We start from the raw sequence: 72089 nt of genomic DNA on the forward strand, positions 1-72089 counted from the left end.
AGGGGTCTAGTGCCAGTAATGTTAGGTCATGAGAGACTGTTTTCTTGAAGTGGAGGTGCTGTCTCTCTCCACCTTTCTCCAGGTGTGTGTTTTTTCATCAAATATCTTAGGATAAACTAAAACAGATGTATTCTCATTTTTCAGGAGCCACAAATTTTGCATGAATGAGGGTAGATTTGGGCTTATGACTTCTCATGAAAAAAAACAAACACCTTTAAAGAGGAAAAATAGTAAATTGCTGGTTTTAATTGTGCACTAATCACTGAAGAAAAATTGTGCCCGTATTTCATTTCCCTTAATTAAAGATATATATGTACATATAATTTTAGGTTAGAGAAATTTTATTCATTTCTGCAAATTAACAAAATGCAGAGGACCATTTTTAATATCTGTCTCATTGGATGATGACCCCAGCCCTAGTATTTTTTCCCCTGGGCCATAAACGTATGGTTTTCTCCCCTTGGACATCAGGCTGAGGTTGGATGAGGTTGTAGGTTCGCTGTCATCTGTGCTCATACAGGGACATGTCTGTTAGACGAATCAACTCTGAATTGTGTAGACCGCCTGGTAGTACAATAAAATGGGACTAAGAAGAATGCGCAAATACTTTTCTCAACAGGTTTACATCAGTTTTCATGTGTAACTGTGCATAGGCATTTATCAGTGGGTTGGTCTAGGGCTAACGAAGCTCTGAAGTTTGGATCCCACATGAATCAAGTAACCTCTTAAAAAAAAAAAAATTTTTTTTCAAATACCGAAGCATGTCCCCAGAAGGCATTACGACTCCAAGCAGTCCTTCCCAGAAATGTCTTCTGGACTGGCGGAGTTTGTGAGGGTCACATCGTCAACATTTCCTCACTGAGAACCAGGTGCAGATTACCCAGTAAACAAGGTAAGCATGGGCTTACTTGTGCATTCTTGCTAATCCATAGTGAGCATCTGTTTTGTAGCAGTCCTTCATCATTTTAGGAACAAAGAATTCAGCGAGTTAAATATTAACGTCACTTTTCCTCATATTTCTGAGCCTACATCGAGTTTTTGAATGAAACATCCTTGTCCGAATATGGTGGTTGGAACCCATCCGGGAGTACCACAGAAAAGTTCTGGTGACCTACTTCTGTACAGATCACAGCCAGGAAACCCTGTGGAGCAGCTCTTCTCTGTAACACCTGGGGTCGCCGTGAGTTGGAATCAACTCAACAGGTGTGGGTTTTGTCTGAATATTAATCACTGACATGATGGGAAATAGAATTGTCCTTTTACAGTCATTTTCAATGTCAGAGATTACTGTCTATGTGTTTAAAGTTAAACAGGAATTTTGGAAAGTAGCCATCCTTCGTTTTCTATTGCAAAGTATGTTTTCTCAGCTATAACCTGTGGATTTCAGCACGCTTCTCCAAAGGCTGTTGTGATGAATTAAAAATGTAACATACCCAAAAGCCCCCAATCCCTGCTGGGTATTGACCAGCCCTTCCTTCCCTCCTCCTTCATTCTTTTCTTTCCTGTGCCCTTCTTTTCTTCCTTCCTTTGCTATAAAATGGTTGTTGTTTTGTTGTTAGGTGCCCTCAAGTCGATTCCAACTCATAATGACCCTATACACACCAGAACCAAACACTGCCCGGTTCTGTGCCATCCTCACAATTGTTACTGTGCTTCAGCCCACTGTTGCAGCCACTGTGTCAATCTATCCTGTTGAGGGTCTTCCTCTTTTTCGCTGACCCTCTGCTTTACCAAGCATGATGTCCTTCTCCAGGGACTGATCCCTCCTGATAACACGTCCAAAGTATGTAGACATAGCCTCACCATCCTTGCTCCTTAGGAACATCCTGGTTGTACCTCTTCCAAGACAGATTTATTCCTTCTTTTGGCAGCCCATGGTATATTCAATATTCTTCACCAACACCACAATTCAAAGGCGTCAGTTCTTCCCATTCACTGTCCAGCTTTCCCATGCATATGAGGTGACTGAAAACACCATGGTTTGGATCAGGCCCAACTTGGTCCTCAAGGTGAAACATCTTTGCTCTTCAACACTTTAAAGAGGTCTTTTGCAGCCAGTTGGCTCAGTGCAATGGGTCTTTTAATTTCTTGACTGCTGCTTTCATGGGAGTTGATTGTGGCTTTAAGTAAAATGAAATCCTTGACAACTTCAGTCTTTTACCCAATTATCATGATGTTGCTTATTGGTCCCGTTGTGAAGATTTTTGTTTTCTTTATGTTGAAGTGTAATCCATACTGAAGGCATGTGGTCTTTGATCTTCATCAGTAAGTGCTTCAAGTCCTCTTCACTTTCAGCAAGCAAGGTTGTGTCATCTGCTAATGCAGGTTGTTAATGAGTCCTCCTCCAATCCTGATGCCCTGTTCTTCTTTATATAGTCCAGCTTCTCTGATTATTTGCTCAGCATACAGATTGAACAGGTATAGTGAAAGGATACAACCCTGATGCACACCTTTCCTGACTTTAAACTATGCAGTATCCCTTTGTTCTGTTTGAAGGACTGCCTCTTGATCCATGTACATATATCTCATGAGCACAATTAAGTGTTCCAGAATTCCCATTCTTCACAATGTTATCCATAATTTGTTATGATCCACAGTTTTATTCCTTTGCATAGTCAATAAAACACAGGTAAACATCTTTCTGGTATCCTCAGCTTTCAGCCAGGATCCATCTGACATCACCAATGATATCCCTGGTTTCATGCCCTCCTCTAAATCCGGTTAGAATTTCTGGCAATTCCAAGCCAAATACTGCTGTAGCCACTTTTGAATGACTTCAGCAAAATTTGCTTACATGTGATATTAGTGATATTGATCAGTAATTTCCCCATTCATTTGGGTCACTTTTCTTGGGAATAGGCATAAATGCTGATTTTTTCCAGTCACTTGACCAGGTAGCTGTCTTCCAAATTTCTTGCCATAGACAAGTGAGCACTTCCAGTGCTGCATCCATTTGTTCAAACTTCTCAGTTGGTATTCTGTCAATTTTGGGGGCCTTGTTTCTCACCAATGCCTTCAGTGGAGCTTGAACTTCTTCCTTTAGTGCCATCGGTTCCTGATTATATGTTACCTCCTACCATGGTTGAAGGTCGACAAATTCTTTTTGGTATAGTATTCCTTCTGTCTTCTTTTGATGCTCCCTGCATTGTTTAACATTTTCCCTGTAGAATCCTTCAGTATTGCAACTCGAGGCTTAAGTTTTTTCTTCAGTTCTTTCAGCTTAAGAAATGCTGACTATGTTTTTTCCTTTGAATAAATTTGTAGATACTGAAATAGCGTAGAATCCACAGTCTATCAAGTTGCACAGGGAACACAGTACACTGTGTTCCACTCTCTGCTCCACGTTTGCCATCTCAGGACTACTCCACTTGCTTTTCTTGTTCTCTCCTCCCATTAGCATCCCCTATTTTTCTGGTCAAAGCCACCTTCCAAGAGGAAACCCTGCTTTATTAGTCTTTGAATTTGTATAGCCTCCATCTGTGTCCCCAACCTCATCGCTTCTAAGTTGTAAGGAGCAGCGCAGACACAGAGACAAGCAAGCACAAAATGTGGAAAGATAAATGTCACACAGAAATTGCCAAGGAACCAAGGAACACCAGAACTGCTGAAGCTAGAACAGACAAGTACCTTCCCCAGAGCTGACAGAGAGAGAGCCTTACACTAGAGTCAGTGAGCTCATTCAGACTTCTAACCTCCTGAACTGTGAGAAAATAAATTTCTGTGTTTTAAAGCCACCCACTTGTGTTTCTGTTACAGCAGCACTGGTTAACTAAGAGATCAATTTACTATAAAATTTCAGTCAGGGCCAGCATTAAGCAGCCAGATGATCTGAGGTGTGTTTGAGGATATGGACATTGGCTAAGATTACATTTGCTACAGAGACCAAGGAATTTGGAAGTGATACTCAAAATTTCTCCTAATCCCCAGGGTAAGACCTATATGCCCAGCTTTAGCACTAACCAACATGGATGTCGCCACCCTGCCGTCCATGGGTACGTCCTCCCTGTGCTGTGTCTATCGGCTCCTTGAAGGACAAAGCATAGAGAGTCTCCCTGTCCTTCTTACCCTCTTTACCCCAATTCCACACACACTTCACATTAGGGAAGAAGTGAACTTAATGGCAGCCCCTGGGAAACAACTCTGGAGATTCATGCATTTAGTGATAGAGTAGGTCAGAGGGAAATTTAATCCAATGTATATATTTATGTGGAAACAATAAGAATAGGAATATTTGTTTATATATATCCCAGTTATCATACCCCAGCCAAACTTATTTATTCCAAGGTCTCTGCTACTGCACATAAAATAAAAAGGAACAGAAAAAGTGAGTATTAGATAAAATGGAAGCAGCATCATATCTTAATATTTCTGCCAATGCGCTACTTAACTCTAATCTACTTCACACTCATTGCGATTTTGTGGTGGAATTCTGTGATATAATTTGCACTGTCTGGATTTATTATCATTTGCCCACAAGAGGCTGTCTGACAAAGACTTGAGTGTGTATTTCTGGTGGAGCAAATAGATTTCCTTTCTCAGCAAAGGATAATATATAATTTAAATTCACCATCAGAGAGTGTAAGATCACATTAAATATATAGAATGTAATCTTCCTGGTTAGGAGCAGCTGAATTTTCATCAAGTATGTCAAATCTCTATGATGTAACAGCCTCCTTATCATGGAAGAAAATTAATATTTCTTCCAAAGTACACCCTTGTATTTGTTAGATTGTAATATTAGCTCCAGCTTTGTCCAAATAGCTTTAGCATTAGTAAATCTGATAGTTGGGTTCCCCCTTTCCAGCACGTGGGACCAGCCATCAGCCCCTCCTTCTCCCCACCACTCTGGTTTGTCAGAAGGACAATGTCCCAGAGTCTGTTTTATAGTCCCACTTTACATGAGCTGGTTTTCTGGACTACCAGAGTTCCAGTTAGGAGCTAGCTCTCAGATTCTAGAACTCAACAGTGGGAGGAGACTTGTGAAATCTATCTACCCTTGTTGATCAGACAAGAAAGCCACACTACGGGTAGTCAATGATTTGCTCATGTGTAGGACCACAGAGGCTTTGAATATTTAGTATAAATTTATTTCCCCAAGCCTCTTCTTTCTGGTTTGGAAACCTGGCCAGCATGTTCACCTGTCTTCTGCCATCATCTGATGAGCAGATGACTCCCCCTGAAGGCCACCTTGCCCATGGAGGAGACTCTGGACCTCAGGAGGGTCCTCATCAGGAAGTAGGCTTGATGGTACCCTTCTCATGACATCCATACTTGGCTTATCCTGCAGGCCCCCACCTGGAGCTGTCCCAATGCTGGACGCCAGAGGCTAGCCTACCGCCAAATCCCAGGGTGCTTCCAGGGGAAACTCACAGAGCATACCACTGAGCCTTTGCAGGATAACCACTGTCCTGAAAGACCCACTCACAACTCCACACTGGACACTAGGGAGACCACACAGCAGGCTCTTGTCACCTCCCTCCTTCACTCAGGAAGCACTAGATGAGCAACAACTGTGTGCCAGGCACTGTGGTAGGCTCTGGGGTACAACATGAACACGGCCCCCACAGTGATAGAGAGAGAGCATACCATAAACAAGAAGAAAAATAACCAGTAACCAATTACCTTCGAGTAGACTCTGACTCATGGTGATCTTACATGTGTCAAAGGAGAGAAAGTTCAAATATTTACTCTTCATTTATTAAAACCAAAACAAAAAATAAAAAACCAGTTTCCATCCAGCTAACTCGTGGAGAGCCCACGTGGGTCAGAGTAGCACTGTGCTCCACAGGGTTTTCAGTGGCTAATTTTTCAGAAGTAGATCATCAGGCCTATCTTCTGAGGTGCCCATGGGTGGACTTGAACCTCTAACCTTTTGGTTGGAGCCAACCGTGTCAACCGTTTTCACCTATGTACCACAGAACGAAACACTGCCCAGTCCTGCACCATCCTTACAATCATTGTTACGCTTGAGCCCATTGTTGCAGCCACTGTGTCAGTCCATCTCCTTGAGGGTCTTCCTCTTTTCCCCTGCCCCTGTACTTTACCAAGCATGTTGTCCTTCTCCAGAGAGACTGATCCCTCCTGACAACATGTCAAAAAGTATGTAAGACGCAGTCTCGCCATCCTTGCTTCTAAGGAGAATTCTGGTTGTATTTCTTCCAAGACAGATTTGTTTGTTGCAGTTCATGGTATATTCAATATTCTTCGCCAGCACCACAATTCAAAGGCATCAATTCTTCGGCCTTCCTTATTCACTACCTAGCTTTCAAACAAAAATGGTGCGTTTGAAAATACCATGGCATGGGTCAGATGCTCCTTAGTCTTCAAGGTGTTTGCTTTTCAATGCTTTAAAGAGGTCCTTTGCAGCAGACTTGTCCAATGTAATGCATCTTTTGATTTCTTGACTGCTGTTTCCGTGGACATGGATTGTGGATCCAAGTAAAATGAAATCTTGGACAACTTCAATCTTTTCTCTGTTTATCATGATGTAGCTTATTGGTCCAGTTGTGAGGATTTTTGTTTTTTTTTTTATGTTGGGGTGTAATCCATACTGATATCCCTGGTTCCACATCCTCTTCTGAGTCCAGCCTGAATTTATGGCTGTTCCCTGTCAATGGACTGCTGCAGTCGCTTTTGAATGATCTTCAGCAAAATTTTGGTTGTGTGTGATATTAATGATACTGTTCAATAATTTTCACATTCTGTTGGATCACCTTTCTTGGGAATAAGCATAAATATTGATCTCTTCCAGTTTGTTGGCCAGGTAGCTGTCTTCCAAATTCTTCAGCATAGATGAGTGAATGCTTCCAATGCTGCATCCATTTGTTGAAACACCTCAATTGATATTCTGTCAATTCCTGGAGCCCTGTTTATTGCCAATGCCTTCAGTGCAGCTTTGACTTTTTCCTTCAGTACCATGAGTTCCTGATCATATGCTACCTCTTGAAATGGTTGGATGTTGACTAAATCTTTTTAGTATCATGACTGTGTGTATTCCTTCCATCTTCTTTTGATGCTTCCTGTGTAGTTTAATATTTTCCCCCATAGAATCCTTCATAGAATCCTTAGGGAGTCTAGAAAACCCCAAAGAGTACAATGCTAGAATTTGAAATATTTTGTTGCAACAGTGAAAAATTGTGGTTTACTTCATGGTGTGATCAGATGACCCAAAGCTTTGCACATGTGTAAATACGAGTAAAGAAAGTAATGATCAGGGAAGTGTAAAAAGAGCCCTGGTCTTGAGTCAGGTAGTGTCATTCTCCATTGGGCTTGGCTCTTGTTCATGGTGGCCTGGGGATGCTAAGGAGGGTTCGTGACCTTCCCAGTCCTTGGTGGTAAACTGAAGGGTTGCACTTCTGACTGCCAGCATATAGTATGTAGCCTTTTCAGACTGGCTTCTTTCACTTAACAAAATGCATTTAAGGTTCCTCAAGTGTTTTCCTAGCTCGATAGCTCATCTAAATATCTCTTATCCAAACATGGTTACAATTATAACAAACCAAAAGCCATATGTTTCAACTAGCAGTTAAAAAAACAGAAAAGAGAACTTGAGAGAAACATTGGGTGTAGAAGTTGATGTGAGATTTAGGTCAAGAAGATGGTGGAGAAGCAAGCATCCTGGTCCTTTGAAATGGCACCCAACTTCATGGAATTGTGCATCAAAACACATAACGAGATGCCAGTTTACTTCCACATGACTGAGAAAATAGCACCATAAAGATAATCCAAATGTTGGAGAAGATGTTGAGGATCCCAACTGTGCTTGGGTGTGAGGATTAGTACCAAAATCAGAGAGTTAAAATAACTGACTCAGACACACTAGATGGGAAAATGTACATTCTCCACCTTCCCATTGAGATCCCTTTCTTTCTTTCTTCATGCCAGCCATAGCTGAATTTAATCAAACCTGTTTCCAGACCTCTTCGTGTGGCCTCTTAGGACAATTAACCTGGAATGAGGCTCACTTCTTCCCAAACAACGGCTCCCCTTCTTCCCCTCCCTCCTGCCCCTAGTAACCATAATAAACTTCGATCTCTATATATTTGCCTATTCTTGTTATCTTGTATAAGTGAGATCTTACAATATTTGTCTTTTGCGATTGATGTATTTTACTCAGCATAATGAAGACAATAAAAAATTAACCCTTTACAGTTCTTCAGCCTCCACATAGTGTCAGCTACAGGACAGAAAGAAAGTTTATTTTTTTTCACATTTATTGAAACAAAACAAAACAAAAAAAACAGTTACTATCCAATCAACTCTCGTATAACCCATGTGTGTCAGAGTAGTTCTGTGCTCCATAGGGTTTTCAGTGGTTGATTTTTTGGCCTTTGCCAAAGGCACGTCAGGGTGGATATAAACTGCTAACCTTTTGGTTAGTAGCCAGGCACTTAACAATTTGTATTGTCCAGGGACTCTCTACATTTATTAGACCTTCTTATATCTACAGTCATACTTCATTGTGATTATTAGTGATTATTACTGCTATGCACTATTTGCTTGTAATTTTTCATCTTGGATCTAGTGTGAATGTGCTCAGTATGTCCCTCAACATTTACTTTCTTTGATTACATTCCCTAGAAGCAGACCCTGAGACAGAGCTGAAGACAAGGAGTGTATTTGAGTGGTGATTCCAGGAATTGCTAATAGAAGAGTGGGGTAGTGAGATAGAAATGGGAAGACAATAAAGGATGTGTCATTGGGCAGTTTACAGTGGAAGCAACTGGGGCTCAATCCCACTGAGAAGCTCTAGAAGTTATAATAGAACACAATTCAGTGTCATCCCAACTAAGGAGTGAGGGAGCTGAGGCAACTACCCTTCAACTCCTTTTGGTCACTGGGATCTGAAGTGTTAGCTTCCAGTTGTTGTTGTTAGTTGCCATTGAGTCATTCCAGCTCATGGTGACCTTATGTATGACAGAATGAAACATTGCCTGGTCCTTCAGAATCTCCACTATCATTGGTATGTTTGAGCTTATTTTTGTGACTATTGTGTCAACCCATCTCATTGAGGGTTTCCTTCATTTTTGCTGACCTTTTTTTGTACCAAACATGATGTCCTTTTCTAGCCATGGTCTTTCCTGATAATGTGTCCAAAGTAAGGGAGCTGAAGTCTGACCACCCTCACTTCTAAGGAGCATTCTGGTAGTATTTCTTCTAAGACTGATTAGCTCATTATTCTGGTAGTCCATGGTATTTCAGTATTCTTCACCAACGTCACAGATCAAACTTATCAATTCACCTTCTGTCTTCCTTTTTCATTGTCCAGCTTTCATGTCCATATAAGGTGATTGAAAAGACAATGGCTTGGGTGAGGTGAACCTTAGTCATCAAGGTGACATCTCTGCTTTTTAAAACATTAAAGTGATTGGCAGGCTTCTATTTTTTATTTTATGCAAAAGATTACTATCCATTATCCTAAATATTTATCTTGATACTCATATATCTCCAGGATGGATACGAGTGGTTCCTTGGTTCCCTCAGTTTGTCCCCTTAACTTTAAGGATTATCCTACTATTTGGTGCAATAAGATGACCTGGGCTCATCTTGTGTTTTTCCTGGCTGAGCTATGGAATCAGACATTTCTCCATGGAGCCCTGGTTCCTCTTAGCAGATAATATTATTTAGAAACCAAAAATTGTTGACTATTACAAATCTGACAAAGGTCTGATCTCCAAAATCTATAAGAAAATCCAACACCTCTACAACAAAAAGACAAATAACCCAATTAAAAAATGGGCAGAAGAAATGCACAGGCACTTTACCAAAGAAGACATTCTAGTGGCCAACAGACACATGAGGAAATGCTCATAATCACTAGCCATAGAGAAATGCAAATTAAAATCACAATGAGATACCATCTTACCCCGGCATTACTGACACAAATCAAAAAAATAGGAAATAACAAATGTTGGAGAGGCTGCAGGAGATCGGAACTCTTATGCACTGCTGGTAGGAGTACAAAATGGTACAACCATTTTGGAAGACAATATGGTGCTTCCTTAGAAAGCTAGAAATAGAAATACCCATATGATCCAACAATCCCACTCCAAGGAATATATCTTAAAGAAATAAGAGCCTTCACATGAATAGATATATGCACATCCATGTTCATTGCAGCATTGTTCACAATAGCAAAAAGGTGGAAACAACATAGAAGCCCACCAACAAATGAATAGATAAAAAAAGTATGGTACATACACACAATGGAATATTACTTGACGATAAAGAACGATGATGAATCTGTGAAGCATCTCATAACATGGATGAATCTTGAGAGAATTGTGCTGAGTGAAATAAGTCAATCTCAAAAAGACAAATACTGTATGAGACCACTACTATAAAAACTCATGAAAAGGTTTATACACAAAAAGAAACAATCTTTGATGGTTACAAGGGAGCAGGGGGGTGGGAATGGAAAAACACTAAATAGACAATAGATAAGTTGCAACTTTGGTGAAGGGTAAGACAGTACTCAGTACTGGGGAAGCCAGCACAACTTGTACAAGGCAAGGTTATGGAAGCTCCATAGACACAGCCAAACTCCCTGAAGGAATGAATTGTTGAGCTGAGGGCTGTGGGGACCAAGATCTAGGGGAATATCTAGCTCAACTGGCATAACATAGTTTATAAAGAAAATGTTCTACATTCTGCTTTGGTGAGTAGCATCTGGTGTCTTAAAAGTCTGTGAGTGGCCATCTAAAATACAAGACTGGTCTCACCCCTTAGGGAGCAAGGGAGAATGAAGAAAATTAAGATACAAGGGAAAGATTAATCCAAAGGGCTAATAGACCACATGTACCATGGCCTCCACCACACTGAGTCCAGTACAACTAGATAGTGCCCAGCTACCACCACTGACTGCTCTGACAGGGATCACAACAGAGGGTCCCAGACAGAGCTGGAGGAAAATGTAGAACAAAATTCTAACTCAGACTGATTGGTCTGACAGAGACTGGAGAAACCCTGAGAGTATGGCCTCCAGACACCCTTTTAGCTCGGTAATGAGGTCACTCCCAAGGTTCACCCTTCAGCCAAAGATTAGGCCCATAAAACAAAAAGAGACTAAAGGGGCACACTTGCCCAGGGGCAAGGACAAGAAGACAGGAGGGGACAGGAAAGCTGGCAATAGGGAGCCCTAGGTCAAGAAGGGAGAGCATTGACATGTTGTGCAGTTGTTAACCAATGTCATAAAACAATACGTGTACTAACTGTTTAATGAGAAACTAGTTTGTTCTGTAAACCTTCATCTCAAAGTACAATAAAATACATTAAAAAATAAAAATTATTTAGATACCAAGATCTTGATGTTGGGCTATGACCTGTATTGGATTCTTTACTAAACTGTAATACCGTGTAAGGGGTCATCTAACTTTATGAGGGATAAGATTCAGGATCAGTACAAAACTGATTCCTATGACCAAAAGCCCACTGCCATTGAGTCGAGTCCAACTTATAGCAACCCTATAGGACAGAGTACTGCCCCATAGAGTTTCCAAGGAGCACCTGGTGGATTCGAACTCCTGACCTTTTGGTTAGAAGCCGTAGCTCTTAACCACTACCCCACCGGGGTTTCCTATGAAGTGAAGGTCAAACACACCTCCACTCTTCAACTTTTTCAGCATTTCTGACACCAGCTGACCACCCCCATCAGCACTCTACTTCTCTGCTGAGTTCAGTGATTCACTGCAATAGCCATACAGAACTCAGAGACCATACTCACAGTTATGCGGTTTATTAGAGAATTAACAGGCTACCACTTAGGATCGGGATCAACTTGGAGGTAACAGCAACAACCCAGGACCAGGTTCAGGAAGCACACAGACAAGGTCTGGAGGCTCCCCTGAAAGATAGAAGGCAAATCCCTCCCTTCCTCAGGGCAGGACAACTTCCAAGCAGGACAACTCTCTCAGCTCCTCTTGGCAATGAAAGCAAGCAGGCCCCTCTCAGTCATGCGTGCCCCCTCTTGGCTGTGCATACCCCCTGTGGGCCAGGCAGGCCTTTCTTCTTTTGGCCTCCTCACTGTCAGCCACTCCACTGCTAGACGCCCCAGCTCATGACCAGTGTAGCAGCCCACTCAGCTTTCTTAGCTGCTTTTGTAGCAGCAGCTTTCTGTCATCACCACTGACTCTGTCATAGGGCTCCTTCTGGATCCCTCACCACCACTTCTCTGCTGCCAGGTCTTTCCAGGCTCCTAATGACCTTCTACATCCCTTGACCCATATTGCAGCTCTTTTAGGATGCTCCCTTTTTCCCTCTTCTATCTAAAAACCTCTGTGTGGTTGGCTGCTTATATAAGCAAACTCCTTGTCAGTTTCACGGCATGGCCCTCCAAGTAGGACCACAAACTGACCAATTCCCTCAGTGGACTGCAAGTCACTCAATCCTTCTGGGTGGTTTTACACACCACTTTCCCAAGCAGTAAACCAATCAGTCCTTGCAAGGTGAGCAAAATAGATCAACCACCAATCATTTTTGCCAGAATTACAAACCCAGGTCCAGAAAAGCCAAAAATAAGAGAAACATATTGTACTGCCCAAGATCATATAAAGCCCCTGGGGCTTTCTGTAATCATTGTTTGAAGGCATTTGGGTGGTAAGGGGAATTAAAATTGAAACTTGGCACTCCGAAACACCTGGATTATGATGTTGCCTTCAGATAATGCCTCACTATTTCTATGCAGAGTGAAATTGACTTGCCTAAATTTTTTTCTTTGAGATTTCTTGGTTTCAATGTTCATGACTTACGTTTCTACAACATTTTTGTTCCAAATTTAGATATGAATGGGAGACTGAGCACCTTGGCCAAAGTAATATGTGTGCATCATAGAAAAATCATCCTGCATAATATGTTCAACTGACTTTCTCTAAAATTACATGAAACTCATTTCACATAATTGTATTTCATTGTTATATTCCTCTTACTACTTAAAATAAAATTGTTTCTGAAGAAACTACTTTTTCTTCATTGATTAACTTTTCTATGAGATTAAAAATGTGCTTAGAGGGTTGTGAGTTAGGTGTCAAAAGAGGGTAAGAAACTAAACAGAATCACAAAAGTATTTCCAAGTAGTCATTTCACTTCATATGATGGCGTCTTCAGCTTCAATAGCATCATCTGTTCTGAGGTTTACACTTAATGGTCATGGACACCAATGGGATTTCTAATAAAAACCCCTTAGTTACAGTGAGAGGCTGTTATGGATCAAAACGGGTCCTCAAAAAATACATATTGAAGTCCTAACACTTGGTACCTGTGAATGTGACCTTGTTTGGTGAAATAGGGTAAAACGAAGTTGTACCAGAATAGGGTGGATCCTAATACTAATTCCTTCTGAGTGGTGTCTTATAAAAAATAAGGACAAATACAAAAACAGTAACACAGGGGAGATATAGATGTCATGTGAAGATACATCTACAAACCAAGGAAGGTCAAGGATTGTGGCAGCCACCAGAACCTGGGACAGAGGCATGGAGCAGTTCCTCTTTCAGATTCTCAGAAGGAATAGATAAGGCTGACACCCTAATTTGAACCCCCAGCCTTCAGAACTGTGAGAGAATAAATTCCTGTTCTGGCATTGTTTGGCAGAAATTTCACTACAGTCTATACTCATAGTTTTGGTTGTATCTACCATTTATCAAGTGTCTTCTCTGGGCCAACTGCCTTATATACTTTAGCTCCATTACTACGTTATATTTTACTTATTCCATTGCAGTGTCTGGGGAAAGCAGCTGCAGCTCCAGAGTCTCAAGAACTGAGTTTAGAGTGAGCATCTCCAGACTCCTCCGGGTCCTCTCTGCCCACAGCCTCCATCACCTCCATTTCATAAGACCATTGAACAGTCACATTGGGCAAACATTGCCTCTTTCATTAGAGGAGATCATGTGTTCTGAGCACCAATGTTGTGCCTAGGCGTGGATTCTAATTCCCCATCACATCTCTTCTTCCATGTGATGGGTGTGTATCAAAATATGTCATCTCCCAGCCTAATTTCAATCGGTAGTGCATCCTCTCAGAGCCTATGTGAAATAATTAATACGTCTTCAAGAAAAACATCTATTTCCTTAGGTGGTTCATTTATTTAGAGCACATTCGGCAAATTGCTTAATCAGCTCAACACTGGGGGTGGGTGTCTAGACACGAGATTACTAAATGCAAGTTCATTTCTCTATTAATTGGTATGGCTAAGTGTTGATTATTAGATGGGAAGTGCCAGTGCATGCAGAGCCTTCCACCTGGAATGATGTGAGCATAATGATGAGTAAGCAAGGTACTACAGGTGCTTACCTTTGGGAGGGAGAATTAGGGCAGCTCTTTCTTTTCTCTTTATGACACTGTAAATTAAGGAAAGCATGCTAAATACACTATTTGGGGAACTCAGCCACCAGGAGTTGTAATTGCTGAAGGACACTAAGTGTGTTCCTGGAAAAGAAGTCTGTGAGTAAGTTCTGTCCTGAGACAACTGAGGCTGAGGGAACACATGCAAATCTAGACAAGGTTGTTTAGTAAAGAATAAAATATATGTGCATAAATTGGGTATTAAAACTGCTTTAAATGTCTTTTTCAAGAACCATTGTTGGAAAAATAATAAATGAATTATATCAATGGATTTGTCTGATTTTGAAACCTCACTGCATCATGAACATTTACAGTGAAACCTGTGAGAGCTGGATTTTGACGGAACTGCCTTGTTTTTCTGCATCTCACAAGTTTTCTGCCATTGACAGAGCACAGCTTACCACTGTTCTCTTGCTCTCTATTAGTGGAAAATATTTGCACTTTCCTTCTCTGACGATTTCTGCCTCACAAAAGTTCTGGCTTTTGCAGATTTCGCTACAACTCTGAGGTATTATTTTTTATACTGTCAAATGAGATCTGCTACAATCTTATTTATGAATTAGGAACCTATATTCACAAGTGATATTGATAATCTCTTAAATTAATTCCATGATTACTAAGCATTGCCCAGTTGGTACCAACTCATAGCAACCCCATGTACAGCAGAATGAAACAGTGCTCAGTCCTGCACCATCTTCACAGTGGTTGTTATGTTTGAGCCCATTGTTGCAGCCACTGTGTCAATCCATCTCATTAAGGGTCTTCCTCTTCTTTGCTGACCCTATGTTTTACCAAGCATGATGTCCTTCTGCAGGGATTGATCCCTCCTGATAACATCTCCAAAGTATGTGAGATGATGTCTTGCCATCTTTGCTTCCAAGGAGCACTACGGCTGTACTTCTTTCAAGACAGACGGTTTGTTCTTTTGGCAATCTATGGTATAGTCAATGTTCTTCTCCAACACCACAATTCAAAGGCATCAATTTTTCATTGGTCTTCCTTATTCATGATTGTGGATCCAAAAAAAATGAAATCCTTGGCAAATTCAATCTTTTCTCTGTTTATCAAGATGTTGCTTATTGGTCCAGTTGTAAGGATTTTTGTTATCTTTCAGTTGAGGTGTAATCCATACTGAAGGCTGTGGTCTCTGACCTTCATCAGCAAGTGCTTCAATTCCTCTTCACTTTCAGCAAACACAGTTGAGTTGTCTGCATAACGCAAGTTTGTTAATGAGTCCTCCTCCAATCCTGACGCTCCATTCTTCTTCATATAGTCAAGCTTCTCAGATTATTTGCTCAGCATACAGACTGAATAAGTATGATGAAAGACACAACCCTGGCTGATACCCTTTCTAATTTTAAACTATGCGGTATCCCCTTGTTCTGTTTGAATGACTGCATCTTGATCTATGTACAGGTTCTTTATGAGCATAATTAAGTGTTCTGAAATTCCCATTCTTTGCAATGTTTTCCATAACTTGTTATGATCCACACAGTCGAATGCCTTTGCATAGTCAATAAAACACAGGTAAATTTAAAAAAAAAAAAAAAAAAAACCAGTGCCTTTGAGCCAATTCCGACTCATAGAGACCCTATAGGTAAATATATTTCCAGTATTCTCTGCTTCCAGCCAGGATCCATCTGACATCAACAATGATATCTCTGGTTCCATATCCTCTTCTGAATATGGCTTGAACTTCTGGCAGTACCCTGTCCAAATACTGCTGCAGCGGCTTTTGAATGACCTTCAGCAAAATGTTACTTGCATGTGATATTAATGATATTATTCAATAATTTCTGCATTCAGTTGGATCATCTTTCTTTGTAATATGCATAAATACCAATCTCTTACAGTCGTTTGGCCAGGTAGTTGTCTTTCAAATTTCTTGGCATAGACAAGTGAGCACTTCCAGCACTGCATCCGTTTGTTGAAACATCTCAATTGGTATTCCATCAATTATCGGAGGCTTGTTTTTGCCAATACCTTCAGTGCAGCTTGGACTTCTTCCATTGGTTCTTAATCATATGCTACCCCCTGAAACGGTTGAAAATTCACCAGTTATTTTTGGCATGGTGACTCTGTATATTCCTTCCACCAGCTTTTGAAGCTTCCTGCATCTTTTAGTATTTTCCTATAGAATACTTCTTTATTGCAACTTGAAGCTTGAAGTTTTTCTTAAGTTCTTTCAGCTTGAGAAATGCCGAGTGTGTTCTTCTCTTTTGGTTTTCTAGCTCCAGGTCTTTGCACATGTCTTTATAATACTTTACTTTGTCTTCTGGAGCCGTCCTTTGAAATCTTCTGTTCAGCTCTTTTACTTTATCATTTCTTCGTTTCCCATTAGCTACTTAATGTTCAAGAGCAATTTTCAGAGTCTCTTTTGACATCCACTTTGGCCTTTTCTTTCTTTCCTGTCTTTTTAACGACCTCTTTCTTTCTTCATATATGGTGTCCTTGATGTCATTCCACAACTCATCTGGTCTTCATCCACTAGTGTTCAATGTGTCAAATCTCTTCTTGAGATGGTCTCTAAATTCACATTGGATATACTCAAGGTCATTCTTTGGCTCTCGTGGATCTAATTTTCTTCAATTTCAATGTGAACTTGGCATTTGAGCAATCGATGGCCCGTTCAGCAGTGGACGGCTCCTGTCCTTGTTCTGACTGATGATATTAAGCTTTTCCACTGTCTCTTTCCACAAATGTAGTTGATTTGATTCCTGTGTATTCCATGCAAATAGGCTACACGTATAGTGTCCATTTGTGTTGTCAGAAAAAGGTATTTGCAGCGAAGAAGTTGTTGGTCTTGCAAAATTCTGTCATGCAATCTCTGGCATCTTTCCTATCACCAAGGCCATATTTTCCAACTACTGATCCTTCTTCTTCGCTTCCAGCTTTCACATTCCAATCACCAGTAATTATCAGTGCATACTGATTACATGTTTGATCAATTTCAGACTGCATACGCTGATAAAAATCTTCAATTTCTTCATCTTTGGCCTTAGTGGTTGGTTCATAAATTTGAATAATAGTCATATTAACTGGTCTTCCTTGTAGGTGTATAAATATTATCCTTTCACTGACAGCGTTGTACTTCAGGATAGATCTTGAAATGTTCTTTTTGACCATGCAAAGCCATTCCTCTTCTATTTGTCATTCCCAGTATAGTAGACCATATGATTATCTGATTCAAAATGGCCAATACCAGTCCATTTCAGCTCACTAGTGCCTAGGATATTGATGTTTATGCGTTCCATTTCCTTTTTGACAATATCCTATTTTCCTAGATTCATAGTTTGTACATTCTTGAAATATTTTGTTATTACATTGTTTTTATAATTCTTAGTGTTTTGGGGTTTTTTTCCCCTCTTTTTCTTTAACATCTTGAAACAAGGTTTTAATCCTTTTTCTAAGGCCATTGACCTAGGGAATTCACTTAATGCTCTGATTCTCAGCATCCTCCTTTCTACACTAGAACTAGTACAACCTACTCAACAGAATGGTTGAGATTTAATGAGCATAAAGTGTACAGCACAGTGCCCAGCATTGGCAAACTGAACTTAACTCTGAGGACAATACCATGTTCTTCCTGAGATGGAGAGACACAGGTCCCCCTTGTCACTCTCCCTCTTCTGTGTCAGGACGGTCACCCTTCATCCCCAAATACCAAGTCAGGCTTGGCTTCAGCCTGGGCCCTTTTTCTACCTGCACGAGAATACCACCTGGCTGTCCTCTGGCTATAGGGGTGTTATGAGTTGGAGTTGACTCCACAGTAATGAGTTTGTTTTTTGGTCCTCTTGCTTGCTCATTGAGTGCTGGGAGTGCCTGGCAGATCTCTTGGCATAAGCCACCTCAGCAGACAACCCCAGTGAGGGAGGGACCACCCAGGAATGGAAGGACCACCCCAAGGAGGGACGGCCCATTCAGGGAGGGAGGGTCCACCCTAGCAGGGAGGGTGCTGCATTCTCCCACCTTTGCTGGGGAGTCCACCCTTGGGAGCTATTTCTGTTCCTCCGAGTTTTGAGAATATTGACTTTCAAGATTCTTGTAGCAGCTTACCACTGTTAGATGGCGTGTTACTAAATGTCTTCTTCTGGGTGTAAATAGCCTTCTTCAAAGACGCTTAGTCTGCACCCTTCGATAATATTTAGTACAGATTTGAGAGCAAGTAAAACTCTTGAACATAGATCAAACATGCAAGAGTAAAGAGGAACCAACCTCAGAAGTTTAGATGGGGTTATAACCTGCTCTTCACTGCAAATCTTTTTGAGTTCTATTCCCTCACCTAGCACAGAGAAGCTCTGAGCAGAGTCACACAGATTTTACTCAATGTGTGAGTTATATAAGTGCTCTATAACTATTGCCCCTCCTTCACCCTGCACAGTTCCCGCGGACTGAGCTATCTGACAGCAATATGGTAGGTTAGTTCAGCATTTTCTGTCCTTCAGAACTCTCTCTTGCTTGGTCTTGTTTGTTTCCAGACATTTGGTGGAGGAAAAGTCCCCTCTCTCCCCCCAGTGCCAGAGCTTTGCAAATCCTGTAACTCCTCTGAGCCTCAGGTTCTTCATTTGCATCATAATACAAATGTTTGATAATAATACAATTATATCCAACAGGGGCTGCAATTCCCACATTAAGAGTGAAGTCTCAAGGCCCCAGAGAGGGAGCAGTCCACCAATCCAGCCTGGGACAGAACTGGGACCAAATCCAAGTTCCCCCTCCTCCAAAACCAAATGGAATGGGCTTGGTAGGAGACTGCTGTGGCCCCTATCCTTGACTGACTGGGGACTCAGCCAATCTTCTCAATTTCTGGAGGAAAATTCCATATGCATGATGTGAGGGAAAGCCCCTAGGACATTACTCAAATTTAATAAGCTGATGATGAGAAATTTGACTGATTCTTCTTAAGAGACTGAGTATACAGAGGATGGCCAGACTACATGTGGTATTGGAACTCTGATCCACAACCTCTACAGTGCTCGGCCCAGAAGGGTCAGGACTCCAGTCACTAACTGCTTCTGTAAGGTGGAGGGAGAGAGCTTGCACTCAGGAAGAGGAAGCTGCAGGGAGTGGTGACATTCCTCAATAAGATGGTCCCTACATAGTTAAACTTTAAGCCAAGGAAATGATCCTTACAGGGTTCCTTCACTTGATATAAAATCCCTAACTTGATAAGGTCCCTAATTCGGTAATTAAACCTTAAGCCAAAGAAATAGTCTCTATAGGGGTTACTGTCTTGGCTGATTAAACGTTAACAGGGAGAGATAAGAGACAAGAATGGTATAAAACACTAAGAAAATGACTGTTGGGACACTCGGATTCTTTCTCTATCTGAGTAGCCTGCTTGATGCTTCCTAGTCAAGTTTTCTTTCACTACTAACCCCCTACTTGCTAATAAACCTCTGCTTGCTTGGCAGTATTTGACTCAGTGTTTGAATTCTTTTCTACACCGAAGACAAGAACGGAGGCCTTTCTCCAGTAATGCTTCCAACTCAGGACCAACCAGAGAAAGCCACTTATGCCCCTAACCAATCCCACAGGATGCCCCACTTCCAGTCAGCCAACCCCAGCTCCCTCACAGCACCCCCTCCACCAGGGCACACATGAAGCCCCCAGCTCCCCCACACTACCTCCTCCAACAGGGCACACTTGAAGTCCCCTGCTCCCCACACCAACCCCTCCACCAGGGCACACATGAAGCCCCCCAGCTCCCCCACACCACCACCTCCCCCAGGGTATCCCCCAAAACCTTCCCTTTATTTACTATGAGCTTGCCACTCCCTACTCATCCGTGAGTCCCTGACAAACACAGTTAACAGTGGCAGATTACCTTGTTACAGCAGCTCTCAACCCATGCCCCTGTGTGTTCCCATTTGGATGGTCTGTGCTTATTCCCAGGCTCTGGAAGGGCAAGATGTGAGGTGTACAGGTGAGCCTTCCTGGGTCAGAGGCTGCCTCTGAGGATACAGGAGCCTGACCTGTGTTCTTCCATCATTTCCACACCCCAGCAAAGTGACTGGAGTCCCAAATGAGCACCTGACCCTAATGAATTGGAATCGGCTTGACGGCAGTGTTTTTTTTTTTTTTTTTTTTCACTCATCAAGGGGTCCCAGCATTGCATGCACTTAAAGTCATTCAGATTCTTTATACAATTGAAGGTTCCTGACTGCCCTGTCTGGGTGGTGGTGCAAACAGGACACTGCACACTGGCTGGTTGTGACTCCTCCAGCTCTTGTGTCTCTACGCATTTCAGCAGGGGGTTGTCCTGTATTATTTCATCACTGATTCACATTGTTCTCAAATTGATTTCTGTCTGAGTCTTGTCACTCAGACCACACTGAAACTATCTCCAGAGGCTGATTTAGGAAAAAATATTAAAGTCATTATTCTCTGTCCCTGAGCATAGAGAGTGCGACCCAGATGGAGCTGGGCTCACAAGGGCTCAGAAGGGCCCACGAGGACACATCAACTGAGCCCTGAGGTATAAAGACAATAGCTAGGATAATCTTGAGAAATATCTTTTAGGGAAGCTTTCACATAAGCCAGTCAAACAGAACACAAAAGACTTTCCACTCTTATCTTTTTCTATTAGGATTTAGTGAATTGAAAATTTGTTGGACCAGTCAAGGCCCTCCTGACTGTCATTACTAAACTTGTACCAGTGACTGTTAAGAAAGACAGTTCAAAAGCAGGATCACAGTTTCTAGCTAACCTGTGAAAAGGCGAAGCTTTCAATGGTTTTGCACATTTTGTAATGTTAATATATATTGGTGATTCTATAGTATTCCTTGTACTCGGGCAGACATGGCTGTGGCAGCATGTTTGTCCGTTTTCCCAGTTTTGTCTGTTCTGTAATATTTCCTTGGATTTGGGCAAACATTAGCTCTGGCAGCACGCTTATCCACTTCCTACTTTTGCTTTTTTGAATATATGCCGAATAAACTTTCTTTTTGCTATACTAAGCTTCATGAAATTTTTACCCTACGACAAGGCTTAAAGTGGATAGCGGAGGGAGGGAATGATTGTTTTCAGGTAGAAAAAGGAAAGAAGCAAACCACAGCCAATGTTGTCATCCCGGCTCAGTCACAAGGAAGGGAGGGATCAGAGAGAGAGAGAGAGAGGATGGCCGAGGCAAGGTCAGGGAGAACAAACAGGGCTGTCTTCATCTTAATTCTTCGGAAGTCGTGGGTTAATTATATCGACGGCACTGGGTTTGGGGTTATGTAATCATTGTATATAAATATACATATATAGAATAATATATTAGCTGTTGTAATAAATTATAAATGGTGTTTACTGTTTTATGAATGAGACAGGTAAACTACAGCCTTCCCTTTAATTGGAGTGATCACTCAGATAGTGAGTGGTGATAACTGATCACCAATAACTTAGAGAATTACAGTGTATAGCTAGTTACTAATAGTAGTGAGGAAACCCTGGTGGCACAGTAGTTAAGTACTACAGCTGCTAACCAAAGGGTCAGCAGTTCAAATCCACCAGGCACTCCTTGGAAACTCTATGGGGCAGTTCCACACTGTCCTATAGGGTCACTATGAGTCAGAGTCAAATTGACAGCAATGGGTTTGGTTTTTTGTTTTTAATAGCAGTGAAGGTGTTTCAACAGAGCTAACTTTCAAAAAAATTTGAAAATATAGGAAAGTCAGAAAATGATAAAACTAACACTGAATCCACCACAAACACTGAACAAATGCTTGCATTTTTTAAGACCCTTGAGACCTTTCCAGTCCCCTCCCTTCCCACACTCCCCAGACACAGTATGAACCACGTGTCACTGAGAGGGGGGAAAGAGACACAGCCCGTAGACTGGGGTGCCAGGTCGAGAGAAAGCCCGTGCCCTGCTGGACAAAGAGGGGTTCTCAACACTCTGGCAGAGTGGGGAGATCCCAGACACTGGCTCTGCCCTCTGGGAACACCTGCCTGTCCACTCCCCTCAGAGGACCATGGAGTGATGCAATGGAAGGCCTTCCTTCTAGGGCGGTACCTACAAGGAAGCAGGACACTACTTCTCTGGGCTTGGCGTTTTGGAGTCACCTTACTCAAACAAAACCCACTGCCATTGAGTTGATTCCAACTCACAGTTACCCTGTAGTGGTGTCATGGTTAAGTTCTACAGCTGCTAACCAAAAAGTAGGCAATGCAAATCCATCAGGTGCTTCTTGGAAACTCTTTGGGGTAGTTCTATTCTGTCCTATAGGGTCGCTATGTGTTGGGTTTAGCTTAGGTTTAAGCAACACCAAGGATTTATTTGCAGGTGTTGCTGTTGTTAGGTGCTGTCGAGTCAGTTCTGACTCAGAGCAATGCTATGTACCACATAGCAACCCTATGTACCACAGAAAGAAACAGTGCCCGGTCCTGCACCATCTTCACAATCCTTGTGCTTAAGGCCATTGTTGCAGCCACTGTGTCAACCCATCTAGTTGAGGGTCTTCCTCTCTTTTAGTGACCATCTACTTTGCCAGACATGATGTCCTTCTCCAGGGACTGATCCCTCTGACAACATGTCCAAAGTGTGTGAGATGTAGTCTCTCCATCCTTGCTTCTAAGGAGCATTCTGGTAAAGTAGACAGTCAGAAAAAAAGAGGAAGACAATCAACTAGATGAATTGACACGTTGGCTGCAACAATTGGTTCAGGCATAACAATGATCATGACAATGGAGCAGGACCAGGCAGTGTTTCACTCTATTGTACATAGGGTCATTATGAGTCAGAACTGACTTGACAGCACCTAACAACAACAGCATAATGCTGTTATGGATTAAATTTTGTCTCCCAGAAATATGTGTTGTAAATCCTAACCCCTTTACCTGTGGTTATAATCCCATTTGGGAATGACTTTTCTTCGTTATGTTAATGAGGCCATATAGGTGTAGGGTGTGTTCTAAGCCAGTCACCTTTGAGGTATAAAAAGAGCAGATTAGGATGGAGGAGAAAGCAGAGACGGGAGAAGAGAGATGCCAAGTCACATGAATATTGCCCAGGAGCAGAAGCTCGGAAGAGACAAAGACATTCCTCCAGAGCCCACAGAAAGAGAAAACCTTCCCCAGAAAATAAATTTCTTTGTTAAAGCCACTCACTTGTGGCATTCTGTTGTGGCAGCAATAGATAACTAAGACAGATGCTAACGAATTCAGGTCATACAAGTTCTAACTGAGGACTAGCTTGGAAACAAGTACAGAAAATCCTTGGGACTTGCAACCACATGCAAAATCCAGACCATGCCTCCGAAGGGCATGTGATCTAGTGGTCCTACTCAAGGGATCAATTTCCGTGGGACCGGTTACCTTTGATGAGTTCCCTGGCCACAGCATATACCTCCTGTGTTCTGCAAATTTTTCACTAGTTAATCTCCAGGAGTCCAGAGGAAGGAGTTTCTAGGGATCCTTGAAAATTTACTGTCACTTCTGTGAATTTTGTAGACTGTTCTCATTCTCCTGGTGGTAAACCATTTACACGGTCTGTGAATATATATACATATATATATATCTGGGTATATATGTGTGTATATATATATATTTGCCTGTCTAATTTGTTGTTGTTGGGTGTCATCTAGGCAATTCCGACTCATAGAAACCCTATGTAACAGAGTAGAACTGCTCCATAGGGTTCTCAGGGCATTAATCTTTGTTGTTGTTGTTAGGTGCTGTTGAGTCATTTCTGACTCATAGCCACGCTCTGTGCAACAGAACAAAACACTGCCCAGTCTTGCACCATCCTCACAATCCTTATGCTTAAGCCCATTGTTGTGCCACTGTGTCAATCCATCTCGTTGAGGGTCTTCCCCTTTTTCGTTGACTGTATACTTTACCAAGCATGATGTCCTTCTGCAGGGACTGATCCCTCCTGATAGATGTCAAAAGTATCTGAGACATAGTCTCACCATCCTTGCTTTTAAGGAGCATTCTGATTGTACTTCTTCCAACAGACTTGTTCATTCTTCTGGTAATCCATGGTATATTCTATAAATATTCTTCTTCAACACCACAATCCAAAGCCATCAATTCTTCTTCGTCCTCCTTATTCATCATCCAGTTTTCACATGCATATGAGGACACTGAAAACACCATGGCTTGGGTCAGGCGCACCTTAATCTGCAAGGTGACACATCTTTGTTTTTCATCACTATAAGAAGGTCTTTTGCACCTGATTTGCCCAATGCAATGCATCTTTTGATTTCTTGACTGCTGCTTCCATGGTTGTTGATTGTGGATCCAAGTAAAATGAAATCCTTGACAACATCAATCTTTTCTCCATTTGTATCGATGTTGCTTATTGGTCCAGTTGTGAGGATTTTTGTTTTCTTTATGTTGAGGTGTAATCCATACCGAAGGCTGTGGTCTTTGTTCTTCATTAGTAAGTGCTTCAATTCCTCTTCACTTACAGCAAGCAAGGTTGTGTCATCTGCATAGCGCAAGGTGTTGATGAGTCTTCCTCCAGTCCTGATACCCCATTCTTCTTCATATAATCCAGCTTCTCGGATTAACCATAGTGTGGAAAATAAACCACCAAATGAGAGAAAATATTTGCAAAAAATAAGTGATAATGAGATAGAAGTGTCCTGGTTCTTGACCAGTTGGAGACAGGGATTCTGTAGATTTAATGGAGGGGGAAAACTGCAGGCATCAGTAGTAGTAGACCCATATGGGATAGTGATTGAGGGTTTTGTGCAAGAGATTGATGGAGGTTTGTGACTAATAATATTGAATATCTTTCCATGTGCCTTTTGGCCATTTGTAATCTTAGGAGAAATGTCTATTCAATTGTGCAAATATTTTCTCTTACTTGGTTTATTTTTCACTCTGGTTAGTGTACTTTGATGCACAAAAATTTTTACTTTGGATGAAGTCCAATTTTCTATTTCTTTTAGTTGCTTGTGCTTTAAGTGTCATTTCTAAGAAACTATTGCAAGCAAGATCCAAGGTCGTGAAAATTATACTTACATTTTCTTCCAAGGTTTTTATAGTTTTAATACCTATATTTAGATTATTTGATTCATTTCAAGTTAGTATGTGCATATGCAAATCAAAAAAAAAAAAAAACCTGTTGCCATCGATTCTGACTCATAGCAACCCCACAGGACAGAGTAGAGCTGCCCCATGGAGTTTCTAAGAAGCGGATTCAGAAGCTATGGCTTGCCATATCTCTTAACCACTGCACCATCAGGGATCCATTTGTATATGAGGTGATGTAAAAATCTAATTTCAATCTTTTGTATGTGGATATTCAGTTCTAACATCAGTTGTTGAAAAGACTTTTCTTTCCATACTGAATAGCTTGACATCCTTCTTGAAAACAGGTGTGAGAGTTCAATTCTAGATTCTCAAGTGTATTTCATTAATCTCCTCTTCTATGCCTCTACCACACTGTCTTGATTACTGAAACTTTGTCATAAGTTTTGAAATTGGGAAATGTGAGTTCTGCAAACTGGCTCTTTTTCAAGATTATTTTGGCTATTTGGGGTTCTTGCTATTCTATATGAATTTTAAGATAGGCTTTACCACACCTGCACAAGGGGGTTGGGATCTTGATAGGCAGGGCATAGAATGTACAGATTGTCTTGGGGGATATTACTGATTGCCATCGAGTCACTTCTGACTCATAGCAACCCTATAGGACAGAGTAGAACTGCCCCATAGAGTTTCCGAGGAGTGCCTGGTGGGTTCAAACTGCCGACCTTTTGATTAGCAGCTATAGTTCTTAACCACTACGCCACAAGGGTTTCCTGGGGAATATTGCCGTTGCAAAATATTAGATCTTCAAATCATGAGCACAGGATTTTTCCATTTATTTAGGCCTTCTTTAAATCTTTTCAAAAATATTTTGCAGTTTTCAGTGTACAAATACTTCACCTGGGTTAAATTTTTCCTAGGTATTTTATTCATTTTGATGGTGTTATAAATGGAATTGGTTTCTCAATCTCTTTCTTGGATTCTTCTGTGCTAGCGTGTAGAAATTCAACTGATTGTGTTGGTCTTGTATTCTGCAACTTTGCTGAATTTATTAGCTGTAGTAGAGTTTTTGTTGTTGTCATCAATTCCTTAGGATTTACTGTTTACAAGATCATTTCACCTGTGAGCAGAGATAGTTTTGCTTCTTCCACTACAATCTTGATATGTTATTTTTTTTTCTCACCTGAATAATCTGATTAGAACTTCCATATTACAGGATTTTTTAGCTCCACTGGCAAGCCTTCTACCCAAAGGCACTCATCACTCTCTCTCTCTGCTTCTTCTCTCTTCTCTTCTCTCCCTGCCTCTTCTGCTTGCCTCTGACCATCTCTAGGGGTTTGGCTCCATATACAGGCAAGTGGCTTAATACTATTGGATGGGTTTTTAAGCCAGTATTTGCATAATAACTAACCAATCCACTTGCTGGACTAAACTGACCAATTCTCTCACTGGACCTCAAGTGGCTCCATCTATTTGCATAATAGCTGACATTTTCTGCCATCGGGGGCTGGCTTCTTAAGTGGGCAAAAGTAAAAAGTTTCTGCAAAGAACTAGGGCAACTATAACAACTTCTAAGAGTTTAGGGCTTAGGGAGAAAATCTTCAGAGCATTTTTTTTAAGGCCACAGAACCAAGGCAAAAAAAAAAAAAAAAAAAAAAACCATGAAGGAACTGATTTTACCACAGATCTTTATATTTTGAGGGAGTTCCCTCCAAGTTCAAGCTTTCTGATCATCTTTTTCACTAAAGAGTATTGGATATTGTCAAATGCTTTATTCACATCGACTATGATGAACAATATGTGGGATTTTTTGCTTCATTCTATTAACGTATTGTATTTCATTGATTGATTTTTATATGTTGAACCACATTAAAACGCTGGGGTAAATCCCTCTTGGTTGTGGTGTGTAATCTTTTTGATATGCTGCTGGGTTTGCATTGTTAGTATTTGGTTGAGGATTTTTTGCATCTATTTAAGGGATATTACACTGTAATTTTCTTTTTTTGTGATTTCTTTGTCTGGATTTGGTATAAGAGTAATTCTGGCCTCAGAGAGTGAGTTATTAAGTGTTCCCCCTCTTCTGTTTTATTTTACTTTTAAAGAATTTGAGAAGAATTGATGATAATTCTTCTTTAAATTCTTGGTAGAATTTAGCAAGTAAAACATCTGTTCCTGGGCTTTTATGTTGGGAGATTTTTGATTACTGGTTCCATCTCTATTTGTTATATATCTATACAGATTTTCTGTTTCTTTTTGAGTCATTTTGTAGTTGGTGTGTTTCTGGAAATTTGTTCGTTTGATTTAGTTTTGTCATTCAATTGTTCAAAGTATTCTCTTACAATCCATTTTCATTTCTGTGATTGTGGTAGTAATATCAGCACTTTCATTTTTGATTCTTCCAATTTGAGCTAAAAGTAATAATCTTTAAGTTGTCAGGGGTCTGAAAGAGTTGGGAATCACTGTATGCAATCATGCAGGTAAACACGTATAGGCAGCTCAGCTCAGGACAGGGCCAGAGGAGAATGATCACCTGTGTGGGTTTGTCCTAATCACCTGGGTCCCTTGGCACTGCTTGACACACACCAAGTGTTCCTCCTGGAGCTGTCTCTTTTAAAATACCCGAGTCCTTTGGAGATCCCAGGCAGTCCAACCATGAGAATTAGCTTGATGTGGTCCCCATTTATGTGCATCATTTAAAGCCCACACTAAGAAGTAGTGGGGTGACATAGTTAACTTACATTTCCACAGCTATTTAAGATGTAACATTTTCTGAGTTAATAAGGGATGATTTTGAAACCATAAAATCTTTCCAATCCAATTGAAATTCATAGGTCAGAAGATGTATTTTAATGTCGTATTTACCTTATCCTTATCATTGAGTTCATATATATTTGCTTTCCCCTGAGGTTTCTCCTTTGAAATCTTATTTAGAAGAGTACTTCTCTATATCAAACATATGGGAAGTTTCTAGTTAGCACTTTATTATTGATTTAAAAAAAAATTACTTTATGATGAGAGAACAAGAGAACATTCATTGTGATTTCATTTCGCTGAAATTTATTGATACTAGCTTTGTGTCCAAAATATAGTTGATTTTTGTAAATTTAACTTGTGTGTTTGAAAATAATGTGTCTTACATATCTATATACATAAAGATGGTTTGCTGTTCAAAACTTCTACATTCTTCATGATTTTTGGCTGTTTATTATATCAATTGTCAAGAGAGGGATGTGAAATCTCTTAGTCTGTGTATTTGTTTCTTCGGATGGCTCTGTTTTAATTTGCTCTATAAGTTTTGTAGACAAAATTGACTGTGGGAAATAGTGGGAGCTCAGGAGAACAGGGAGCAGCCCAGAATGTGGAGGAGAGGGAAGACAGGTTAGCAGCCGGACGCTTAAACACTGTGCCACAAGGCAGGGCTCAAACAATCTTGTGAAGATTAGCCAATGGTTGATCTGTGTTTCACCCTCCTCTTAGGGTCCCTATGAGTTGGAATCAACTGGACAGCAACAACTTTGGTTTTTTTGGTTCTTCTCTTTATAAGCCCCATTGTACCTAGCTTCTTTGAGTCATTTCTTTTTTCTGAAATCAAAATGACTTCCCTATGCATATAAAATAACTGTCCAGAATAAACCTTATTTTAAAATTCTAGTGAGTTTTCATTAATTTTAACTGGATCCTGTGCTCCTTGTTTGTTTGTTGGCTTTTGCAACTTCTGAGTCAGCCCTTTCTTTCTGCTCCTGAAGGATGCCCAAGGTCTCTGTATCCAAGCAGTTTTATGGGTCCCTGAGAAATCCATGAGACATTAAAAAGAAAAAAAGGCTGCATTCTGCTGGGATGTTTATTATGAGGGGAGTCACCGGGAGTGACATTGTCAAGAGGTGGAAGATTTATTGTCCTTTCTTTTGTAAAACATGTTATGTGTGGTCTTGAATTACTCAAAGCAAAAATGATCCTTAATGTCCTTAGGGTTGTCCAAACACAGAGAAATACCTAGTTCCAACTGTGGAAGTTTTCACTGTCACTGTCATTAAAAAAAAGGTGCTCAAAGAAACAAAGAGCGAGAGAACTCGGAAGGGATAAAGAGATACATTTTCATCTGCATGCCCCAAATTCACAGGCAGGGGTCTGGAAAAGTCCAGTGGTCAGGTACAATCTTTGCATTTAGGTAAAATTATCTTGAATACCCATGAATCATTCCATGAAAAGAAAAATGTGGCCTATTTCTTTCAACTCTACGAAAGAAGTTTTCTTTAAAATCTCCATTCTTGGAATATTTTTGTGCCTGCATTTATCAGAGGCCAGTTAATCTTCCTTTTCCTTCCTCAAATTTGAGCACTTGGATCAATTAACCTGTCTTCATTCTCTGCCTCCATGTCTATATCCACCTGTATAAATGGTGATGTCCACTTGTAAACACGCCACTAACCACTCTTAGAGCAATTTTTATCCTCCCCACTGTTGTGAAACAAAACCTTCAGGACCAGCCATAAAGAATCTTTGTTCTCTGGCAATGTTAATGTGGCGCATTGTTTGCATCGATCAAAAGGCATTTGTGTTCCTTGGATTGCAGTTAATTTGTTTACATGGCTTCCCTACCCTAGAGAGTCACAGCCTGTGTAAAGAAAGGGACCAGGTCTCATCCATCTTCCTGCCTTCTGGAGTATTTCCTCGCTGGCAGTGGTACTTAGTTATATGTATCCTGAAGAGCACTTGTGTAGCATTTTTCTCTTGAAGCAATATTCTACTCACTTTTTTAAAATCAAAGGAAGAATTGCTTTTTAGTGTTGATATGTACCATTCTACATGTAAAATCAAGCAACAGATGAGTAGTTAAACATAAAGATTACTTCCAGTGTCGACGGCTTATGAATCTATAAAATTATGTGTGAGGTTTTAATAACTGTGACACCATTCCGTGTATAAATATGAAACTTAATATGACTCATATCTCAGCAACAAATATTAAATAAAGGTAACACAGATGGAAATTTTCAAACATGGAGAGATTCATCTCAGACAGAAATGGTGGAATCAATGCACACTCCTAGGGAGCAAAAGGTCAGGATGTAAACAATTTGTTCCTAGGAAGATTGTGTATAATCAAGCTGACTGGTGCCACTCACCTCGGGGGGTAAAACTCACTCCCCCCTGGGCAAACGGCCTACCTTTACATTTCAAAAGACTTCAAAGATGAAGCTGAATCTATCACTAACACCCTATGTTTCCTTTGTTCTCTATGCATAAAAGCCTCTAACTCAATAGTTACAGTGGAGCACTTTGCATTTTTACTTAGTGCTGCCCAGCTCAGGCTGTATTATTCCTTAATGAAACTCCTTTTCTTTCACTCCTAACAGAGTATGAGATTTTCTTCTTTGATATTTCTTGTGTCACAAGTGGGAAATCAAAGGTGCATCATCTTTCATGATCCCTGGGGCATCTGGATATGGGCATGGTATCTGCTGAGCTACTTTGGGCTTCCTTCCTCCACAAATTCTTGGGAATCATTAAGGAAAAAAAAAAAAGCCTCTCGAATCTGAGGCCCACTCCCGTGTATCAATAGCTCTTTGAATTTTATTGTGGGTTTTTTTGGTTCTTGCAAGCAAAAGTTTGTTTTGTTATAACTGTCATTTTAAAATGGAGGACGCCATGTCTAGAGGATATTTGGAGCTACCTTTTGAGATTCACGCTTATTACATCAACAGGTATTATGGTCCCTTATTGTGCATGTTCTTGTCTTTCTGGCATAGCCTCACTCAAGACAGTTTGGAAAATCAGTGGCCGATTTGGGGTTCTTTTGATCTCTGTAAATTAACTTTTCTGCACAGTAAGTTAAAGAACCTAGACTCCTGGATTAAACAGACCCCACCCACTAACCACTGTCATTGAGTCAATTCAGACTCATAGTGGAATTCATATTTTAATTGGTATATTAAGGTCTCTAAAAGACATCAAAACACTAAAATTGCTTCACTGCAGGACACTATTTCCTATTTAACTAGGCAGAATAAAGAATTACAGTGTCAAATTTCAGCTCCTACCTCTTTTGCTCCTCTGCTTGTTGCTATTTCCTTATACCCTTCTTTGCTTTCCTATTCCTCTGATCACACTTTATCTTTTCTATTAAGAAAAAAAAGAACAGTAAATAAACCCTTGCCTGAAATGCCCTTTCAAATTCATGTCAGCAGTGATGCCAAAGATTCCTCTAGTATTACTTCTGCCCTGTGAAAATGCTCAGAATTACACAGCATTATGAAAATTTTTCCTAAACTCCGTGAGGACCCCTAAGAGTTTTCTGAAGAATTTAAAATCCTTGTTGAAGTATGCTAGCCTGGGTTCCTGAACTTATAGCAGCTAGTTCACACGATTACTGTCCCAGGGGAAGGCCATTTATGGCTAGAACAGGCAGAATGGAAAGACCCTAAGGACAATTTAGCCTTAAATATTGATAAAATGGCCACTGAGCTGCTGGAAGACTCTCAGGCCGTGACTAAAAAAATTGCTGGATACTATCGTAAAGACCTTTCCTCTACTAACTGACTGGACAAAATAAAGATGAGCTTGTTTATGATTACCAGACTTGGCTGCTCCAGAAGTTTTCTGAACACTTCAGCCCTATTTGACTGTGCCTGATGCATCTGGAGTTTTGAATGTTGTTTCATATTTGGTCTTAAATCTGAGCTCTCAGCCTTAGTAAAGCAACATTGATTAGACTGGGAGATAGTTCCTATTGTTTGGTTAAACAATTTATTTTACAAAACTTCCCAGGCTCTTGAAGCTGAAAGGGTTTCTAAGACTAATAAATTAATGACCCTTCAGTTGCAACAATTACAATCTCTTAGTCAAAAGAATTCCCATTCTTCGCAAACAATGTTCCGCTGCTATTCATTAGGTTTTCACTGGGTAATGCTTTTCAGAAGTAGACTGCCGGGAATTCCAGAACACTTAACTGTGCTCATGAGGAACCTTTACATAGGTCAAGAGGCAGTTGTTCAGACAGAACAAGGGGATGCTGATTGGTTTAAAGTTAGGAAAGGTGTGTGGCAGGATTGTATTCTTTCACCATACCTATTTAATCTGTATGCTGAACAAATAATACCAGAAGCTGGACTATATGAAGAAGAATGGGGCATCAAGATTGGAGGAAGACTTGTTAACAACCTGTGTTATGCAAATGGCACAACCTTGCTTGCTGAAAGTGAAGAGGACTTGAAGAACTTACTAATGAAGATCAAAGACCACAGCCTTCAGTATGGATTACACAACAAAATAAAGAAAACAAAAATCCTCACAATTGGACCAATGAGCAACATCATGATAAACAGAGAAAAGATTGAAGTTGTCAAGGATTTCATTTTACTTGGATCCACAATCAACATCCATGGAAGCAGCAGTCAAGAAATCAAAAGATGCATTGCATTGGGTAAATCTGCTGCAAAGGACCTCTTCAAAGTGTTGAAGAGCAAAGATCTCACCCTGAAGATAAGGTGCATCTGACCCAAGCCATGGTATTTTCAATTACATCATATGCGTGTGAAAGCTGGACAATGAATAAGGAAGACCGAAGAAGAGTTGATGCTTTTGAATTGTGTTGGCAAAGAATATTGAATATACCATGGACTGCCAAAAGAACGAACAAATCTGTCTTAGAAGAAGTACAACCAGAATGCTCCTTAGAAGCAAGGATTGTGAGACTGTGTCTTACATACTTTGGACATGTTGTTAGGAGAGATCAGCCCCTGGAGAAGGACGTCATGCTTGGCAAAGTACAGGGTCAGTGGAAAAGAGGAAGGCCCTCAACGAGGTGGATTGACCCAGTGGCTGCAACTATGAGCTCAAGCATAACAACGATTGTAAGGATGGCGCAGGACTGGGCAGTGTTTCGTTCTGTTGTGCGTAGGGTCGCTATGAGTCAGAACTGACTCAACAAAACCTAACAACAACAACAAGTCAAAAGAAATATGCTAAACCTTCCAATGGCACAAAGGCAGGTATTTTTCACTATTGTAAAAAAACCTGGCCATTGGTAAAATGAATGCTATGAGTTAAAAAATAAAAGACTAACGTTGCCCTCCTTAAAAAATTCTTACAATTTGATTCAGAATGAATGGATGAAACAGGGGCTTTTCCTGTGTTGGCTCTTAATCTGCAGGTGAAATTATTTTATTTATTAACAGAGAACAGTGCCAATTTTTAATTGACACTGGAGTCACTCTGTCTGCTGTTAACCCCATCTTTTTTTAAAAGCCCCTGCCCCAGAGTACTCAAGCCTCAAAAATAGTGGGAGTCAACAATCAGAAACAAACATTGATTTATTCCCAAACTTTTCTGATCTTTCTTGGTCATTTTTGAAGATTTACACCCAATTTTGCTTAGTTTTGACACTTCTATCAATCTATTGGGAAGGGATCTCTTGTCCAAATGGAACTGGCATTTGCAATTTAGCAAAAAGGGAAATAGTACTGAGTCTGTATGATATTCCTCAGTCAACACAGACAAGCTCTGACTTAGACAATATAAGGAAGAAGCCATTTGGTATATGCAAGCAATTATCTTGTCTCTTTAATATTCAACTCAGCCTAGTTCTCTCCCTCTGACATCTTCTCCCTCATTCCTGAAACATTATGGACCACCACATGCACAGATGTAGGTCGATATTTGTCAGCTGAGTTGATTAAAACTCAAATAAATTTAATTAAACCTCTGCCAAAAACTCCCCAGTGTTCACTAAATGAGAAGCAAAAGAAGAACTAGCTGCCATCATATAAGATTTCCTTTCTAAAGTTTTAATTGTCTCCTTTACCAGCTCTTGTAATAATTGATCTTCCAGTTAAAAAGCATATAATAAGGGACTGGTATTTTTTCCAGATTTGTGGGAAATAAACCACACTGTTAATCCTAAATTTCCAGTAGTTCCTGATCCTCATTCATTACTTTCCAATGTCCCTTCAGATGTAACTCATTTTAGGGTTGTGGATCTTTGCAGCAGCATTTTCAGTATTCTTGTGCATTCTGAAAGTCAATATGTGTTTGCTTTTACCTGAAAAAATCAATAATTGATCTGAACTATAATGCCCAAGTATTTACTGAATGTCCCACCTATTTTTCTCAAATTCTATATGCAGATTTTCAGCCTTTGCACTTTACAAATAAATCCACCTCTTCAATACATTGATGATTTTTTAGCCTTCTCAACCTCCTGTAAGCCAGCTTTGACCACAGTGTAGCTTTATTAGCCCTTTCAAGACCCAACTATTCAAGTGAGTTAGATATCATAAATAGTACAGAAAAAGTTATGATTCATAATTTGAAACTGCAACCAAAATAATCAAACTCCTGTCAAGATTCTCTTAAAAAAGAAAGAGCCAATAATTCCATTATCAAGAGAAAAGAAGTGAATCACAGACTAAAGGAATTATAAAAACACATTACCTTAGTAAATTTTAAAATCTACATAAAATATGAGTCTTTCTAGGAAGATATAAATAACTCAAAATAACCAATAACCCTAGAAGTAACTGAACAGTGAAAGCTGTAACTTCAGAGAAGATACTATGTTTTGATAATATAGTTCCAATAATACTGCTGTGAAAATGTTATTTAGAATTTCCCAACTGTGTTAAAAAGAGAGCATAACCCAGATATCTGTATCCCCTAAAAGCACAGGAGTTAAAATACTCTACCCTAAAAGCACAAGAATACAAAAATATGTATCAATTTCACTTAAATATATATATGAAAATCTTTAGTCATTTAATGAAATTCAGCAGCAATTTCTCATAATCTCAAGAGAAACCTTTCCTAAGTTGCTATTGTTCCTAAGTTGCTGTCGAGTTGGTTCCGACTAATGGCGACTCTATGCACAACAGAATGAAACACTGCTGGGTCCTGCGCCATCCTTACAATCCTTGTTATGCTTGAGTTCATTGTTGCAGCCACTGTGTCAATCCACCTCGTTGAGGGTCTTGCTCTTTTCAACTGACCCTGTACGTTGCCAAGCATGATGTCCTTCTCCATGGATTGATCCCTCCTGACATGTCCAAAGTATATAAGATGCTTCTAAGGAGCATTCTGGTTGTACTTCTTCCAAGACATATTCATTCTTTCGGCAGTCCATAGTATATTCAATATTCTTTGCCAATTCTTCCTCGGTCTTCCTTGTTCATTGTCCAGCTTTCACATGTGTGATGTGATGGTATTGAAAACACCATGGCTTGGGTCAGGTGCACCTTAGTCTTCAAGCAGACATCTTTGCTATTCAACACTTTAAAGAGGTCCTTTACAGCAGATTTCCCCAAAGCAATGTGTAGTTTGACTTCTTGACTGCTGCTTTCATGGCTGTTGATTATAAATCCAAATAAAATGAAATCCTTGACACCTTCAATCTTTTCTCCATTTGACTTGATGTTGCTCATTGGTCCAATTGTGAGGATTTTTGTTTTATTTATGTTGAGGTACAGTCCGTACTGAAGGCTGTGGTCTTTGATCTTCATTACTAAGTGCTTCAAGTCCTCTTCACTTTCAGCAAGCAAGGTTGTGTCATCAGCATAACGCAGGTTGTTACTAAGTCTTCCTCCAATCTTGATGCCCCGTTCTTCTTCATATAGTCCAGCTTCTGGTATTATTTGTTCAGCATACAGATTTAATAGGTATGGTGAAATGATAGAACCCTGACACACACCTTTTCTGACTTTAAACCAATCAATATCCCCTCGTTCTGTCCGAACAACTGCCTCTTGATCTATGTAAAGGTTCCTCATGAGCATAATTAAAAGTTCTGTAATTCCCATTCTTTGCAATGTTATCAATAATTTGTTATGATCCGCACAGTCAAATGCCTTTTCATAGTCAATAAAACACAGGTAAACATCCTTCTGGTATTCTCTGCTTTCAGCCAGGATCCATGTGACATCAGCAATGATATCCTTGGTTCCACGTCCTCTTCTGACACCAGCCTGAATTTCTGACAGCTCCCTTTTGATATACTGCTGCAGCTGTTTTTGAATGATCTTCAGCAAATTTTCCTTGTGTGTGATATTAATGACATTTTTCTATAATTTCCAGATTTGGTTGGATCACCTTTCTTGGGAATAGACATAAATGTAGATCTCTTCCAGTCAGCTGGCCAGGAATCTGTCTTCCATATTCCTTGGCATAGACAAGTGAGCACCTCCAACACTGCATCTATCTGTTGAAACATATCAGTTAATATTCTGTCAATTCCTGGAGCTTTGTTTTTCACCAATGCCTTCAGAGCAACTCGGACTTTTTCCTTCAGTACCATCAGTTCCTGATCATATGCTACCTCTTGAAATGGTTGAAAATCAGCTAATTCTTTTGGGTATAAAGACTCTGTGTATTCCTCCATCTTCTTTTGATGATTCCTACGTTATTTAATATTTTCCCCATAGAATCCCTCTCTATTGCAACTTGAGGTTTGAGTTTTTTCTTCAGTTCCTTCACCTTGAGAAACATCGAGCATATTTCTCCCTTTTGGTTTTCTCTCTCCAGTTCTTTGCACATGTCATTATAATACTTTACTCTGTCTTCTCGAGCTGCCCTTTGAAATCTCCTGTTCAGTTCTTTTACTTCATCATTTCTTCCTTTTGCTTTAGCTGCTCGACATTCATGAGCAAGTTTCAGAGTCTCCTATGACATCCATCGTGGCCTTTTCTTTCTTTTCTGTCTTTTCGATGACCTCTTACTTTCTTCATGTATGATGTCCTTGATGTCATTCTAAAACTCATCTGGTCTTCGGTCACTAGTGTTTAATGTGTCAAATCTATTTTTTTTTTTATGATTTTTATTGTACTTTAAATGAAAGTTTACAAACCAAGTCAGTCTCTCACACAAAAACCCATATACACCTTGCCACACACTCCCAGTTACTCTCCTCCTAATGAGACAGCCCACTCTCTCCCTCCACTCTCTCCTTTCGTGTCCATTTCTCCAGCTTCTAACCCCCTCCACCCTCTCATCTCCCCTCCGGGCAGGAGATGCCAACCTAGTCTCAAGTGTCCACCTGATCCAAGAAGCTCACTCCTCACCAGCATTCCTCTCCAACCCATTGTCCAGTCTAATCCATGTCTGAAGAGTTGGCTTTGGGAATGGTTCCTGTCCTGGGCCAACAGAAGGTCTGGGGGCCATGACCACCGGGGTCCTTCTAGTCTCAGTCAGACCATTAAGTCTGGTCTTACGAAAATTTGGGGTCTGCATCCCACTGCTCTTCTGCTCCCTTAGGGGTTCTCTGTTGTGCTTCCTGTCAGGGCAGTCATCGGTTGTAGCCAAGCACCGTCTAGTTCTTCTGGTCTCAGGATGATGTAGTCTCTGGTTCATGTGGCCCTTTCTGTCTCTTGGGCTCATAATCACCTTGTGTCCTTGGTATTCTTCATTCTACTTTGATCCAGGTGGATTGAGACCAATTGATGCATCTTGGATGGCTGCTTGCTAGCGTTTAAGACCCCAGATGCCACTCTTCAAAGTGGAAGGCAGAATGTTTTCTTAATAGATTTTATTAAGCCAATTGACTTAGATGTCCCCTAAAACCATGGTCCCCAGACCCCTGCCCCTGCTACGCTGGCCTTTGAAGCACTCAGTTTATTCAGGAAACTGCTTTTGATTTAGTCCAATGGTGCTGACCTCCCCTGTATTATGCTTTCTTTCCCTTCACTTCAGGTAGTTCTTATCCACTATCTAACTGATGAATGCCCCTCTCCAACCCTCCCGCCCTCCTCCCTCTCGTAAACACGAAAGAATATTTTCATTTCAGTTTAAACAATTTCTCAAGTTCTTATAATGGTGGTCTTATACAATATTTGTCCTTTTGCAACGGACTAATTTCACTCAGCATAATGCCTTCCAGGTTCCTCCATGTTATGAAATGTTTCACAGATTCCTCACTGTTCTTTATCAATGCGTAGTATTCCATTGTGTGAACATACCATAATTTATTTATCCATTCATTCGTTGATGGGCACCTTAGTTGTTTCCATCTTTTTGCTTTGTAAACAGTGGTGCGATAAACATGGGTGTGCATATATCTGTTTGTGTAAAAAAAAAGGCTCTTGTTTCTCTAGGATATATTCCAAGGAGTGGGACTGCTGGATCATATGGAAGTTCTATTTCTAGCTTTTTAAGAAGCTCCAAATCAATTTCCAAAATGTTTGTACCATTTTACATTCCCACCAGCAGCGTATAAGTGTTCCAGTCTCTCCACAGCCTCTCCAACACTTATTATTTTGTGTTTTTTTGGATTAATGCCAGCCTTGTTGGAGTGAGATAAAGTCTCATTGTAGTTTTGTTCTGCATTTCTCTAATGGCTGTATGATCATGAACATTTCCTTATGTATCTGTTAGGTACCTGAATGTCTTCTTTAGCAAAGTGTCTATTCATATCTTTTGCCCATTTTTTAATTGGGTTATTTGTCTTTTTGTAGTTGAGTTTTTGCAGTATCATGTAGATTTTAGAGATCAGGCACTGATCAGAAATGTTATAGCTAAAAACTTTTTCCCAGTCTGTAGGTAGTCTTTTTACTCTTTTGGTGAAGTCTTTGGATGAGCATAGGTGTTTGATTTTTAGGAGCTCCCAGTTATCTAGTTTTTCTTCGGCATTCTTAATAATGTTTTGTATACTGTTTATGACATGTATTAGGGCTTCTAACATCGTCCCTATTTTTTCTTCCATGATCTTTATCGTTTTAGATTTTATATTTAGGTCTTGATCCATTTTGAGTTAGTTTTTGTGCATGGAGTGAGGTATGGGTCTTGTTTCATTTTTTTGCAGATGGATATCCAGTTATGCCAGCTCCATTTGTTAAAGACTGTCTTTTCCCCATTTAACTGTTTGGGGGCCTTTGTCAAATATCAACTGCTCATATGTGGGTGGATTTATGTCTGGGTTCTCAATTTTGTTCCATTGGTCCATGTATCTGTTGTTGTACCAGTACCAGGCTGTTTTGACTACTGTGGTGGTATAATAGGTTCTAAATCAGGTAAAGTAAGGCCTCCCACTTTGTTCTTCTTTTTCAGTAATGCCTTATTTATCGGCCATCTCTTTCCCTTCCATGTGAAGTTGGTGATATGTTTCTCCATCTCATTAAAGAATGTCATTGGGATTTGGATTGGAATTGCATTAAATGTATAGATTGCTTTTGGTAGAACAGGAATTTTTAAAATGTTAAGTCTTCCTATCCATGAGCAAGGTATGTTTTTCCACTTATGTAAGGCTCTTAGGGTTTCTTGCAGAAGAGTACTGTAGTTTTCCTTGTATAAGTCTTTTAGATCTATGGTAAGATTTATTCCTAAGTATTTTACGTTCTTGGGGGCTACTGTAAATGGCATTGATTTGGTGATTTCCTCTTTGATGTTCTTTTTGTTGGTGTAGAGGAATCCAACTGATTTTTGTATACTTACCTTGTATCCCGTTAATCAGCTCAACTTTTCTATTAGTTTCAGTAGTTTGCTGGAGGATTCCTTAGGGTTTTCTGTGTATAAGATCATGTCATCTGCAAATAGAGATACTTTTACTGTCTCCTTGCTGATCTGGATGCCCTTTATTTCTTTATCTAGCCTAATTGCTCTGGCTAGGACCTCCAACACAATGTTGAATAAGAGTGGTGATAAAAGGCGTCTTTGTCTGGTTACCGATCTCAGTGGGAATGCTTTCAGGCTCTCTCCATCTAGGGTGATGCTGGCTATTGGCTTTGTATGAATGCCCTTTATTATGTTGAGGAATTTTCTTTCTATTCCTATTTTGCTGAGAGTTTTTATCATGAATTGGTGTTGAACTTTGTCAAATGCCATTTTGGCATCAATTGATAAAATCATTTGATTCCTGTCTTTTGTTTTATTTATGTGGTAGATTACATTAATTGTTTTTCTAATGTTGAATTGTCCCTGCATATCTGGTAGGAATCCCACTTGGTCATGGTGAATTATTTTTTTGATATGTTGTTGAATTCTATTGGCTAGAATTTTGTTGAGGATTTTTGCATCTATGTTCATGAGGGATATAGGTCTATAATTTTCTTTTCTTGTGGTGTCTTTACCTGGTTTTGGTATCAGGGATATGGTGGCTTCATAGAATGAGTTTGGGAGTATACCATCTTTTTCTATGCTCTGAAATACCTTTAGTAGTAGTGGTGTTAACTTTTCTCTGAAAGTTTGGTAGAACTCTGCAGTGAAGCCATCCGGACCAATGGTTTTTTCTGTTGGGGATTTTTTTGATTACCTTTTCAATCTCTTTGGTTATGGGTCTATTTAGTTGTTCTACCTCTGTTTTTGTTAGTTTAGGTAGGTAGTATGTTTCTAGGAATTCATCCATTTCTTCTAGGTTTTCAAATTTGTTAGAGTACAGTTTTTCATAGTAATCTGATATGATTCTTTTAATTTCAGCTGTGTCTGTTGTAATATTGCCCATCTCATGTCTTATTCAGGTTATTTGCTTCCTCTCCTGTTTTCTTTTGTCAGTTTGGCCAGTGGTTTATCAATTTTGTGGATTTTTTCAAAAAAACAGCTTTTTGTCTTGTTAATTCTTTCAATTGTTTTTCTGTTTTCTATTTCATTAATTCAGCTCTAATTTTTATTATTTGTTTTCTTCTGGTGCCTGAGGGTTTCTTTTATTGCTCTCTTCCTATTTATTCAGGTTGTAGGGCTAATCCTTTGATTTTGGCCCTTTCTTCTTTTTGGATGTGTGCATTTATTGATTTAAATTGACCTCTGAGCACTGCTTTTGCTGTGTCCCAAAGGTTCTGATAGGAAGTGTTTTCATTTTCTTTGGATTCTATGAATTTCTTTATTCCATCCTTAAAGTCTTCTATAATCCAGTCTTTTCTGAGCAGGGTATTGTTCAGTTACCAAGTGTTTGATTTCTTTTCCCTGCTTTTTCTGTTATTGATTCCTACTTTCATGGCCTATGGTAGAGAAGATGCTTTGTAATATTTCAATGTTTTGGATTCTGCTAAGGCTTGCTTTATGACCTAATATGTGGTCTATTCTAGAGAATGTTCCACGTGAACCAGAAAAAGAAAGTATAGTTGGTTGCTGTTGGTGGAGTGTTCTGTATATGTCTATGAGGTCAAGTTGGTTGATTGTGGCATTTAGATCTTCCATGTCTTTATTGAGCTTCTTTCTGGATGTCCTGTCCTTCACCGAAAGTGGTGTGTTGAAGTCTCCTACTATTATTGTGGAGCTGTCTATCTCACTTTTCAATGCTGATAGAGTTTGTTTTATGTACCTTGCAGCCCTGTCATTGGGTGCATAAATATTTAATATGGTAATATCTTCTTGGTGTATTGTCCCTTAAATCATTATATGGTGTCCTTCCGTATCCTTTCGGATGGATTTCACTTTAAAGTCTATTTTGTCAGAAATTAATATTGCCACTAATGCTCTTTTTTGGTTGTTGTTTGCTTAATATATTTTTTCCATCCTTTGAGTTTTAGTTTGTGTCTCTAAGTCAAAGGTGTGTCTCTTGTAGGCAGCATATAGACGGATCTTGTTTTTTAATCCATTCTGCCACTCTCTGTCTCTTTATTGGTGCATTCAGTCTATTTACATTCAGGGTAGTTTTGGATAGGTATGAATTTAGTTCTATCATTTTGATGTCTTTTTTTGTGTGTCGTTGACAGTTTCTTTTTCCCACTTAATTTTATGTGCTGAGTGGATTTCCTTTATATATTGTCCTTTCCTCATATTTGTTGTTGTTTCTGCTGAGTCTGTATTTTTGCCTTGTATTTTATTTTGATAAGTAGGATAGTTTGTTTCCTTTGTGGTTACCGTATTATTTATCCCTATTTTTCTAATGTAAAACTAACTGTTATTTCTTTGTATTGCCGTATCCTCCTCTCCATAAGGAAGGTGTATGATCGCATTTCTTAGTCCCTCTTTATTATTTTAATGTTGTCTTCTATTATACAATAACATTGGTGTTACCCTGTTTTGAGGGTTTTTTTGTTTTTGTTTTTAATAATCTTGCTTTGTTTTTTTGGATTTCCCTGTCTGGGTTGACTTCTGGTTGCTCTGCCCAGTGTTCTATTCTTGGGTTGATACCTGATATTATTGATTTCTAACCAAAGAACTCTCTTTAGTATTTCTTGAAGTTTTGGTTTGGTTTTTACAAATTCCCTAAACTTGTTTATCTGGAAATGTCTTAATTTCACCTTCATATTTAAGAGACAGTTTTGCCGGATATATGATTCTTGGCAGGCAATCTTTTTCTTCAGTTTTTTAAATATGTCATCCTGTTGCCTTCTTGTCTGCATGGTTTCTGCTGAGTAGTCCAAGGTTATTCTTATTGGCTCTCCTTTTTAGATGACTTTTCGTTTACCCCTTGCTGCTCTTATAATTCTCTCTTTATCTTTGGTTTTGGCAAGTTTGATTAAAATATGTCTTGGTGACTTTCTTTTCAGATTTACCTTATGTGGAGTTCAATGAGCATCTCGGATAGATATCTTCTCATCTTTCACAATATCAGGGAAGTTTTCTGCCAACAAATCTTCAACAATTTTCTCTGTATTTTCTGTTATCCCTCCCTGTTCCAGTACTCCAGTCGCTCGTAGGTTATTTCTCATGATAGAGTCCCACTTGATTCTTAAGGTTTCTTCATTTTTTAAAATTCTTTTATCTGATTTTTCTTCAAATATATTAGTGCCAAGTGATATATTTTCGAGTTCAGAAATTCTAGCTTCTACTTGCTCAATTCTGCTCCTCTGACTTTCTACTGAGTCGTCTATTTCTGTAATTTTATTGATAATCTTCTGAATTTCTGATTGCTGTCTGTCTATGGATTTTTCCAGCTTATTAAACTTTTCATTATGTTCCTGAATAATCTTTCTAATTTCCTCAATTGCTTTATCTGTGTGTTCCTTGGCTTGTTCTGTGTATTGCCTCATTTCCTTCCTGATGTCTTGAAGGGTTCTTTATATTAAACTTTTGTTTTCTGTCCCTGGCAATTCCCGGAATGCACTTTCATCTAGAAGATCCCTGGATTCTTTGTTTTGAGAGCCTGTTGAGGTGATCATGGTCTGTTTCTTTATGTGTCATGATATTGACTGTTGTCTCTGAGCCATCTGTAAGTTATTGTATTAGTTTGTTTGCTTACTGTGTCGTAGGTGTTTGCTTTGTTTTGTTTTGGTATAACCCTATGGTTGCTTGAGTGAGCTAGCTTGATTATTTTCACCTTTGAAGCTCTGATGTCCTGTCTCCAGCTGGCTAGAGCTGTTATCAGGTATATCAGTCTAGGAGTACATTCAGTTTCCTTGTATGAATTCAGCTCAGGTGTCCAGGTAGCTGATCAAGTGTGTGGTACAGGGTCTGTCCTACAGTCTTAGAGGGGCAGAGGTGATTGGCATATAAACCAGTATCTGATTGCAGCAGGGGGTCATGCTCTGGACAAGACTGGGGGCTGAGAATCAACCCCCGAGTGTCTCTGAGGAAAGCACATCCCTGTTCCCTAGAGCGTGCAGGTGGGTGGTTTCTGCAGACAGACCATGGGTGCCCAAAGTTTTGGGTTGTAAGGACTGGGAAGAACCAGTTATCTTTGGACCACTGTCGTGGGTGGTTGGGTGACCTGAGTGGAACTATCAGTCCTTAGGTCCCTGATGTGAGTAGGTGATGACCTTGTTTAATAGGCAAAGCAATATCATACGTCAAACACCCACCTCTCCACTGCACAGCTGAAATGGTTGGAGTTTGCGAACAAGGGTCTATTCTCCCAAAATAGGCCCACACAGGTCCATGCAGAAGGGAAAGGTGCTCAAGGTCCATGGACGGTTCATGCCTGGACAGGAGCTGCTTCTTTCCTGAGCTTCCCAGGTTAATGGAGCTAGCAAATTATCTTTTCCCCCCAGATGCAAATTTTTTCCTTCTCCAAGGCCAGCAGGATGGCTCTAGGTGCTCAGCAGGGCCTGTCTCAGGCCCAGGGATTCAGCCACTGAAGCCAGCTTGGGGGTGGGAGGGGCATGGTGAAATATATGCACGTACTTAACTTTTGTCAAGAGCACCGTTCTTCTCAGGTTCTGGAGGTGTGAGTAGGTTGTGCAGCGGGCTGCTTCTCCCTGAGGAAACCATGGTCAAACCCTAGTACCAGCCCACCGCCACCACCGCTCCAGGAATGGTGCCTGAGGGCTCCCTTCAATTCAGGTCCAGTAATTCCTTTCCACTTCTGAACGGTCTCTTCCTCCCCCTGCCCCTCAGTTCATTGTCTAAGTTTGTCTTTGATGCTCAGGGCTCCCATCTTGTCACAAATATACTCATTTCACTTGTTTTTTTTTTGGGGGGGTCTTTGTTGTAAAGAGGGCTCACCAGAAGCACCTGTCTATTCTGCCATCTTGGCTCCCTCTCCTTAAATCTATTCTTGAGATGGTCTCTCAATTCAGGTGGGATATACTCAAGATCATATTCTGGCTCTCGTGGAGTTGTTCTGATTTTCTTCAGTTCCAGGTTGAGCTTGCATGTGAGCAATTGATGGTCTGTTCCACAGTCGGCCCCTGGCCTTGTTCTGACTGATGATACTGAGCTTTTCCATTGTCTCTTTTCACAGGTGTCATCTGTTTGATTTCTGTGTGCTCCTTCTGGTGAGGTTCATGTGTATAATCACCGTTTACGTTGGTGAAAGAAGGTATTTGCAATGAAGAAGATGTTGGTCTTGCAAAATTCTACCATTTGATCTTCAGCATTGTTTCTATCAGCAAGGCCATATTTTCCAACTACTGATCCTTCTTCTTTGTTTCCATCTTTCACATTCCAATCACCAGTAATTATCAATGCATCTTGATTGCACGTTCAATCAATTTCAGACTGTAGCAGCTGATAAAAATCTTCTATTTCTTAATGGTTGGTGCATAAATTTGAGTAATAGTCGTATTAACTGGTCTTCCTTGTAGGCATATGGATATTATCCTATCACAGATTGTGTAGTACTTCAGGATAGATCTTGAAATGTTCTTTTTGATGATGAATGCAACACCAATCCTCTTTAAGTTGTCATTTCCAACATAGTAGACTATATGATTGTCTGATTCAAAATGGCCAATACTAGTCCATTTCAGCTCACTGATGCCTGGGATATCAATGTTTATGTGTTCCATTTCATTTTTGATGATTTCTAATTTTCCTAGATTCATACTTCGTATATTTCAGTTCCAATTATTAATGGATGTTTGCATCTGTTTCTTCTCATTTTGAGTCGTGCCACATCAGCAAATGAAGGTCCCGAAAGCTTTACTCCATTCACATCGTTAAGGTCTACTCTACTTTAGGGAGGCAGCTCTTCCCCAGTCATCTTTTGAGTGCCTTCCAGCCTGGGGGACTCATTTTCCAGCACTATATCAGAAAATGTTCTGTTGCTATTCATAAGGTTTTCACTGGCTAATGCTTTTCAGAAGTAAACTGCTGGGTCCTTCTTCCTAGTCTGTCTTAGCCTGGAAGCTCAGCTGAAATCTATATCCTCCATGGGTGACCCTGCTTGTATCTGAATGTCAGTGGCATAGTTTCCAGCATCACAGCAACAAGCAAGCCCCCACAGTACAATAAACTGACAGACACGTGGGGGAATCTTTCTTATAAGAAGAGTTTAACATTAAAAAAGAAAAACATGGCATGAGAAATGCTTAAGGGTGAATGAGAAGTGAAATGTTCAATAATAATGACCATCATTCAATATTGTAATCAAAGTTTTCCTTAAAATTAAATACAATAAAAGCCAGAAGAGGTCAGCAGTATTTCTGTACACATTTTTTTTTTACCTTGGAAATCTGAGGCTTAACTAAAATTCTCTTAAAATTGGTATTATGTGAAAAAAACTCACAACTTTTGTCTCTCATGACTCAACTAAATGTAAGGTAAGCATGCAATCACTCAACATTGACATTGTTTACTCAAGAAATCCTTATTCAGTACCTGTTTTTCTATTATGACAAATGGTAGACTCAATCCCTGGACTCACAGCCTTCAGATGCAATAGTATCAAATAAGTGTGTGCAACAATTCTCTACAAATCTTCAGGCTGGAGAGATCACCAAACCGAAAAACCAAACCTGTTGCCATTGAGTCAATTCCGACTCATAGCTAACCTACAGGGCAGATTAGTAGTTCCAGAAATTCAAGTGGGATTCAGAAGAAGAAGTAGAGGGAAAGATATCATTGTTGATGTCAGATGGATCTTGGCTGAAAGCAGAGAATCCCAGAAAGATGTTTATTTGTGTTTTATTGACTATGCAAAGACACTTTGACTGTGGATCATAACAAATTATGGATAATATTTAAAAGAAAGGAAATTCCAGGACACTTAATTTTCCTCATGAGGAACCTGAACACAGGCCAAGAGGCAGTCATTTGAACAGGACAAGGGCATACTGAATGGTTTAAAAACAAGAAAGTTGTACTTCAGGGCGGTATGTTTTCATCATATTTTTTCAATCTGTATGCTAAGCAAATAATCTGAGAAGCTGGACTATATGAAGAAAAACATTGTATCAGTCCTGGAGGAAGACTCATTAACAACCTGTATTATGCAGATGACACAACCTTGGTTGCTGAAAGTGAAGAGAACTTGAAGCACTTACTGACGAAGATAAAGACCACAGCCTTCAGTGTGTATTACACCTCAGCATAAAGAAAACAAACATTCTCACAACTGGACAAACAACGTAATGATAAACAGAGAAAATTATTGAAGTTATAAAGCTTTCATTTTACCTGAATCCACAATTAATGCCCATGGAAACAGCAGTCAAGAAATCAAATGATGTATTGCATTGGGTAAATCTGCTGTGAAAGACTTCTTGAAAAGGTTAAAAAACTAAGATGTCACTTTGAGGACTAAAGTGCACCTGACCCAAGTAATGGTATTTTCAATCGCTTCTTATGTCTGCAAAAGCTGAACAATGAATAAGGAAGACCAAAGAAGAACTGAAGCATTTGAATTATAGTGTTGGCAAAGAATATTGAATATACCATGAACTGCCAGAAGAACAACAAATCTGTCTTGGAAGAATTACATCTAGAATGTTCCTTAGATTAGAGAATGATAAGACTTCGTCTCACGCACTTTGGGCATGTTATCAGGAGGGGCCAGTCCCTGGAGAAGAACATCATGCTTGGAAACGTAGAGTCAGAGAAAAAAGAAGACCCTCAGAGAGGTGTGTTGACACAGTGGCTACAACAATGTGCTAGAGTGAAATGATGGTGAGGATGGCGTAGGACCTGGCAGTATTTTATTCTGTTGTACATAGGGTCACAATCCACTGGATGGCACCTACAATAACAGCATTTAACTAAATGTAATTACTATGCAAAGATTAAAATGGGTACCTGACTCATGCTTAATGTTCTATCAACTATATATTTTATCAGACTCCTGTCTTCCTTCTAATATTTTATTATAAATCTTGTATTTGAATATGTAAAGCCAAAGTAGCCACATTGGAAACATCTGCAAACTCAGATTTTTCAGAGTCAAATGTGATTTCCATCTCATGAAAGCTGAACATTGTGGTTATGAGGTCACATGAAAAAAATTAAAAAACTTCCCTTGAAAACTAAATTGTTGTTGTTGTCAGGCTCCTTCAAGTCAGTACCAACTCATTACAACCCCATATACAACAGAACAAAACACTGCCTGGTCCTATGCCATCCTCACAATCATTGTTATGCTTGAGCCCACCTTTGCAGCTACTGTGTCAATTCATCTCATTGAAGGTCTTCCTCTTTTTCACTGACCTTCCAGCTGACCAAGCATCGTGTCCTTCTCCAGGTACTGGTCCCTACTGATAACATGTCCAAAGTATGTGAGAAGGAGTCTTGAAATCATTGCTTCTAATGAGCATTCTGGTTGTACTTCTTCCAAGACAGATTTGTTCGTTCTTCCGGTAGCCCATGATATAATCGATATTCTTCACCAATGCCACTATGCAAAGGCATTGATTCTTCTTCAGTCTTCTATACTCATTGTCCAGCTTTCACATGCTTATGAGGCGATTGAAAACACCATGGCTTGGGTCAGACACCCCTTTGTGGTTAAAGTGGCATCTTTGCTTTCCAACACTTTAAAGACATCTATTGCAGCAGTTTTGGGCAACGAAATGCATCCTTTGGGCATTTACTGTGGATCCAAGTAAAATGAAATCCTTGATAACGTCAATATTTTCTTCATTTATCACGATGTTGCTTATTGGTCCAATTGTGAGCATTTTTGTTTTCTTTATGTTGAAGTGTAATCCATACTGAAGGCTCTGGTCTTTGATCTTCATCAGTGTTTCAAGCCCTTTTCATTTTCAGCAAGCAAGGTTGTGTCATCTGCATAATGCAGGTTGTTAATGAGTCTTCCTCTAGTTCTGATGTCCCGTTCTTCTTCACATAGTCAGGTTTCTCAGATTATTTGCTCAGCATACAGATAGGATAAATATGATGAAAGGATACAACCCTGACTCACACCTTCCATGATTTTAAACCACTCAGTGTCCCCTCCTTCTGTTCAAATATCTGCTTCTTGGACTAAGTATCAGTTCCTCATGAGCACATTTAAGTGTTCTGGACTTCTTGTTCTTCTAATGTTATCCATAATTAGTCATGATCTACACAATCAAATGCATTTGCATAGTCAATAAAACACAGGTGAACATCCTTCTGGGATTCTCTGCTTTCAGTCATGATCCATCTGATATCAGCAATGATATCCCTCCTTCTTCTTCTGAATCTGGCTTGAATTTCTGGCAGTTCCTACTGATGTACTGCTGCAACTGCTTTTGAATGATCTTCAGCAAAATTTTACTTGAGTGTGATATTAACAATATTTTTCCATAATTTCTGCATTGGGTTGGATCACCTTTCTTTGGAATTGGCACAAATGTGGATCTCTTCCAATCTGTTGTCCAGGTAGCTGTCTTCCAAATTTCTTGACATAGACAAGTGAGCTCTTCCAGTACTACATCCATTTGTTGAAACATCTCAATTAACATTCTGTCAACTCCTAAAGCCTTGTTTTTTTGCCAATGCCTTCAGTGCAGCTTGGACCTCTTCCTTCAGTACCATCAGTTCTGGGTCATATGCTACCTCCCGAAGTGGTTGAATACTGACCAATTCTTTTTGGTACAATGACTCAGTGTATTCCTTCCATCTTCTTTTGATGCTTCCTGCATCATTTATTATTTTTCCTGTAGAATCCTTCACTATTGCAACTCGAGGCTTCAAGTTTTTCTTCAGTTTTTTCAGAAATGGCGAGCATGTTCTTCCCTTTTGGTGTTCTATCTTCAGGTCTTTTCACATTTCATTATAATACTTTACTTTGTCTTCTCGAGCTGCCATTTAAAATCTTCTTTTCAGTTCTTTTACTTCATCATTTCTTCCTTTTGCTTTGGCTGCTCAAGTTTAAGAGTAAGTTTCAGAGTCTCTTCTGACATCCATTTTTATTTTTTCTTTCTTTCCCTTCTTTTTAATGACTTCTTGCTTTCTTCATGTATGACGTCCTTGATGTTATTCCATAACTCTTCTGGTCTTCCGTCATTAGTGTGCAATGTGTCAAATCTATTCTTGAGATAGTCTCTAAATTCAGGTGGGACATACTCAAGTTGTACTTTGGCTCTCATGGATTTTTTCTAATTTTCTTCAACTTGAAGACTGTTCCACAGTCGGCTCATGGCCTTATTCTGGCTGATGATATTGAGCTTTTCCCTTGTCTCTTTCCTCAAATGTAGTCAATCTGACCCTGGTGTATCCCATTTGCAAGGTCCACATGTATAGTTGCCATTTATGTTATTTAAAAATGTATTTGCAACGATGAAGTCATTAGTCTCTCAAAATTCTTTCATGTAATCTCTGGCTTCGTTTCTATCACGAAGTCCACATTTTCCCACTACTAATCCTTCATTCCAACTCATTCGATGGCACTGGGCTGGGAATCCTTCATTGTTTCCAACTTTTGCATTCTGATGGCCAGTAATTATCAATGCATCTTGATTGCATGTTTGATCAATTTCAGACTTCAGAAGTTGGTAGAAATCTTCAATTTTTTCATCTTTGGCCTTAATAGTTGGTATATAAATTTGAATAATATTTGTATTAACTGATCTTCCTCGTAGGCTTAGGGATATTATCCTACCATTGATAGCATTGGATAGATCTTGATCTTGAAATAGATCTTGAATTATTATTATTTTTTTTTTTACCATGAACGGGATGATGTTCTCCTTCAATTTGTCATTCCCAGTGTAGTAGACCATATGATTGATCCAAAATGGCCAACACCAGTACATTTCAGCCCACTAAATGCTTAGGATACTGATGTTTATGCACTCTGTTTCAGTTTTGCCTATTTCTAATTTTCCTAGATTCATACAACATACATTTCATCTTCTGATTATTAGTGGATGTTTGCAGCTGTTTCTTCTTATTTTGAGTCAGGCACATCAGCAAATGAAGGTGCTGAAAGCTTGAATCCATCCACGTCATTAAGGTCAACTCTACTTTGAGGAGGCAGCTCTTCCCCAGCCGTTTTTTGAATGATTTCCAACCTGAGGACCTCATCCTCCAGCATTATATCAGACAATGTTGCACTGCTATTCACAAGGTTTTTGTTCGCCAATTTTTCAGAAGTTGACTGCCAGGTTCTTCTTCCTAGTCTTAGTCAGGAAGCTCCTCTGAAACCTGTTCACTGAGGGTGGCCCTGCTGGTATTTGAATGCTTGTGGCAAAGCTTCCAGTATCACAGCAGCATGCAAGCCACCACAGTATGACAAACTGACAGACATATGGTGGTGAAAGCTAAGTTATGCCCCTTATACTATGAGGAGTTACACCGGGAATATATGAGTTGAAATTTTTTTATTTTAGGCTTAACAGAAGTTACAGTTTTGTTTTTTTTCCCCCAATTTTGAACTTTCTTTGGTTTAGCTTAATCCTAACGCTTCTAAATTTTCACAAATAGATCTTTACATTTTGTGATCATATTTATGTTCTGTAATCCTAAAGCCATGCACATACCAGATTTTCAGGGGACGTCCCGATTAACATTATTCTTCCATTTTCCGCATAAGCAAAATTAACCAGATACCTCAACATTCAAAGACATCTCAAGGGCAGACTCTTGCAATGGAAATGGCACAAAGTTCAGTTATGTAATTTTCCCCATTTTTGGTTTGGGAAATGTGAGGATGCTCTACACACGCCCGCCTAGAATCTGACACCAGAGCTACAGGTTCTCTTTCCTGAATATGCACAAACAGAAGAGCAGAATAGAAATGCTAGGATGACATACACTTTGTTGTGTTTGCACTTTAGGGAACCCAGGACCATAAATTAAGAAGTGTAAGCATATTCCAGCAGCTGACCAGCACATCTCTCCTGTAAGCCAAGGGGTGTCTGTATGTTACTGGGCACAAAAGAGATGCAACAAGAGCGTGGGACTCTGCTTTTTCTTCAAGGGCCACTGTCACTCAGATGTTTGTGGATCATGAGCTCCACCAAGTACCAGGTTTTTCTGGGAATTGCAAAGGCAAATAAAATGTGGCAGATTCCTGAAGAAGCATGTACACTACTGTGTGGATTAGGCAAAATTAGACTTGAAAGCAGCTGGAGCCACTGAAAGGCATGGTCTTGCTTTCCTGATGAGGTGATATGCTTCAAAATGTTTGAATTGTAAGTATCTTTTGTGGGCTGAGGATTATTTTATAAAGATGTAGATTTATAATGATGAAGGCTAACAAGAGGCTGCTATGCAAACTGTGGCCTTCAGCTGCTATATTTATTAAGGAACAATTTCTGTAGGCTAGAAGATTAAGAGTGGGCATTCTAAATCATGGCTTCTCTGGAGATTATTTTGACATCGCCTGTAGGTCTCCAAAAGAGAGAAATCAGCTATGGTACTTTACTGCTGTTTGGAGTCAAGTCTGTATTTCTTGATAGTAACTTTTCTTGAATTTCTCACAGCAGCTTTTTGAAATTACATCTCTTCCTTTCAAATGTGTGATTTGTTTGATCTTAGCAAAGCATCAGTTGTAATGATAATTCTGAGATGTTTTCATTTAAATTCACGTTAAAGGCAAAATCACCTCTTATCCTCCAAGGCTTTTATTTAATTCCAAGTATCTGTATGTTTAATTGGAAAGGGATTTTAAAGATAAATCAAATAGTATGAGGCTTAAGAGATTCTGGCACTGCTAGGATTGTTTTAAAATTATTACACGAATTCTTTTTTTTTTTTTTTTTTAGTTTCACAAGGGTGTTAGAACCAATAGATCATAAATGAATTAATCATTATACCATATGCTCTTATTATTTAATATTAAATAATATTAAGCCCTGTGGTCTTCCAGAGTATTAAAAAAAAATTTCCTTAAGGTATATTACAAGTAAAGGGAGATTAGTCACCTTTTCCCACCTAATTTTATGCAAATAATTATGAGCTCTGAAAAAAATGAGCAAGGACATAGGATCAACTACTATGTCTTCTGTTGCACAAATTAAAACTTGATAAGTAGAACTGTTCTATAACCACCTGGAATCCAACCCTTTTCCTGTTTTGTTTGTTGTTTGTTTTTAACAGAACCAATTTGTTTATCCATTCTTCTGTTGATGGACATTTGTGTTGTTTCTAAATTTTTATTATTATGAATAAATATGCTATGAAAAATTCTTATACAAGTCATTTTGTAATTTATTTTTATTCTGGTTTGATAAAAACCAAGAATGGAATTGCTAGATATTGAAGGGTGGGTGTATATTTAACTATGTAAAGAACCACCTAAATGTTTTCCAAAGTGGTTGTACTATCGCACTTCCCCATCAGAAAAGGACGAGCATTCTAGTTCCTCCCCACCCTCATGATCATTTGATATGGCCAGACTTTTAGTTTTAGCCATTCTAGCGGGCATGTAGTTATACTTTCTTGTAGTCATACTTTCTTGTGGCTTTAATGGAAACCCTGGTGGCGTAGTGGTTAAGCACTATGGCTGCTAATCAAATGTTGGCAGCCAAAACCACCAGATGCTCCTTAGAAACCCTATGCACAGGGCAGTTCTACTCTGTCTTGTAGAGTCACTATGTGTTGAAATTGACTCAATGGCAATGAGTTTGGTTTGGTTTGTTATCTGGCTTCAGATAAAGATTCATGAACTAGCACCAGCAGCAGTGGTTCATGAATCTTTTTCTGAAAATAAAGCTGGAAATTTTGGTAATAGATAAAGGGCAGAGAGACAGAAGAAGAGAGAGAAACAGAGCATGCTGCCAGGTCATGTGAGTGCAAGACACACAGAACACCCAAACATTTAAACTTACATATTCAAAAAAGATTTGTTTAGTGTCCAAACTAAAACTTGGAGCAAGTAGACAAAAATGTTTGTGCATACAAAACGAAGTCAAAAGAGATAAACATTTCAAATGGACACACAGTGAAATCACCCAAGCCTCTTTAACTCTTTTAAAGGGCTTTTTTTTAACTCGAGCAAATTTGTTTGTTTTTTACGTGTGTATTTTGTGTATTGGCCATTGGCATATCTTCTTTTGTGAAGTGACTATTTCAATCATTTGTTCATTTTTTTATTGAGTTTTCTTTTTTTTTAATTCTGCCTTAAAACTTCTTTAAAAAGAAGTTTTAGAAGTTTTGGGAACAGCTTCAGATGCTCCAGGTGGTGAGGGGAAAGGGGGGAATCCCAGGAATAAGCCTGGGTGGTCCAAGTCCTCCCGGGTCTCATAATCCCAAGATGGAGAAAGAATCTTTATAAATGGCTCTGGGCCCAGTCAGGCTGAGGCACAAACCTCCTGCTATGAGGAAACAAAAGAAGGAACCGCAGTCGCGGTAGCCACAGGAGAATTACATTAACCATGAGTTCTTTGCACCAGTCTAGGCTTTTGTGTGTTTTGTTGCATTTTAATTCCTCAACCATCAATTAAGGAGCCCTGGAGACCTGCAGTGTATGGCATTAGAGTTTGGGTTAATTTCTCGAAGGCATCAAGGGTGAGGAGGGAAGGCTAGAAAGAAATCACTCACCTTTGAACACGGTGTGGAGTTATAAGGACCCTGTTGGTGAGTGCTGCTCCATGCCCAGGATGTAAGCTCAGACCTCTGGTTTGGAGACTCAATAGTTAATTTCCTGTGGTTATTGAAGAAAGCAGGCGTCAGGGACAATCCAGGTGGAAATAAAATATAGATGAGCAAAGTGAGGGGCCGATTTTCCTGATGCAAACCCGCTGCCCAAGAAATCCATCTTCTGGGAAACAACAGAGATTAAATTTGAAATGGTTTTTAGCCAGCCAGATAAATGAAAAATAAATCACATTTTGGTGGTTTAGGGAGCTTGAGGGGCCAAGACACTTCTAGATTAAAATGGTTATGAATTTGCTTTAATATTTTTTAAATTAGTGCTGTGCAGTAGAAATCACGGTTTTTGTGCTCTGTGTTAGCATTGAATGGCATAAATGTTGACATTGTGATTCTTTTCACAGAGTATCAAATGCTTGTAAAGTATTTAATGCTTTAAGTAAAAAGACCTTCAATTATGCTATTGTGCACATTAACCTCTGCCCTTTTCTTTTCTAAATATCAGCTTCCTCTGTCTCTTCTCTACATTTGCTGTCACAGACAGAGGGTGCAAAGTTGTGCTTGGTATTTATGGCACAGGGAACACTGCTTTCGGACTGGTATGGGGAGGAGGGAGAACTGAGTTTTCCCTTCACAGAGAACCATGCTCGGTCGGAAGTTGGGGTACAGTAGGAAAAGCAGCATGTTTGCCCAAGAAAGGATGTGACGAGGAGGTGGGGGCTGCAGTGATGCTCCTGTGAGTTTGTCTTACACATCCGAAGATGGTTGGTTTTTTGAATAGCCACAGTATTTCTACAATGACTCTTATCTCGTAATTTTTCCACTTAAGGAGCCCTCGTGGCACAGTGGTTAAACCCTTGGCTGCTAACCGAAAGGTTGGCGGTTCAAACCCACCAACCCCTTCGAGGGAGGAAGATGCAGCAGTGTGCTATCATATGGAAACCCTATGGGGATGTTCTACTCTGCACTCTAGGCCTGCTATAGGGTTGCAATGAGTTGGAACTGGCTGGATTGCAATGACAATAGTTTTGTTTTATTTATTTGTTTATTTTTTTTTTTTGTCTCACTTGACTCCAAAGATGTGCGCAGAGCAGGTCTTACTGTGTCACAACTTTCAGGGCAGAAACCACAGTCCTACCAGGGAACACAGGACTTTAGGCTGCAGATCTGCAAAGCCCCTGAACAGCCCTGGGACAAGGCCGTTCTCCCACTGATATAATGAAGGGAGGCTGTAATAAGCATCTTCTAACTTCCATCAGGGGATTCCTGGGTGGTTCAAACAGTGAACAAACGTCTTCAGCTGCTAAACAGCGGTTGAGGTCCACCCAGAGGTGCCTCAGAAGAAAGGACTGGTGATCTACTTCTGAAAAGTCAGTTATGGTTTGAGCCTGAGTCAGAGAAACATTTGAGAACCTATTTTCTTTGGAGATTAAAAAAATCTGTTAGTGAAGATATTTGTATTAAGATAGAAAACCAAAAATACTGTTTTATTTCCTTTAAATGGAAAGTTACCATAGATGAAGCACTTGCTAAACCTGACCTTGACCTCCTGCTCAGAATGTCACCCTGGTTTTCTCTATATCAGACACAGGAGGCCCTGAGGTTTGCAAACATCACTGCGATATCTGGGCTCTAGGAGGGGACGGGAGCTCCTCTGTCACCTCCCCTTCACAAAGGCCAAGTCCAGTCTTGGCGTGGCAGTATGGTGCATCTCTGTAGGAGTTTACCTCTACATGCCCCCTTGGAGGGTCAGCTCCCTGGAAGCTTTGGCCTGTCTGTGGCTGAGCTTCCTCAGAAGTACACAGAGCAGGGGACCCTGGCTCCTTTGGGATGTCGTTGTTATCTGCCCTTGAGTTGCCCCAACTCATGGTGACCCCATGCACAATGAAACGAAACCCCACCTGCTCCTGCACCATTCCCTTGATGGATTGCAGGCTAGACCATTATCATCCAGAGGGATTTCATTTACTGATTTTCAGAAGTAGACCAATAGGCCTTCCTTCCTAGTCTTTCTTAGCCTGGAACCTCTGCTGAAACCTGTTTAACATCATAGCAACACACAAGCCTCCACTGACAGAGGGGTGGTGGCTGAGCATGAGGTCCATTGGCTGGGAAGCTACATTTAGGAAGCTAAGTACAAGCTGTGCTCGGGCTGGTTTCAGCAAGGGCCGGGTGATCCTGGAGAACAGGGGACACTTGCTGCCAGATGGAGAAGTACCAGGTCTGACCTGTCGGGTGGCCTGGAACCACGGGGGTCTCAGAACAAAACTCATTTTTCTCCCATGGCAAGCGTAAAAAACACCCAAGTTCCAGTGATTTTCCTGTGTCTAAATCTGTCTTCCTGAGTGTTTCTTTCCAAGGGGAACCCGAGTGCCAGAGCATTTTTGTCTCTGGCAGAGGTAGTATCAGACTCACAGTGTACAGCCATCGCAAACAGTGACCATTCATGTGAGTGTGGACAAAGCTTAGTCAACACTCCAGGAATGCAAATCCCTGGTGTCGAGAGGGGCCGGAAGAGAGCGTGGATGGCTCTGAATTTAGGATTGCTTACAGATGGGAACAGAGCAGACAAGGCCTCTGGGGCAGAGGAGGCCCCTGGAGGGGCTGCTGCCTCCTCCTTGTAAAAAAAACACAAACAAGAGAAGAGAGAATTGCACCTTCTCCCGGGAGAGTAAGGACAGCATCAACTTTTATTCTGCACGAGGCCATGATCCAGAAGAACGCAGGAGCCTCCTGGATTTGGGTGCGACTTCCTTTCCACCAGACCCTGTGTTGGGCAGCCTCAGAGTCTCCCATCATCCCAGCAATAGAAGCCTCCATTCTGGAATATTCTCTCCTACTTTGGTAACTACTCTAACGTAGTGGGTAGTGGGTAACCTCTCAGAGACCTATCAGTGTGTTCAGCGAGGGGATGTCATTTCATGTTCGCAGGTGGGTGATGGCACTCACAAATCAGGCAGAGCAGAAAGTAGATCCAAGTTGAGAAGATGCTGGCAAAACAGCACAAAGTCCAGTGTGAATTCGACTGTTTCTTTCAATGAGAGTACCGTAGACCCCACACTGGCCTTATGCTACTCATGAAGTGTAATGTAGCAGGTGTGGGGCATCTAAGTTGACAAGCAGCATAGCCAACAACAATGGATGAGAGGCCTTCAGCAACGCCTCTCTGGGGGAGCCTGTGCTGGTCCTGCCCTCTGCTTCAGGTGCTGCCTTAGGAATAGGTACCCTTCCCCACCTGCAATCACTGCCGCTCTTCCGGGCACCCTTGCCCCAGGACTGCCCATGCATGGAGGAAATGGCAAATCCCGCCTCACAGCAGACTTGTTGAAAACACAGACGATCACCTTTCAAAGGCAGACAGCTTGGGGTGTGGTGTGCAGACTCTGTGGAGCCAGGATCTGCCTTGGTAGCTTTCTCCACAGGACCAGGCACTCCTCTCCCATCCCTGCTGGCCATCTCTCTCCTTTGGGCCTCTCTTCCCACCTGCTCATTTAAAAACAAGCAAGCAAAAAGCAAAGAAAAATAAACAGCAGCAATGAAGAAACACCTTTCTGACGTTAGTGTGAGTGACTGCAAAACCCACCCTCTCCCTTCACTTAGCGGTGACTCCGTCCCTCCTGAGGTCCCAACCTTCCCAGCCCTTAAAATGCTCACATAAAGGAGAAAGTTCCAGACACCCTGGCCTGCATGGCACAGGACTAATTTAGACTAACAGAGTCCAGTTTATTTCATGTTTTTATAATTTATTTTACTTAGATCCACAATCGATGCCCATGCAAGCTGCAGTTAAAGGATCAAACGACATATTGCCTTGGAAAATCTACTGTAAACTACCTCTTGAAAGTGTTAAAAAGCAAATATGTTAATTTAATGACTAAGGTGTATCTTACCCAAGCCACGGTCTTTTCAATCACCTCATGTACATGCAAAAGCTGGACAGTGAATAAGGAAGACTGGAGAAGAATTGATGCCTTTGAATTAAGGTGTTGGCAAAGAATATTGAATATACCATGAACTGCTAGAAGAATGAACAATCGATCTTGGAGGAAGTATAGCTACAATGCTCCTTAGAGGTGAGGATGGTGAGACTTCATTTTTCTTACTTTGGACATACTATCAGGAGAGATCAGTCCCTGGAGAAGGACATCATGCTTGGTAAAGTAGAGGGTCAGTGAAAAAGAGGAAGACTCTCAACAAGATGGATTGACATAGTGGCTTCAGCAATGGGCTCAAACATAAGAAGGATTGTGAGGATGGCTCAGGACCAGACAGTGTTTCTTTCTATTGTACATGGGGCCAATTCAATGACACCTAACAACAACAGCATGTTTCAAAGCCTTGGAGGTAGGTTCTGAACCTCTCTGGCAAAAATAAAATACAGTCAATTCCCAGGAAGATGCTGAGCTGTACCTGGACCTAGAAGGCTTTGCACCCTCTCCTTTAAATTCAGATAGGAAATTGAGTTAACGGGCATTTATCTAGATGAGAGGGTAAAATACATGCCTGCCAAACATACACAGACAAGAGACAAACACACACTGAGATACTTGGGAAGGACACAGTTAATAGAATAAGGTCAGTCTTCAATTTTAGATTCAAATATCAAATTTTGAACCTGTAAGTGAAAGACGTAAAATTAGAAAACTAAAAGGAAATAACATGCTGGGTGTTTCTCAAGTTGAAAGAACTGAAGAAAAAATTCAAGCCTCAAGTGGCTATGTTGAAAAATTTTATTGGCAAAATATTGACTGATCAAGGAAGCATCACATGAAGACGGGAGGAATACACAAAGTCATTATACCAAAAAGAATTGGTCTATGTTCAACCATTTCAGGAGGTAGCATATGATCAAGAACTGATGGTATTGAAGGAACAAGTCTAAGCTGCACTGAAGGCATTGGTGAAAAACAAGGCTCCAGGAATTGATGGAATATCAATTGAGATGTTTCAACAAACGGATGCAGCACTGGAGGTGCTCCCTCATCTATGGCAAGAAATTTGGAAGACAGCTTCCTGGCCAACTGACAGGAAGCAATCCATATTTGTACCCATTCCAAAGAAAGGTGATCCAACAGAATGAGGAAATTATTGATCAATATCATTAATATTAGACACAAGTAAAATTTTGCTGAAGATAATTCAAAAGTGGCTGCAGGAGTACATCCACAGGAAACTGCCAGAAATTCAGGACTGTTTCAGAAGAGGATGTGGAACCAAGGATATCATATCTGATGTCAGATGGATCCTGGCTGAAAGCAGAAAACACCAGAAAGATGTTTACCTTACTGACCATGCAAAGGCATTCAACTGTGTAGATCATAACAAATATGGATAACATTTCAAAGAATGGGAATTCCAGAACACTTAATTGTGCTCATGCAGAACCTGTATGTAGATCAGTCCTTCAAACAGAACAAGTGAATATTGCATGATCTAAAATCAGGAAAGATGTGCGTCAAGGTAGTATCTTTCACCATACTTATTCAATCTGTATGCTGAGCTAATAACCTGAGAAGCTGGACTGTATGAAGAAGAATGAGGCATCAGAATTGGATGAAGACTCGTTAACAACCTGCATTATGCAGGTGATACAACCTTGCTTGCTGAAAGTGAAGAGGGCTGGAAGCACTTACTGATGAAGATTAAAGACCACAGCCCTCAGTATGGATTACACCTCAACATAAAGAAAGCAAACATCCTCACAAATGGATCAATAACCAACATCATGATAAACAGAGAATAGACTGAAGTTGTCAAAGGATTTTATTTTATAGAATTACCATACAATCCAGCAATTCCACTCCTTGGAATATATCACAGAGAAACAAGAGTCTTCACATGAACAGATAATATGCACACTCATGTTCACTGCAGCATTATTTACAATAGCAAACAGGTGCAAGCAACCAAGGTGCCCATCAACAGATGAATGGATATATAAATTATGGTGTATTCCCATAGTGGGATGCTACGCAATGATCAAGAACAACGATGAATCTGTGAAATATCTCGTAACATAGAGGAATTTGGAAGGCGTTATGCTGAGTGAATTTAGTCAGTCACAAAAGGACAAATATTGTATAAGAACACTATTATAAGAACTCTAGAAAAAATTTAAACACAGAAGAAAATATTCTTTGATGGTTTTGAGGGTGGGGCAGAAGGGAGAGGGGCATTCACTAATTAGATAGTAGACTAGAACTATTTTAGGTGAAGGGAAAGATAACACAATATAGGAGATGTCAGCACAACTGGACTAAACCAAAAGCAAAGAAGTTTCCTGAATATGACCGAACGCTTTGAAGGCCAGAGTAGCAGGGATGAGGCTTTGGGGATGGTGGTTTCAGAGGACACCTAGGTCAATTGGCATAACGAAATGTATTAAGAAAATGTTCTGCATCCCACTTTGGTGAAGAGGTGTCTGGGGTCTTCAACACTAGCAAGCAGCCATCTAAGATGCATCAATTGGCTCAAACTATCTGGAGCAAAGGAAAATGAAGAACACCAAAGACATATGGTAAAGATGAGCCCAAGAGACAGAAAGGGCCACCTAAACCAGAGACTACATCAGCCTGAGACTGGAAGAACTAGATGGTGCCTGGCTACCACCAATCACTGTCCTGACAGGGAACGCAACAGAGAACTCCCTGATGGAGCAGGAGAACAGTGGGATGCAGATCTCAAATTCTCATAAAAAGACCAGGCTTAATGGTCTGACTGAGGCTAGAGGGACCCTGGAGGTCATGGTCTCTGAACCCTTTGTTAGCCCAAGACTGGAACAATTCCCGAAGCCAACTCTTCAGGCAGGGATTGGGCTGAACTATAAGGTAGATAATGATACTGGTGAGGAGAGAGCTTCTTGGCTCAAGTAGACACATGAGACTATGTGGGCAACTCTTGTCTGGAGGCGAGATGAGAAGGCAGAGGGGGACAGGATATGGCTGAATGGACACAGAGAATACAGGGAAGAGAGTGCCCTCTCTTTAGGGGGAGAGCATCTAGGAGTACACAGCAAGGTGTGTATAACTTTTTGTATGAGAGACTGACTTGATTTGTAAACTTTCACTTAAAGCACAATAAATAAATTAATTAAAAAAAAAAAAGGATTTTATTTTACTTGGATTCACAATCAAAACCCACGGAAGCAAGTCAAGAAATCAAAGGACATATTGCATTGGGTAAATCTGCTATAAATGACCTCTTTAAAGTGTTAGAAAGCAAAGATGTCACTTTAAGGACTAAGGTCCTCCTGCCTTGTTAAGGACTAAGGTGCTCCTGACCCAAGCATGCTTTGTGTGCATGCAAAAACTGGACAATGAATAAGGAAGACCAAATAATAACTAATGTCTTTGAATTATGGTGTTGTCAAAGAATATTCAATATACCATGAGCTGCCAGAAGAACGAACAAATCTGTCTTGAAAGAATTACAGCCAGAATGCTCCTTAGAAGTGAGGATGGTGAGACTTCATCTCACATACTTTGGACATATTATCAGGAGGGACCAGTCCCTGAAGAAGGGCATCATGCTCTGTAAGACAGAGGGTTAGGGGTAAAGAGAAAGACCCGCAAGAAAATGGATTGACACAGTGGCTGCAACAAGGGGCTCAAACCTAACAGTGAGAGTGAGGATGGCGCAGGACCAGACAGTGTTTCCTTCTGTTGTGAATAGGGTCCCTATGGGTCAAAATGGACTTGATAGCACCTAACAGCAACACAAAAACAAATCTGAAATTAGCCATACTTTCCCTAAATTGACTTTTAAGTGTTCAACTACTCCATAGCCCTATAATAATTTATTTCATAAAAAGAAATTATTCATCCAGAAGTGATTACAAATTATTTGGAATAATAATAAATAACTATAATTTTGATTAAAAAATAAAATCCTCTCTCCTTTCTAAACAAAGCATATGCACTGAGACAAAGATATGCCCTCCCCAGGAGCATTATCTTAAAAAAGATAATCTCAGGGTTGTAAACGTTCCTTGTGAGGACATACCTTTGTCTCAGTGCGTATGCATGCTGCTTCTGCTTACTGTAAATTTTATAAAGGTATTGGAAAACATAAGCCTTCCCATGAAATCCATATGCTTTTGCAGAGATATCCTGAGCTAGGGAGAAAAGAAAGCTGGTGTGGGAGAGGTAATTGCAGAGACTATCCTGAAAGAAGACTGAAGAAGACTACTGAGCTATATGTTCCTTTTTTTTTTTTTTTTTTTAGTGTTCAAGTTTTTAAAATTTTTTTTTTCAGTGTGACAGGAACTCTGCAAACAGAGGCACAGACGTGTGGCCTACCATCGTTTGGAAAGTGAACATTACAGACAATCATATGTTTCACCTGGTGTAAGCCTCACCTTGGGCTGGTGTGCCATACAGATGCCAGCATTATAACAACTGAACACATCCCACATTTCAAAATCGGTGCTTGGCGAAAGGTGACAGGATAATTGCAACCAGAAGCAGTCCCTTTCAGCTCTGGGGAAAAGAAAACCATTCCACTGCTTATTGTAGGCCAGGGCCTCCTTCTCCTCCTGGGAGTCTGCAGTTGAAGTGACATTGAGTCACTAGGCTTTATCACTCAGAGAAGGGGGTGGGGGTTTTCTCTGTCCCCAGACAAGAACATCATAGGATGTACATCAATGTGCTGGGGAGGCTGGAGAGGCCTTGGGGTGTTGGGGCAACGTTACCTGCCACTCACACTTATTAAGATCCTATTTAATCAATCAATCACAAATAAAAAATACATTTAGAAAATTCTCAGTACACAAACACACACAAATAACCTCTATCACATGCCCTGAGAATTCTCATCAACTACTAATGTGTATGGGAGTAATGGGTTTGTGGGGAGAGGACCCCCAATTATGCTAGAAACCCTGACAGGATTTCAGATTTAGGGGGAGGCCCCTCATGTATTTCCTTCCTCACTATCTTTCTGATCCACTTGAAACAGATTTTAGCCTTGGGATAGAGGCCCACTGAGAGGTTGACCGGGTATCCAGAACAGGCAGACTCCCACTCTCAGAGGGCAGAATTCTGTGAGCTTCTTCCCTCTTTCTTGGATGCATATACAGCTTAGCTACTTCTACAGAACCACTGGATCCTCGGCTTGGGAAGAAAATTGGAAGTAGTAGAATCAGATTTCAGCAGCCCGAGACCAGTGCCTGTTCCTGTGGTTGGTTTGTGCAGCCTGTGTCCAGTGTTGGCTCTGCTCTCTGTTGGCTTTTCTGCCTGACTACCACCCCATTTTCTGTTTCAATTCTGTGTGGAAGTGCATGGATGTTTCCAATGTACTTGTGTGGATAAGAAAGAGTAAAATAATTTTTCCAGATACAAGTAATTCCCTTCCAGTCTACTTGCTGGAGACCCCCCCCCCTTTTGTATAATGAATGGGAGCTGAAACCACAGACAGGTGACTCACCTGCATTGACTGTTGGTTGTTAAGTTTCCCTACCTCCTCATGTCCTAGGCAACAACAGCTCCTGGGACCAAAGAAACGTCTTTTATTTCATTATTCAGAACAATGACAGGCTCTACTTTGCAGCTATTACTATTTAAGCCAATGAGAACTGAGCTATGACAACAGGTTATCATGGCTTTTATCCCTTTTGTAGGCTTTTCTCTCTCACCTCAGCTACATTCGGGGGTCTCCAACTTGCCAAAATCCTGGCTTTCCGGTGAACTTTCTTTTCATTATTGATCTCTGATACACCTAGAATTAAAAGTAAGCTTGTCCCGCTGAGAAAGCTTGTCTCAAATGTGATATCACTTACTTCAATGGAAAAAGACAATGGTGGGGAAATTTGGAAGAACATTAATTTCTTCATTGGTTATTTCATAATATAGAATCTTAGTGTGTAAAAGTGGATGTTTTGACTGGAGTTCAAGACTTTAAATATCAGGTACTAAACAGCAAACTCAGATGTTCATTTCCAAAACAAATGACTAAAAACTTCTTGGAAGACATGCAAAGAAATCCACACTTGGGGTATTTTAAGGCTAAGTTTGGGAGATGGAGAATAGGGGGGATTTAGACAAGGGTGCCACCACCTATCTGTCAGTTTTTTGTAATGTAAAGGATTGCATGCTGCTGTGATGCTGGAAGCTATGTCACTGGTATTTCAAATACAAGCAGAGTCACTGTGGTGGACAGGTTTCAGAAGAGTATGCAGACTAAGATAAACTAAGAAGAATGTCCTAGTGATCTACTTCCAGAAATCAGCCAATGAAAACACTGTGGATAAAATTATAGAGTGCTGGAAGACGAGTCCTTTAGATTGGAAGGCACTCAAAACACACAGTGGCCACAACAAAGGACTGGAACATGCCATGAAGATGGTGCAGAACCAGGCAACATTTCATTCTGAAGCACATGGGGTCGCATGAGTCTGAGGCAACTCAATGGCAGTTACAACATCAACAGGCAAGGATGACCCTAGGTGGGAAGACTGGCTTTGCTTCCCTTCCCCTCCATCAAGAGAACAACGGTATGGTGGAACCCTGTAGAAGGTTGAGCTTTGACCCCTGTAGGAGAGCAAACACTGAACTGTGCACTACTCCAGTGGGAGAGGTCTCTGGGGCCAGAGACGGCTGGCTGCCTCTCTCACAGTGGGCAAGGCTGTGTGCCATAGGGACAGTTGCATTCCCAGAGAGGGTCAGAGCATAGTATGCTTGAGAGTTTCTAAAGACCAGCTGAGAGTCTTGGAAGAGGAAGTAAAGGAAGGGGATGGTTCTATGGGTTACATCCAATGAGGCTCAGCAGAGAGAAGCTGAGGGTGTCACCACAGTCAGTGTGCAGAGGGGCAAGGAGGAGATGTGCCACCTGCAGCACAGGGACTCTGGCAAGGGACATCTGGTAATGGGTGATTGTGTCATGAGATGGGGCTGCTGAGGTGTGTCTCCACAAAATGATCCAAGGTGAGAATAAGCTTTAAATACCATTTAGGATGAGAACTAAAGCCAATGTAAGAAACTGTGAGACCATCTAGGAAAGAATTTGACTCTCAGGGGCTGGAATACAGATTGTGGGGGTGAGGAAGGAGCATTAGGCACTTAGGGCTGAAATCTTGGCTTCTCACCTGCCCAAGGTTCAAGCTGGGGGCAAGGATTTTGGCTCTATATCAGATTCACATTTTGAACATTACGGGATTTGAGAGAGAAGGAACACTTGTAATTATTGAACATCAACTGCCAAACACATCTACAGGTGCCTCGGAAGACAGACCTGGCAATCTACTTCTGGAAGGTCATAGCCTTGAAAACCCTATGGAGCAGTTCTACTCTGTACACGTGGGGTCACCATGAGTCAGAGTCAACTGTACAGCAACTAACAGCAACGGTTACTGTGGAGTCAGTGCTGACTCATGGTGACTCCCAGGTGTCAGAGTAAAATTGTGCTCCACGGGGTTTCCAATGGCTCATTTTTCAGAAGTGGATCACCAGATGTTTCTCTCAATGACTAGAACTTTAACGGCTGAGCACAGTAACCATATGCAACACCAATTACCGAATAGAGACTCTGTTTTTTACTTAGAAGACCCTGCCCTCAAGGAGTTTACAGCAGGAAAGAACAACAGGGAGGACATTCCTCAAGGTCTGTGCCTCCTCCAGGGTTTGCACAAGACAGAAAGGCAGGGTGGCCAACTCCTTTGTTCAGAACCATCCTTCTCAGAATGGCTTCCTCACCTGCTCTCTGTCATCCATTCTCCTCACCATGCCACGTAACCATTGCCTCCTGCAGAAGGTGGAACCTCAGTCTCCCCAGCACAGCAGAACCGGGAGCCATTGAGGCAGATGGAGTTACGTCAGTGGACCAGGCCCTTTCCCCTGAGCTCCCTGAAGTAGGAAGAAGGGACAGTGGAGGAGGCAGAGGCCAAGCCAGAGCCAGGGACACCTGCACTCGGTCTCTGAGTTCCAGCCAAGATTGTGCTGTAGGCTATTTTCTCTTTTCCTGGACTTGTGTCTCTGCCTTTATAGTTGATCCAAACTTAGCCTCCCTGTCCCTCTTCTCCTCCTTGGTGTCCACACTTTACCCACCAGCTCTTGTCCAAAGTGCTCCACACTAACTCTCCCGCACATTTCCCTAAGTCCTGGCATCAAGATCTTTATTTCCTTGTCATGGCCACTCCACTAGGATATATCCAAGCTGACTGTCTGCCTAATAAGTTTCTGCATAGGGAAGTTGAACCTTTGGACCTGGTTTGCTGGTTCCAATAGAGAGGTGCAGGGACAGTCAAGAAGGAAGAAGGGTTTTTGGCACATTCACCATGAGTCCTGACCTCTTAAGAGTTGTTGCAACCATTTTCTAAATGCCGGATTCCCGAGGAGTTGTGAGCACTGGGGCCTATGAAGTCTTACACATTTGGGAATATGCTTGCTCTCAAAAAAAAGAAAAAAAAAGTATCCCTCTCTCTAGGTACATGAATTGATAGATAGATAGATAGAGAGACAGACGGACAGAGAGATAGATGATAGATAGATAGATGATGATAGATAGATGATGATAGATAGATGATAGATAGATAGATAGATAGATAGAGAGAGAGAGAGAGAGAGAGAGAGAGAGAGAGAGAGAGAGAGAGAGAGAGAGAGAGAGAGATAGATAGATAGATAGATAGATAGATAGATAGATAGATAGATAGATAGATAGATAGATAGATAGATAGATAGATAGATAGATAGATGATCGATAGATAGATGATCGATAGATAGGGAGGGAGAGAGGGAGGGAGGGAGAGAGGGAGGGAGGGAGGGAGGTAGATGATAGATAGATAGATGATAGATAGATAGACAGACAGACAGACAGACAGACAGATAGATAGATAGATAGATAGATGATAGACAGACAGATGATAGATGGATAGATGGATGATGAGTAGGTGGATGGGTGGATGAGTGGGTGGGTGGGTCAATGGGTGGACAGGTGGATGGATGGGTGTATAGATGGATGGATGAATGGACAGATGGACAGATGGACGGATGGACGGATGGACGGATGGACGGATGGATGGATGGAAGGATGGGCAGATGGATGGACGGATGGATGGATGATAAATGCTCAGGTGAATTTAGGGGCCATCTCAAGAATAGATATGACTCACTGAACACTAATGACTGAAGACCAGAGGAATTGTGGAGTGACATTAAGGACATCACACATGAAGAAAACAAAAGGTGATTAAAAAGACAGGAAAGAAAGAAAAGACCAAAATAGATGTCAGGAGAGACTCTGAAACTCACTCTTGTACGTTGAACGCCTAAAGTGAATGGAAGAAATGATGAAGTAAAAGAGCTGAACAGAAGATTTCAAAGGTTAATTCCAGAAGACAAAGTATAAAAATGAAATGTGAAAAGACCTGGAGTTAGAAAACCAAAAAGGAAGAATACACTGGGCATTTCTCAAGATGAAAGAACTGAAGAAAAAAATGCAACCTCAAGTTGCAATTTTGAAAGATTCTATGGACAAAATATTGAATGATGCAGCAGTCATAAAAAGAAGGCAGAAAGAATACACAGAGTCACTGTACCAAAAAGAATTTGGTCAATGTTCAACCATTTCAGGAGGTAGCATATAACCAGTAACTGACGGTATCAAAGGAAGAAGTCTAAGTTGCACTGAAGGCTCTGGCAAAAAAACAAGGCTCCAGAAAATGACAAAGTAACAATTGAGATGTTTCAACAAATGGATGCCAAGAAATTTGGAAGAGAACTTCCTGGCCAATCGACTGGAAGGGATCTATATGTATACACATTCCAAAGAAGGTGATCCAACTGAATGTGGAAATTATTGAACAGTATCATTAATATCACACACAAGTAAAATTTTGCTGAAGTTATTTCAAAAATGGTTGCAACAGTGCATCAACAGGGAACTGCCAGAAATTCAAGTAGAATTTGGAAGAGGATGTGGAACGAGGGACATCATTGCTTATGTCAGATGGATCTTGGTTGAAGGCAGAGAATACCATAAAGATGTTTACCTGTGTTTCATTGACTATGCAAAGGTGTTCAACTGTGTGGGTCATAACAAATTCTGTCTCTGTTGGCTCTGGAGGAAGATCCTTGAACTCAATCTTCCCCTGGTCAAGGAGCTTCTCAGGGGTGGGGACCCCATGTCCAAAGGATGCACTCTGCTCCTGGTGCTGCTTTCTTGGTGGTATGAGGTCCCCAACTCTCTGCTTGCTTCCTTTCCGTTTATCTCTTGAGAGATAAAAGGTGATTCAGGCCACATCCCAGGGAAACTCCCTTTACCTCAGATCAGGGAGGTGACTTGGGTAAGGGTGGTGTTATAATCCCACACTAATCCTCTTTAACATAAAATTACAATCAGGAAAGATGTGTGTCAGGGTTGTATTCTTTCACCATACTTATTCAATTTGTATACTGAGCAAATAATCTGAGAAGCTGGACTATATGAAGAAGAACGGGGCATCAGGATTGGAGGAAGACTCATTAACAACCTGTGTTATGCAGATAACACAACCTTGCTTGCTGGATGTGAAGAGGACTTGAAGAACTTACTAATGAAGATCAAAGACCACAGCCTTCAGTATGGGTTACACCTCAACATAAAGAAAACAAAAGTCCTCACAACTGGACCAATGAGCAACATCATGATAAACGGAGAATAGATTGAAATTGTCAAGGATTTCATTTTACTAGGATCCACAATCAACATCCACGGAAGCATCAGTGAAAAAATCAAAAGACTCATTTCACTGGGCAAAGCTGCTGCAAAGGACCTCTTTAAAGTGTTGAAGAGCGAAGGTGTCACCTTGAAGACTAAGGCGCGCCTGACCCAAACCATGGTGTTTTCAATCACCTCATATACATGCAAAAACTGAATGATGAATAAGTGTGACCAAAGAAGAATTGGTGCCTTCAAATTGTGGTGTTGGCAAAGAATATTGAATATACCATGGACTGCCAAAATAACAAACAAATCTGTTTTTGGAAGAAATAAAACTAGAATGTTCCTTAGAAGCAAGGATGGTAAGACTATGTCTCACACACTTTGGACATTTATCAGGAGGGATCAGTCATTGTACAAGGATATCATGCTTGGTAAGGTAGAGGGCCAGGGAGAAAGAGGAAGACCCTCAACAAGATGGACTGACACAGTGGCTGCAATAAAGTTCTCAAGCACAACAAAGATTGTGAGGGTGGTGCAGGACCAGACAGTGTTTCTTCTGTTGTACATAGTGTGGCTATGAGTCAGAGCCGACTAGATGGCTCCCAACAACAACAACAATGTCGGGAGACCTGAGGTCTGGCTCCAGTTCTGTCATTTATGAGTTAGTAACCTTGTGTGGAACGCTGAAGTTCTCTGGGGCTTGGTTCCTTCAGCTATAAAAGGGATAAAACATTTGTATTTTCCACCATTTAGGGGAGAGAGATAGACAGATGATAGATAGATAGATGATAGATAGATAGATAGATAGATAGATAGATAGATAGATAGATAGATAGATAGATAGATAGATAGATAGATAGATAGATAGATAGATAGATAGATAGATAGATAGATAGATAGATAGATGATAGATAGATAGATAGATAGATGATAGATAGATGATAGATAGATAGATGATAGATAGATAGATAGATGATAGATAGATAGATAGATAGATAGATAGATAGATAGATAGATAGATAGATAGATAGATAGATAGATAGATAGATAGATAGATAGATAGATAGATAGATAGATAGATAGATAGATGATAGATGGATGGATGGATGGATGGATGATAGATAGATGGATGATAGACAGACAGATGGACAGATGATAGATAGTATATATATAGATAGTGATACTGAGATAGATATAGATACAAAGATTTGTGTAGTTTATCAATTCCAAAAAAAATGATAGATAATTATTCATCAGTTAATACAAAAATATAAATAAGTTTCATTGTATTTTTAGACCATAAAATATACCTTGTTACAAACCAGTCAACTGATGTACATTTTTGCATATTGTGAAATAAATTGTTTGCTTTGATTTTTCTTATTTTCAAGATGTAGAAATTTACTTTGTTAGGAACTAATTTTTTTACTTGACAACTGTTATGGATTGAATAGTGTCTCCCCAAAATATGTGTTGGAAATCTAATCCCTATACCTGCGGATGTAGTCTCATTTATGAATAGGGTTCTCTTTATGTTAATGAGTCCTTGTCCATGTAGCCAAACCAAACCCATTGCCGTCCATTTGATTCCAACTCATTGCAACCTATAGGACAGAGTAGAACTGCCCCATAGGATTTCCAAGAAGCAGCTGGTGGATTTTAACTGCCAACCTTTTGGCTAGCAGCCAAGCTCTTAACTGCTGTGCAAGCAAGCGCAAATGGGAAAGATGGATGCCACACCAACATCTTTAAGGAACTGAGGTACACTGTTGCCACAGAAGCTGAAAGAGACAAAGATCTTTCCCCAGAGCCAACAGAGAAAGAACCTCTCCCTATAGCTGGCACCCTAAATTCAGACTTCTAGCCTCCTGAACTGCAAGAAAACAAATAAGTCTGTTCTTTAAAGCTACCCACCTGTGGTATTTCTGTTACAACAGCCCTGGGGGACTAAGACTGACTATAAATGATGCCCCTCTTCTTCTCAATTTAGGGGCAGGAGGTTGTTTTTGAGGTGTAATGAGGGTAGCAGATGACTCTGAAGTCTCAAACCTTCACACAGTTCCATCAACACACATACCCACAGAATCTAGGACATTTTTTCACATGATTTTTCCAATAAGTTAAGTTTCTTTTGCAGTAGGACAGTGGGCATGAGGGCCAAGAGTTGAGGGATTGCTAATGGTGTAGATTTATCTAGAAAGGCAGCCATGGATAGGAGCACCTATCCCCACTGAGACCGTTTCATCCTCCATATGATACGCACCAGCTTTGTGTTTTCTCTTTCATCGTTAAAAATAGAAAGGGTAAACTTTTCTATATTCTATTTATTTTCATGTGTTTTGCTAACCGTGCTTGCGCCTTACACTGTGTTTGATCTTTAGCTCAAAAACAGCTTTGTTTTTGTGAGTCCACTCATTCCATGTGGGAATTAATGAGCTCGGTGTTAATGGGGTCTCACAGCCAATGCATCCATGCTCCTCTTTGAACAGTTAGGGGTAAAGGTGGAAAATAATTAGCATCTATTTTTGGTCTAACAGTCTATCAGTGTCAACAGGAAGAGCAGGAAGCAGAAACAGAGTAATGAGGAAGGGACTCTGCCCAGCAGGGATGCCAGCTTAATTAATTTACCCAGAGCTCATATGAAAAGAGAGGGAAATGGACTCAAGAATAAAACAACATGCTCACATTTATGTGTACATATTTTAGTCACTAAATTTTTTTCAGTCAAAAGTCTTATTTTAACCATTTACAGAATAAACCTGTCTTGGACGCAGTACAGCCAGAACGTTCCTTAGAAGCCAGGATGGTGAGATTTCATCTCATGTACTTTGGACATATCAGGAGGTACCAGTCCCTGGAGAAGGACTTCATGCTGGGTAGAGGGTCAGCGGAAAAGAAGAAGACCCTCAGCCAGATGGATTCACACAGTGACTACAACAATGGGCTCAAACATAGCAAGGATTGTGAGGATGGCATAGGGCTGGTCAGTGTTTCCTTCTGTTGTACATAGCGTACTATGATTCGGAACAGACTTGAAGGCACCTAACAGCAACAACAAGGTTTTGCTAAAATGGGGAGGCTGACTACAAAACCTTTCTGATACTGACACAAGGCTGCACAGA

This window comes from Elephas maximus, chromosome 2, assembly GCF_024166365.1.
Source record: "Elephas maximus indicus isolate mEleMax1 chromosome 2, mEleMax1 primary haplotype, whole genome shotgun sequence".
NCBI classification, from domain to species: domain Eukaryota; kingdom Metazoa; phylum Chordata; class Mammalia; order Proboscidea; family Elephantidae; genus Elephas; species Elephas maximus.